At 45.7% G+C, this 71,818-nt stretch overlaps 1 protein-coding gene across 1 annotated transcript; it reads right to left on the reverse strand.

Moving 5' to 3' along the window:
- Positions 1–4,234: 4,234 nt before the first annotated feature.
- TNFAIP3 (TNF alpha induced protein 3) lies at positions 4,235–19,995 on the reverse strand. The gene is made up of 9 exons (XM_030490664.1): positions 19,732–19,995; positions 16,628–16,940; positions 12,332–12,522; positions 11,959–12,106; positions 11,585–11,755; positions 10,671–10,851; positions 8,277–9,187; positions 6,643–6,875; positions 4,235–5,947 (listed from the first exon to the last, which is right to left on the reverse strand). The coding sequence occupies exons 2-9, from the start codon at positions 16,938–16,940 to the stop codon at positions 5,666–5,668; spliced, it is 2,430 nt and encodes an 809-aa protein (XP_030346524.1). The 5' UTR covers positions 19,732–19,995; the 3' UTR covers positions 4,235–5,665.
- Positions 19,996–71,818: the final 51,823 nt, after the last annotated feature.

A 71,818-nucleotide genomic window follows, 5' to 3' on the forward strand; every position in this document is an offset into this window, starting at 1 on the left:
GAATTATTACAGGTTTATACCAGTATAAATGTTACTGGAGTTTGCAGTAAGATGTTTACCGGGCATCACTGCAGCGTGCACTCTTCTGTCACCAGCGTCAGACAACAGGAAACAAAATGCATCCTGCTAGAAGTAATATTGGTAAGTGGGAATTCTGACTGGGTGATCTCATGCCACGCCATACTTCCTGCCGTGAACAAATTCTGCCCTGCAGTACTGAAAGCAGTCAGTAAGAAAAGCGTTGGTTTCAAAGCACAAACCACCGCATGGAGTTGCATTCCTCATAGCTGATCCCCATCTTACTGGCTTTGTTTTACATTGTAAATGAGAAGGGGATTTTGACCCCTTCGTGTGAGATGCCACTGAACAGCGGATTTTATACAAACCAGTACCAGCTGGGAACTGGACTAACTCACAATGTGCATTCGTATGAGCTCACATGAATCCTTTGACATAGAGCCATATAACCAGAGAATAAAACACAAGTTCCCCCCCCGCCAGTAATTCACCAGGGGAAATCTGACTTCCTGCCCAACACCACAGACATGTACTAGAACTTAACCAAAAAAAAGGGGGGGGGGGAGAGAGAAAAAAAGCCAAATCAATAACAAAAAGAATCATTGCTGTCAGAGATTGAGGGTGGTGGAAGGGGGGAGAGGTTACATATATATATTATTCACTTCGGTGAGGCTGGAGGAGGGGGCGGTCTGGATAGCATGCCGTAGGCTGTCTTTCAGTATTAGACACGGGGTTTTTAGAAAATTAACATTAGTACAAACAGAAGTCATCATAAAACTCCCAGGCAAAATTACCTGTTTGTATTTTGGGTTTCTGTTTGACAGACATTAAATATGTTGGGTGTTTTTTAGTACATGTATCTGTGTATATACATACAGGCTTTTTTTCAATAGCCATTTGTCTTGACGAATGGAGGTGCAATCACACCAGGCTGACCAGGTTTCCTACAGCAGCTGTTTGGCATGAAAGGGCTGCAAGAGCCCTTTGCAGGGGTGCTGGGCTGCCCTGGGGCAGCAGGAGGATGGCCAGAGCTCCAGCCAGAGGGCAGCAGCAGTCAGCAGCTGGATCACGGGGAGACTGACCAAGTTGGATTGGCCACAGGTTGAGGGGTGATAATGCTCATGCAGGGCTGGGCTGTGAGGTACTTCTAAATGTGTCCTACTAAATCGAACCTGTGTTGACTGCTAGTGGCAGTCTTCAAAATAACTATGGATGGTCAAGGAAAGGGCAGTTAAGGAAGCAGCAGCTCAAATGAACCGCTTCCAAACATTTTGTCTTTCTTTCTATGAAGCTAGGACAACCCTTCTGAACCAGGCAAGGGTTGATGCTATCAGTATTTATCACCGATGTGGGAGAAAGCATCAGAACAGAAATGACAGAGCAAGTTTATGTTAGCTGATTGAATCTGCTCCCATCAGTGACAGATTTGCTGTACTGCGTGTTAAACATAGGCACCTGAGAAACAGAGGCACTCTGATGTAAAAGCACCTGTACTTCTAGCTCTGGATTTTAGGGGGTCTTGGCAATTTAATATAAACTGAGATTGTATCTGTTCACTGTTGTGGTTTTCTATTTTGGTGCTGTACCTATTATAGTGTCCTACTTAAGTATGCAGGATAAAATGATGCAGTCGCTGCTCCCCTGTGGCTCTCACCTGAACAAAACATGCATCATTTCACCATGCTGAACCACTGATTTTACACAGATTGAATGCACAAGTTAATGCCAAGCACTGTGGCCTTATGGCCCCAAGTGCACAAAGTTAGGCTCAGCATGAATTTTTTGAAATTTATATCTAAAACACATATATTCAACATCTGGACCCGGCTGAAATCTTCACAGGCCCCCTCGAATACTGCCTGAAGCCCTTCAGCCTCTGTGTCAGCAAAATCCCCAGGTACTGATGGTCTCTCTGGTGAGTCTGTGCCTCCGTTCCCATGCTGCAGAGGCGCTCAGGGGCCCTCTTGGTGCCAAAGCCTCAGCAGGACTCTCAAAGCATTGTCCTGGGCATCTGAACTACCAGGTCTGGCCCTACCAGATATCCCTGCCCACCCGTCAGCTCCTAAACACAGCTAGGGATGAGCAGGTTAGGATTATTTTCTTTTCCAGTAGATGGACCACCTCCTTGACATAGCAGCTTAGAAGTCCTTGCTATGCCTGCTCAGATGAGTTTAGAGTCAAGTATCCATTTCCCAAACAAAATTAATATGTAAGCACAGCCCTTCCTGCACTGTAAGGAATTCCAGTGCAATGCAAACAGTCATTAAGCCAATTGTTCATGTCAGTTTTGCCTTTCTGCTAAGAAAAGAATCTCTGGCTATGAAAGGTTTGTGTCTTAGCAAGGAGACTTCCAGAAGAAGTCACAAAATGGGAGAGTCCAAATAAAAGTTCTCTCTTTCAGAACAGGAAGGAAAAAGTAAGTGAACTTGAAGAAATGTCTGGGCAAAGAGCAGAAAGCATCAGAGGGTCAAAATCCCCTTGGGACACTAGGGAAATACCAGAGTAGTTAACAAAAAAAGGCCCTGCTAGCTTTAACATTCCCACACAAGTAAATCAGAAGAGAGGCTGGGCACTCATTTACATGGGAGCTTCAGAATGAGACAAGCCTCATGTGACTTCAGGGTTATGAGTAATGGGCCCAGAAAGCAGCAGAGAAAAATCAGTGGAATCTGGGGCATTTCAGCTGAAATCCTTCCTCTCTGCAGAAGTTGCAGGTAACAGCAACTGGAGTTAATAACTTCCTGACACTGAAGGTGTTATGATGGAGGCTCTGCCTTTTCAGCAAGCCCAGGCTGATGGCTGACGAGGCTGGATGCCATGAGCTGCTTCCATCTCCTCCTGGTGCCTGGCTGCGCACAGCCCTCCAGTCTTTGCCCACTCTTTCAACACCTAGGTGTCTGCCTGGTGCAGAAGTTCAATGAATTGAGCGGGCATGTGAGTTGCATGAGTTGTAAAGAAAGGGGAAGGAGGGCACGGATAAATGGAGAGTCAGATTTTGAGAAAGAAGAATATGCTGTAGGGATGGGGTTAGTAGATCCAGCAGGCTCTGCTCTGCGGGGAGCAGGCTGACTTGTAGGTTGTATGCTCCAAAACGAGTGGTACTTGAGTCCAGAAGAAGTTGGGCTAAATTGTAAGAAGAGGAGTGTGCATCAGGAAGGTGGACAGGCATCCAGGAAGGGCTAGAGAGCTGAGTGAATTACAAGGACCAGCTAACCTATGGCTAATGCACTCAGGAACTTAACATCTACATGGTTTTGCTTAGGACAGCACTCAAGCATGTGATGAGGTGTGCTCCTGAGCAGTCAGAAGGGATTAAAGAGTTAACCAGGATAGAGAACAGGTAACCTCAAGAGGTCAGCCTCTTAGGAAAGGGTCCTTTTTCCTGCCTGCACAGGGACCGTCTGCAGCCCTGACTCATTTTTATCCTTCAGGTCATGGGGAACACGTAAAAATCATGGTAGTGTACAGTATTGCCTATCTAGGTACAGATATGTATGCTGGTACAGGCATACTCATGCCATACTGGGGGAGCGTTAGAGTGCAGCAATCCTCTGGATGGAGGGCTAGGTTAGGCTGAGTTTGGGATGAGAAGAAAACACCACTGTCAAGTACTTTTTCAAGTAGCAGTTTGCAACTTGCTTTTCAGGAGCTACCAAGCAACCCAGACGCCAAGACCAAAAGGTGAAGGACCTCCGGGTGAGGGGAGGTGGTAGGGCTGGCTGCTGCCTTTGGGGTCGCACACAAGGCTGGGCAGAGTTGGGGACCACCTGCTGGCTTTGCCACCTCCCAAGATGGCACTCAAGCACCATCAGTTGTGAATCCCTGGCATTACTGATGGAAGAATGAAGAAAGCAAAGCCAAGTCAGTCGCGCTTAGCTTCCCTTGAAGCTGGTCCTGCAAAATCCTTACTCTCCCACACCCATACTTCTGAAGACTGAAGATACTCTGCACCCATAGGAGCAACTCCTCATGCACACTGACAGCACTTGTCCTTCAACAGTACCAAGAGCTCTTCCTGAGAGACTGCTGACTGTAAGGTAAGAGTATGCAGAGATTCACAGCAAGTTATCACCTCTTCAAAGTGCTTGGCTACATCATCTGAATGAGGGAGCACTTGGTAACATGCTGAATGGTGGTCCTGAACAGAAATGCTTTCTTCAGGGGGTGTCCCATGCTCAACTGTGCTCTCTCTCATCAATATAAAATCGCCAAGTCAATCCTTCAATAATTTATTTCTTTGTATCAGAGAATGTTTTTCAATTATACATTTAAGTTTGTAACTTTCAACACAAGAGTAAATACACATACAAAAAAAAAAAATCCTAGCTGTGCAAATTTCAAGTTGCATTGTTTCAAATAATATAAATATTCTAATAGAACATGTTCACATTAAGTTTCACAAATATATAAACTTTAACAGAAATAAGTCATGAGTTTTTTTTTTTTGTCTTTTGAAAAACTGTTTTTTAATAACTAGAAAAAGTTTCTAAACTTGAGATGCAACTTAGAAGAGGTGTCACCTCCAAAATCATAGCAGCAAAATAGATGCTGAAAACTTTAAAGGTGTGAAAGGAGAAGAGAGAAGCAGGTATTGGGCACAACAATAACAGCAAGATCACTAAAGAAAGTATTCCAGATTGGGAAATAGATGAACTCCAGGCATAAAATCTCAAACCAAAAGCATTCTCTTATGGAGCTCCAAGCTGTTTGCACAATAACAGAATCACATCAAGGATGACAGAAGCGAGACAGAAATGGGTAGGAACAGCAGCACACATATTCCCAACACAGTGCAAGAGAAGAGAGTTGCTCTGGTTTCAGAACTGAAGCTGAAGATAAAGGGCTTTGGGGTTTTTTTTGTCTGTTGGAGGCAATTCCTTCCATAAGAGCAGGGAACAGCAGGATTCAGTTTTCCCATCACATGCATATGCTCATGAAAGTTGCTTCTGTAATCACCTGTCTTTTCAGTTTTCTTGGGATATGGGAAAGGATCCGAATGCTGATTAGGTTAAGCATGTTAAAAGGAGCAGACCAATGCTGGTTTTGTATCTGGCTGTGGTTTGCTGAGGGCCCTGCAAACACAGAACTGCTTGCCATTAACACCTTGAATGCCTGCGGGAGCTCCCACCCTGAAGAGCTCTCTAAGAACACCAGCATGCAACCCAAAGCAAGTTTCTTCAGACATGAAATGCAAGTTGCATCAGCCTGTCCTGCAGGATCCCGCTCAGGAAAGACTTGCCTCTGACTGATGTATGCAAACACAAACACCTCCTGCACCTCTGACAGCAGCCTCGGCGCCTCACCCGGGGAGCCATTGAGAAAGAGGCAGAATTGGGAAGTTCTCTGGATTCAAATGCTTCACACTTCCTCCTGGGAAGTCCGAGAATTAAATATGGCATTGTAGGAGCTTAGTCATGAAGGCTCTGTGCAGAAGGCAACCTGCTCTTCTCAGCAGTCCTTGTATGCAGTGTTTAGAGGAAGTAGACATTTATTCCCATCTTGGGAATAAACATGAACATGAGCAGACAGCTTATATTCCCCCTCTCCCTCCCACTCCCAGGACTGTTGAGTGTTCTGGACATAGCACCATTTTAGTGAAGGAAGTAGCTGGTATTGCTTTCCTGTTCTTTACAAGTCTTCCCCTCCACTAGCCATAGATCTGCTTGAACTGGTAGCATTCATTGCAGTAGCCGTTGCACTTGGCATTGCCATAGTGATCACAGGCAGGGGCGCGGCAGCGCTGCTTCGGGGGCTCTTCTGCAGACGGGTTCCTGGCACTCCCTGATGGCAGAAGCGGACCAAGGCGCTGGCACTCCTGACACAAGTCATTGCTCCTGCAGTCCAGGTTGTTTCTACACGAAGCCACAGCACACTGTCTCTTCTGCTTACTCAATGCTGTTCGCTGCAGATCTCTGCACTGTCCTGTTCTCTTGAAAAACGTTAAAACACATTGTCAGTTGCTGTGCCCGCAGCACAAGTTGCTTTTCATTCATTTGCAACTCTGCTCATGGTTTGTATAGGCAATCGCTGGGGTTACACGCAAACACATGCTGCTTCTGAAAAGTGCAATACCAAAAGGCAAGCTGGGCTTCACCAAAAAGCCAGACTGAGCTTTACCAAAGAAAATCAGATTCTGTCATTTCTTAGAAAAAAAAAAAAACAGTAATTGTTTTTATCTTTGGTAACTCTCAATTCTAAAAGGGCCAAACCATATTTATAAAAGAAAAAAAATGTGGAAAAAAAAGTCTGTAATGGGCTCAATGAAAAAGGTAACATGAAGCAGACGAAACCCCTTGATGCAGTTGCATAGATCTAGGGTAACAATTGAAATCTCTCCCCAGCCAGCAAACAAATCAACTGTTGGTCCAATTGCTTCCACCAAAATTGCTGGCAAAATCCCAGCTGAGGTAAAACTGAGCACAGCCATGATAACCCTAAACTGAGAGCAGCTTTTAGGAGTGCTGCTCAGTTGCAGCACACAAAAATCATGCTCTATGCTTGTCTCTCCATGATACCTAGCATGCAGTCATTAGAGGATTTTCTAGCATGCATCCCGAGTTGTTTGCATGAGAGAAAAGTGTGCAGTGCTAAACAAGAGGAAGATCGTGAGAAGTTCACACTTACTTCTGGCTGTCTCACCAGCTGTTCTTCTGTCCTCCTGGCTTCCTGAAATCGCTGGTTCTGGGCTTTAATGAAGCAGTTCTGGCAGTACCCCTCAAGCATCGTACTGCTCAGGGTGCCGCAGTCACGCCGCTGGCAGGACACGGTGTTATGGAAGGCAGCAGCGGAGGTCCCCGGCTGACCCACTGGTGAGGACTTCCTCTGAGGTCTCCTCTGGTGGCATAACAAAGCGCTGTCTGTAACACAGAGTAAGGACAGGAGTTTGAATGTGCCCCATAGATCTGATGAGCCAAAGCAACTATGAAAAGTTAATTATTTAAAAATAAAAACCCCCAAACCCTTGAGTTTTGACAATCCTGAGTCCCCTCCGTTGATGCACTTTCCTACATGTTATATAAATAAGGGAGCCAGATTTTCACATCAGAAGTTGAAATGGCTGATTTGGGAAAAACTTGCCCTCTGTGGGAAAAACAGATCCCACTGAAGTCAAGAGGAATTTCACCTTTGGCTTCAGCATGTCATCTGTGACCTAGCCTGACATTCTCCTTTCTGCCTCCCCCATTTCAGGCGTAATGGAAGTACAGTGGTACAGACCTTAATGGGAAAAAGTGCCTTATGCTTTTTGGTCTCATGAAGCAATCTTCTATATTCCACAATCAGAAGGAAAAAATTCTCATTGTGAACAACACTGGAAAATAAGCTATTGCAAACTGGCATAGAAGTTCCCTAATTTGAAAGTGCAGCATTGTGAAAGATGGTCCTGCACATGGCAGAGGAGTTGGACTACATAGTCTTTAAAGGTCTCTTCCAACACAAACCATTTTATGTTTCTGTGTTTCTGTTGGCACACTTGTCAGCAATGAAACAGTCTTAACAGATAAGCAATTATTCTTACGTATGCCTTTTACCTTCTACACCTATAGGCTCTTTGCCTGTGTAACAGGGCAGTAGCATGAAAGATTAAGATTTCATGCTGTGATTTATTCGCAGGCTATTGCCTTTTTGAAGACCTACCTTTAAACACGCACGTGTATGCATACATATGATATCACCAAGGAAGATCTCAAGGTAGACTATAACAACGCACTTCTAAGTTACTCCAAAATACAAGAATGTTATTTACAGTCTACTTCTACTTGCTCTGCTTATCAAGGCGACTTCAGTAGTGACGCCAGAGTGTTGTATCTGTTACATCTAAACCAGATACAGATCTTCAAGTTCATCCCAAGCTTTTTAAAAGCCTTGCTAACATAGCTGGTTTTCAGTACCATCGATACAACAGCATTTCCCTCACTGACCCTTACAAGTTGTCTAGCTGTGAAGAAAATTCATACCAAACCATGACTTCAGTGGATGGTGGGGAGGGATCAAACTCCACCCCCCTCCTTGAGCTAGTTTTGCTGCCATGAAAGCTGATGGGAAGTTCTACAAGATGTTTCACAGATTTCTCACACTGTTACTGTGTGCCCTCTTATGAGATAATATCAACCAAAAAAGCACCTTCTCACACTGCTGCTTCTGCTCCACACCATTTCTGTCACCCTTTTATACCAGGGCATACCCAGTGCATCCTCCAGTAGCTCAAGGAGGCCAATCTGCAGCCAAAGTGTGCCAGAGCTCACCCCATCTCCACTTACCATGGTTTTCCCTGTACTCAAAGAAACAGAGCGTGCAAAAGCCCTCATTCTGCGATGTCCCAAAGAACTTGCAGCCGGGTTTCCTGCAGAGGTTACCTCCCCTCTTTTCCTCGGGAGGCAGTGCCGGCAGCAGGGGCTCCTCGCCAGGGCTGTTGGCAACCTGATGGCAGGGGTGCTGGAGGAGGCTCTGCGAGATCTGAGATGGGTCAGACGTGGATCTCTGATGGCACGTGGGCAGGAAAGTGGGGCTGCCGTTCGAGGAGCGCTCTGTGGACCTTTTGAAGCAAGTGCTGCATGTGCCATTGAAAGTCCTGTTGACCTTCTGACGGCACACCTTGCATGTGACATAGTCTAAATGTGTCCGGTCATCCAAATTGGTGGAAGGACCAAGCTGCCTGGAGTTGTAGCAGCGTTCACAAAGCCCGTTGTGTTGCACGTTCAGTGTAAAGGGGCAGTCTGGTGTCCTGCATTTCATGGCCGTGGTCTCACTGTATAGGAAAAGGCTTGGAGCCGTTGGAGGTGCAGAGCGAGGCCCTGTTATGGGCCCTTCAGACGTCCATCCTCCAGGTTCAATAACGTCCCCATGGGAGGAGCCTGACCCAGCTGCCATCAGTTTCTCAGGTGCTGTTGCGGAGGTCTGCTTTCTTCCTTTGTTTCCTTGCGACCTCCGCTCAAAGCACTCATGGCAGTAGGGCTGGGTGTTCACAGACATGTAGAAAGGGCAATTTGGTGTTTCACATTTCACCTGTAAGAGGGAGAGCTGGGAAAGAGACAGTTCCTGTCTGTTCCTGGAGCAGGTCTCTCTTCTAGCAGGTTCAGCATTCTCCTGCCACTTCTTGTACTCATGCTGCACCAGTTGAAAGTAATCTTCCACAAGGTTTATTTCTTTGGGTAGGTTGCCTTCATCTAACCTGACAGCCAAAAAAGGAAGATTGCATCAGTGGTTGAAAAGGGCAGATGGTGGGGGTGGAGGCAAATACAAGCAATGTGAGGAGGAAATGTAGATTTAATGCACATCCATATTACTCAGCTAGAAGATCTAGGATGTTAAAACTGTTGCTGTAAATGGAAATAATTTTAAAAGCAGGTGTTCAGCGATTTCAAATGGAGACTTTCAAATCTAATGAAATGGTCTGACATGATGCTAAACAGAAGTATTCTTAAAAGGATTTTCTAGGTGAGGGTTTTCTGCTTGAGAGCTGTTTGCACAAAGAATATGGATAATCTCTCAGAAGTGTAAAGTTCCCCAAAATCCTGAATTCCTCTGAAGACCAGTGCTCAGCTGAGTGGGGGTTAGAATGGAAGACCCCTCTCTTCAGCAGCCCATGCTAGGAACGAGCCTTTCCTACAGTGGACTCCACATTTTGTGATACAGCTTATCATGAAATCTGCTCCTGGTTTTGCCCTGTTTAGTCTGTATCTACCAGTGCAAAATTCTTCAAACAAACTACGGGGCTTCAGTGCGGTGTGTGTAACCACTAGCATCCATCACATCATCCCTACTCTGCCCCCAACAGCAGGGAAAACCCCACACCATAGCCTCACCATGCCACAGCTGGTAGGATGAGGTGCTACCATTACCGGTAATATTCCAGAACACATCTGTGCAGTGGGTCTAGGGAAGCTCAATTGCTACTCTTTACGTATGCGTATAACCTTTGGGTAGAAGGACCTCAAATTTCAAGGCTTCTAAACCAGAACCACCCAACAGCATAACCATACCTTCCTGTGTTGTAATGGAAGCAAAGACAGAGGACACAGGGAGTCACTTTCCTGCCACTCTGGGGAAGGGGCTGGGCAGACACTGCTGACAGTGTCCCATAAATGCTAGAAGATGACGGGTGCCACCAGCTGCCCCTTGCACGTTTCTGATGCTCAACCGTCAGGGGAATGAGCACAGATGCCGGTTCCTCCACCAGCCACAACTTCCTGCCTACAACACTGCAACAGCCCAGGGTGTTGAGGCATCTGTGCTAAGAACATACCACTAAGTACTTTCCCTGGGGCAGCCAAAATTACACCAACTGCCTTTTATGCAATGCGCCCTTACAGAAAGCGCAAGAGTTGAGCCTAACTAGTTCCTGGGTTTAACTACTTTTCAGCCACCCTCCTATGTAATTTAAAGTCAGTGAGAGTAATGCATTGGGTTTACTCTTCTAAAATACTAGTTTCAGTCTGCTAAGTCTGAAGACATTCTTGCCTTTAAACCTGAGACTGGCCCGAGCTCATACAACTTCAAAGCATATCAACAGTAATGTAAATATTTAATATTTCAGAGGGTAAACACATGCACTACTGTGGAAGGAAGGAAAGGCTGAAGGAACACACTGGGCTGCCCAGCTTCTCCCACGTCTGTAAACCAGATGGCTTTGAGAAAACAGGAATGACACTCACTTTGCAGCATTAATTAGATGAGTTGTTCCATGATCCCAGCCTTGCACTGGAATTTCTATCACCATCAAGTAGTCTTTCAGCAGCTGCTCTTTCTTCCTCTCTTCTGTGTCTGTCAGAAAGTGCACGCTCAAATCCTCAAATCTGCCTTGTTCACTGGTGACCAGAGGGACAGCCCGGATTTCTGTGGGGAACAAGATGCATTAGCATATATATATTTTACCAGGCAGGAGTAACCACAAGTTGCAACACATGGAGATGTCACCACTGCTGCTGAATTTTGGAGAGAGAGGAGAATGGCTGGCCAGACCAACCAGTTTCTAAACAGTGCCACTGGGGGAGGACGCAGACACATCTGCACCACAAACTTAGCCCCATCCCATGGGAGTTTTTATGTGTCTCCCCCTAGCAATTTTCTTCTCAGTGTGGGCAGCATTGTAGATCTTAGTTTGTTATGCCTTTCCACGGGATGGTGCCCTAACCTGGAGAACTGCTATGCATTCGGAAGAACTGCATTAAAAACGGCAAAGCATACATTTCATGATCCCTGCCAGACAACAGTACACTGCTGTGAGACCGTGTCCTTCAAAGCTTTTTCTCTTATGATAAGGTGTGGAAAGGAGACCAGAACACAAGGAAGCAGAGGTCACTCTTTGACTGATTCCAGCCTGCAAGCAGGTGAGTTGCAGTCTACTTTCAGCCAGCATTTTGGAGGCAACCTTTAGTTCCCATTTAGTTTCAGATTTACAGACAAAGCTGGTTTTGCTCACGCTTTAAGACCATATTCCAAAGGAATCTTTTACATTTCTTTTCACTTTAAGAATGCAAATCTAAACCAAATTATACTTTAAATGCTTTATCACCATGTTGATATTGAAGAAGCTACATAAATACCAAAGAAGGTACTGGAAAAATACCTGGCCCGCTGTCCTTCAGAGTCACTAGTGGTGTAAAATGCATGTTGTCATAGCCGAGCACGATTGGGTACCTGTAGCATTCTCCGGCTGGCCAAAGGAGAGGCAAGTAAATACCACCAACGTTCAGAGGAGCAAAACTGGAGCCTGACTCTAGACTTCTTACCACTTTATCTGCATAAGGGAGAAAAAGAAAACACAAATAAACACAAATAAGTATGTACTACAGGCAAGAAGAAACATATTCTGGGTGGTTTAGAACAATTGCTGAAAACATCCTGTTCTGAAATGCATCTGCCTGAAAGCAGCCATTACCAAAGTAAGATTACCAACACAGCGCAGAGTAACATGGTGAGATGGCTGGCTGGGCAACTCACCTGCAAGGACAATGACTGGCCTTCTGAGGATGTTAGCAAGGATGAAGATGTGGATTTCTTCCAGTGCATTATATGGAAGCCTGTTTCGAGCCCCGGATATTTCTGGGGAGGTCATTTCAATGAGGTATTCCCACTCCTCCTCCCAATTCTGTTGAAAGAAACATCTGTCACCACCAGTTCAAAGACACGGAGGTCAGGAACCAGCTGCAGCTCAGCAGCGCTCAAAATAATCACATTTTCCCATTTCCTCCACAGGAAGACTATTTCTACTCTCCACTAACAGTGGAATCCATGAAGCCAAAAAGCATACTAAATGAATAAGGCAATGCTGACAAGCATCAGAAAACGGCACCATTCCCTCAGGCCACCTTACCCGGGTGTCGTAGTGGAGTCCTGTTTCTATAAACTCCTGGGATTTAATAGCCTCCCGCTGCCAGCGGAGCTTGAAGTTCCGTGTGTCAATCTCCTTCAGTGCACTAAACAATGTTTTTCTTAAGACAAGGTCAATGTCTTCAATACCCCACATGTACTGTGATGCAGCATGCATGAGGCAATTGCCATCACCTGCAAAAAAAAGAAAGAGCACATTATTTTTAAATGGCTACTTAAAGAAAACCCCACAAGCACATGGGATATGGAATTATGCTGTGCATAAGCATATTCCCTGTGTACTTCTCCCTCAGCCTCAGACAGAAGGGTTTTAATGAGGAGACCACCGCTATGAGCTGTCTGCTCAGAGACAGAGAGGGAGAAAGTCCCCTCTCTGCTGGTTTTATCCCTTCACTGGCCAGTGCTAAGCTGTCATTCAGCAATGCCCCTTATTAACTTTGACTGATATCATGAACTAAATTTTGGGGTCGACTGCAAATGTCAAACACAGTTGAAATAGTTTTCAAATGCAACAAAGTCATCTTAAAACTACAAAAGAACATGTAACTCTCCCTCATCAGTGTTTACACAAATATACACCTGATGGCACATGGTAGAGATAATAGAAACCACTAAGAAAATACTGTAGTCCCTTGGCAAGCACTGCACTGAAAGGCTTGGCACTTGGCCATGCTTGATAGAGAAATTGTAATAAAAAAACAAGACAGAAAGGGAAGAGTAGGCAATTTATGTAAAGCAACCATAGGAACACCTCTTGCTTTCCCCTCAGAACTGATAGTATGCTGGGCTGTTAAATATTTTATTTAGAGGGTTCTTCCTTAAAACACAAAATTAAAACTAAATAAAAACACTTATTTGATTTTCATTTAGACACCCTCCTTGCACTGAAAAAGTCCTCTTTACAGGTAGGAAGGAAAGTGATGTTCTGCAATTTCAGAGGGGAGAAGCTGAGACTCCGAGGAGTTAACTAACTTACTTAAAAGGTGTGACAAAATATGCCCATGGCTGGGCTTCAAATTCTATCTCTAGTTATCTTCTTCAAAAGGGGATGTCTGCCCTCAAAGGGAGACATCAAGAATCATTATTGTCATATCCTTAGATTCAAAACTAGGTCCGATGTTTACTACGGTGGTAAACAGGTTCACCCAATGCTAAAAAGCCACAGCAATTTCCTTGGAATAGGGGACATGACCATGATAAAGCTACTAGATTTTTCTCATGTGGAAAAAGCCCAGCACTTCATAAATTGTTACAGACTCAGTGCACGTCCAGTTCCTGCAACTGCCTTCTGGTTTCTGAATACTGTCCTGCTATGTTTATTTCAAGTCTGCAGGCTGCTTACTGGAGCTCAAAAATCAGGGAACAACATGTAAGACAGAAAACTGACTGGGTTTCCTTCTGACCAAGAAAGATGACATATTAATCCCATTAAAATTTTCCCTTTGCAAAATCTAGAGCAACGATAAGATTAAGTCTTTGCTCTCTCTCCGAGAGCTCACTTTCAGTTCTTTATTGAGAAGCGCTGCCCAAAATTCCTTACACAGCACTTGGAATTCCCCTGCACTGTTTGACTAGCAATTGAGTAACAGTTGAACTTTTTGTTCTGCGGCGTGCCGGGATGAGCAGCGGAGCCTCCCTCGGACTTTCCCAGGAGATGTGGCGGGGCGAGCTGGAATGAATGCCAATTCATTACACAAGTGAAATCTCTGCAGCCAAGAGATGCTGGAATTTTTAAATTAAAAAGAAAAAGCAGCCAAGCAGCCAACAAGGAACAGTTTCAATTTTTATACTCCTACTGCTTTCCTTCTATCCTCCATTCACAGGTCTGCAAAGAAACGTGTGGGGATTCAAAAGGGCTTTTTTAAATTAAAAAAACCCCAACCACTCCACAAACTCATATACATATCAGGTAAAATATACACTGAAAGATCCTATAGGAGACACTCTCTGTTTCCAACAATTACAACCTTCATCAGAAAAAAACCCCAACATTTTCTGAAGAAAGCCCACCATTGACTGAAAGGACTGATATATTCCTCCCACATCTATAGGTTAAGCAGCTAAATCATAGAACCATAGAGTAGTTAGGGTTGGAAAGGACTTTAAGATTATCTAGTTCCAGCCCATGCCATGGGCAGGGACACCACAAGCTAAACCATATCACCCAAGATTAAGCCATGTCACCCAAGATAAATGCTTTAAAAAAATATTCTTCATGCCAAATAAAACCCCAACATGAGATTTTCTGGGATAATACAGGGCTTCTGCAGGCTTCTGTCCCTTCTTTCAGTCCAATCTACCTCCTCTCTTGTGCTAAGGTCTCTCACTACAACTACTTTGCATAAACCGCAGGTTCCCAAAGCCACTCCTGCTACACATGCCCTTAATGACCCTAAAGCACTGAGCTGAAGCTGATTGAGCTGACTGAACAGCCAAGTTCACCGGCTGCACAGGGCACAGGGGCGGCCACAAACCAAGCCCTTGCTTTGCCTTCCCTCAACTTGCCTTAATATTTCAGCATCTTGTATATTGGTACGCCTGCTCATGGATGAGCTCCAAGCCCACACTGTTCCCATTTGTAACACTGGCTGACAGTCATGAGACAAGGCAAGAAGTCACAGTTATTGAGTATAAGGTTGTCAGCAACAAGGGTCTGTCCAGGCAGTATTAAACCCTGCAGGACTTGTACTGACAGGAGATGGGGGATTCCAAAACCACTGCTCTTCACTCACATGGTTGTCCGTTTTCCTAGTAAATCTGTTAGAGTGTACCTCTTGGGGTGAAGTTTTGAAGATGCAGCGATGTTACCTAGAACCTGTAAAGCACTGCCTGCCCCAGCCGCCACTCCAGCCCTTCTGGAAGCTCAAGATTACATGATTTCCATGCACAGCCTAATTACAGTCATGAGAATTTTATGCCAGTGCAGAGGCAGCCCACAGAAGCCCACCATAAGGTCAATGCCTCTATCGCAGAGACGCACATTAGGATCAGGCTCTTCTACGTCAGGGCAGTGACATTTGCACAGTGGCTCTATTCTTACGGCTCTTGCACAACACAGCTGTGTACAATCAGACTAAGAAATATGGTAGAACTTGGGATGGGAAGAATGTGGACTAGGAAGATAAGGGCAATGAGTATATAAGCAGATAAGCAAAGAAGCATCCACAGAACATAAGGACTTCAACCAGGCTGCAGGTCCACCACACCCAGTGTTTCTATAGCCACTGTGATCTGCTCTTTGAGCAAAGAATACGTATTTTCCATGTTCTTGGAGTCCTCATTGTCCCAGTCTACCTCCCCAGTTTGGGACAATCTGTGCTGCAGGGAATCCTTAGTCCGAGTTTTCAGCTGTGTGACCATAAGTCATAGCTATTACTGAATCTTTCCTCCACTGAATGTGAAATGCCCAGCAAATCTTAAAGTCATGTGCAAAAGTTTCCTGCTCAAGACTATGGACTCATGTAACCCATTCAGGCAATCTCTGAGCTGCTGCTGTACCTTTTAATTTATAGCACTTGATGCAATACACACAATTTAACCCAAAAGCCAAGTCCTAAAAACAGCACTAACCCTTGAAAGAAAAGGGCACTGCAAACTTTGTGTTGCACAAAAATGGCTATCAATCAAGCACACAGTAGTTACTGGTGAGTGCTGAGGGAAGGCAAGAGCTGGTAAACCGTGCCAGGTAGCTGAGGATGAGGGAGCCGGCTGGGTGCAGGGTGCTGAGCCCAGGGCCAGCAAGGACATATTCCCAGAGGCTCCATGTCCAGGACACTCCTGCCTGCACCACCATTAAAGTTGGACCAGCAAGTGAACCTTGCCTGACAGCTACAACAGCAGGGCTTGTGGCAGGACATTAATTCTGATATATATACATAGGAATGCATCCCCATCACTCAAAGCAGCTGAAGGCTCCTCTTGCCTGGCATTAAAGGCTGTTCAGCACTTCTGATGAAGCAGCTGACACACCGCAGAGTCGGATTCAAGTTTCCTGCCTGGTATTTTACTCCGACATGCCACAGGTTACTGATATTATGAAAACATCTGTGAGATTTTCAGGCTATTCATAATCCTGTGGTATGGGCAGGGGTCTGCTACAGCCTCAGGACACTACGTCATGTGGAAAGAATTTTAGTTTACAGAACTAAGATTAAAAGGCACCACTTCTTTAAAGCTGTGCGCTTCTGTTTCAGTAACATGAACTCAGATGCTATTAATAAAAGTGCTACATTCGTATCAGCCATTTCAATGCGAGTGCAAAGACGTGCTCACAACTTACCATTAGTCTTCAACGGGATAAGTCTCCGAACTTCCATGCACCAGTTGAGCTTCCTCTGGCGCTCCAGCGAAGTCTGGGTGGCCTGGTCAGTCAGGGCCTTCTGAAGCGTTTCCCGAAACTGAGGACAAAACTGGCACATTCTGAACATTTCTATGGTGTATCTGTGCATAGTCCTGAAGTGATGAATTATTCCATTGGGGGGTTTGACCAGATCTTCAGGTGTCCTCTCTCTAATCTTCATGGCTTTTAGCATATTGCTCTGATACAAAGCTTGAGGAAGGATGTGTTGGCCAGCCATGTTTCTAGATGACATCTGAAATGAAAAAGAATCCTTTTATTGGCATGTTAGTGTCCTTGCATGACAGTGCTATCACTTCTGCAGAGACTGAGAAGGCAGTTTCAGGGGCAGGATTCTGACTGCAGTTTTGTCTAAAATGAGCAAAGAGTGGATGCAGTCCACTGAGCCTTATATAGGTGATGTTTTTTAAAGCTCATACCCATTAGCCTCTCCGCATTACTTAGGTATGGACACTGACTTCCTATCATTTTCTGCTATCATTTACTGAAATATTAAAGAGAATTTATTCATAACTAAGGAAACTGCATCATTGTTAAAAAAAAATAATCAAAGTAAGGATAAAAGAAGGCAAGATCAAGGGAAGGGCAAATTATCCTGGAAACTTGACTAATTGATAATTGCACAGTGTAATCCCATACGCACTTGCTGAACTTTGAGCATGTTTCAAGCTCTCATTTTGATGACATGCCAAAAAAATCAGCAGATAATGACCATTTCAGATTTCCACAGCCCATACACTGAGAAGGGATGCTTGGTTCAGTCCAAAAAGAGCCCCAAGAATTACATGCCATGCTAGTATCTGCCCCATACTTACGGTGGCCGAAGATGGCAAATTTGTCGCAGAGCAAGTACTCAAGGACAGACTTGGGTTACTCTTCTTGAGGCTCCTTATATTTTGTGAGCAGTAGAGCTACTGCCCAGAGGTGCTCGTGCTGCGTGTGGGGGTGCAGGCTGTAGTGCTGCTATTACTCAGCGGTAAGTCAACATAGCTGAAAAAGCATTTCCACTTGGCTCAAAAACCCCAATATCTTTCCACAGTGGGACACGTAACGTCTGCTGCCCTGCATCCCTTTCTTCAGTACCTCTGGCCTCACGGGCTACAGCAGGAAGAACAAAAAACCCCATAACCTCAAACTGTCTACACTCTCTGAAATACTTATGCATAGCACACTAACTTTGTGGCTAGCTAGAGTCAAACGTAGGGACCACATCCCTCAAAACTCCTGTGCACTACAGTAACACCACGACCAAGCTATTTTTACATGGAGAGGCTCCCAATGCTGTCTTTCTGTTTAAAAAGGAAAGCAAAATTTCTATTAAGATAAATAAAGGTAGCCATGCCTAACATGTTTAGAACACAGCTGGCTACACTAGGAGAACACACCATTGTGGTTATGAATCTAGGGACAAATATCAAGCCATAAATATCTATCAAGGTCTGGATATATACCTTGTCAAGTACAGGGAGACAAGAAGCAACTGAAAACCAGTTTATGCAACTATTAGGAAGCTTTCTCATGGCGATGTGAGTCTGGAGGGCCAGGAAGAGGAGGAAGGACTACAGTCTGATGGACTGACCGAGAAGAGACTCCCAGGTCTGCAGAGGCAGAAGACCCCTCTTGCACAAAAGGGCTTCAGCACACCCTTCCCACAGGGAACCCAGCTGCTCTCTCCTCTTCACCCGGGCACTTCCATTAGCAACATCCACCTCCAACCATCCAGCTGGAGCACTGGAAAGGACCCTGCCAGGGTAAGACTTGCTGCCAAAAGCTGTGCTCTATAACTGGGAACCAGCTGATGGAGAGGTTCAGTGGATGTCCCGTCAAGCCTTAAAAAGAAGCAGGTGAAACACAAGATGCTGCAAAGTCCTCTCCGCTCAGTCAGGACAATGTCATTCATGCAGTGTTTCCTCTGCTTTTGTAAGAGCGCTAGGGACAGGGCTCAGAGCTGGCACTTCTTGCAACACGTGGAAAAACCTTCCTTTAGCTAACAAAGATGGCATATTCTTACCATTCCCCACCAACATACAGCCATAAAATAGAAACAACACATTTTCTCATCCACTTGCCCCACCAATACAGTTTTACACGTGCTATTTGGCAATCCCATATTCAAATGTATGGATGGTTTAAAAAGTTAAACATAAACAAGCCTTTGTTAATCTTTGTTTCATAACCATAGCTATACGTTGCTCCGAGATGACCAAATTTCTTACTGATGTAAGGAGAGCCATTGAGTCAAGGGGATTTTCTTACATGAATAAAGACTAATCACATGATTAAGCACTACCAGCACGGACCCTTGAAATGGTTATTTCCAGCTTTATGTAACAAAAAGTACTGAGTTTAGAGAAGCGTTTGCTTAAACTGTGTTATTCAATATTCTATTCTGCAGGCATATTTTCCCTTCCACACATGGAAATTGCTGTCTGCTATTTACAGACATTAAATGTCAATCAAAGGAACAGGGGAGCAACTCTGATTTTTCAAAAACAATGTGATGAAACAAGCAGAACTTACCAGCCACCTAAGGTAGAGATTTAAAGGTCAGAAAACACAGCTACAATTAGATTAGCTTATACTGCACTGCGCTTTACTATACGCTATACTATTTTAACCTTTTGCCATGTAATGACTACGAGTTCCCAGAACAGAACAGCTGTAAACAATGATTCAACAGAGATCTGCGGCCGCATCCTTTCTGAACATGTAGTACCGGGGATACTCGGGAAAGCTGGACGCTGTCCGGAGATGCGCCGGTGGTTTCATAGGGTTACACTAATTCCTGCCCTCCGAAAAGCGCCAGTAACAAACCCACAAGTTCCAGGGCTCCCGAAACACACCCGCGGCGCCCGCCCCAGCCAGCAGGGGGCGCGGCACGCCCGCAGGCAGCCAGCGGGACCCCTGCGGACCCGCCTGGTCCGCTCGCAGCCCGCAGCCGCCCGCTCTGCGAGCGGCGCACGGGGGGCAGCCCCGCCGCCTTCCCTCCTTCCCTGCCTCCTTCCCTGTGCCCAAGCGGCGCTCACCCCTCCGCCGGCGGGCTCCTCCTCCGGTCGGTTACTCCTGCTTCAGCAGCGGGGCTGGGGCGGTGAGGAGCAGCTGTGCTCGGCAGCCATCAAGCCCCGAACCGAGCCGGGGCTCTCCTTCCCTCCGCCGCACTCTCTCCCCGCCGGAGCTGTTGCTGTTGTTGCAGTTGCCGCCGCGGAATGAAGTGCTGAGCCGAGCCTCTTGTTTTTTTTTCCCCTTTCTGTTTCAGCGCCCTGGCGAGGAAAAAAGGAGAAAACACACAACAACAAAAAGCCCCACCGGGGATTTCCACCGGCAGCGCCGGGGACTTTCCGACATGTGACAACCGCCGCCGGCACCCCCGCCCGCCGCCGCTAGGGAGCGCCGCCGCGCTCCCGGCCCGCCCGGCAGCCCCGGCGCCTTCGCGGCCGCGCTGACTTAGGGTGGGCTTTTCGGAGGCGCGGTGTCGTTTGTGCCTTCCTTATTGCGCACCCACTGTACTGCGGGGGTGCCCGTCCCGTCCCGTGGGCCTCGCTCCGGTGCTCGATGGGGATGGGAGGCAGCCGCAGCCCGAGTGGCTGGGGCCGGAGCGGCTCCGGTGTGGGGTTGTCCTGTGTTCACCGCGGCGGTGGAGCAGGTCCCTTGGGCACCGGGGAGTTGTGCTGGGGAAGCGGCAGCTGCAGCCTGTCGTGCCGTGCCCAGAGCTCGGGGCAGCTCCCTTGCATCCGCTGTACCCGCATCCCCTCTGCACCAGCAGCAGCAGCGAAAGAGGCGCTGGCTTCCCCAGGAGCTGTTACCTCGTCTTTGCCCACACGGGCAAGCGCGGCACAGGGCCCGCTGGCCTCCGTGCCCATGCAGAGGCTGGTGTCCGGGTGTAGGTGCCCACACCCCCGCAGGTGTCATCCCAGCGGGATGGAAAGGGAGCCCATCCCGCTGGAAGCTATTGCTTTTCCAGACTGTTTTCGAACCCAAGCAAGTTGTTGGTTTTTTTCCCCCATTTATTTTGTATCTCCTTCACAGGTTTGATTTGTATTGTAAATAACCACAAGTGGCTTCATTTCTCTAATTAGAGGTTAGACTGATATGTAATCCTGTGACTCCACGTGCTAGCATTTTAGGCAGGAGACGTGCTCTAAGCCAGCTCTGTTCAAAGTAAGGTCGTTGCAGGCAAGGGGCAGAACTTATGACTGAAGTTACCAAATCAGGAAGATCTTAGTGCACGAGTGTGTTTGTAAACTCTTGGCTATGCCTAACGGTTTGTAGGAATCATGAAATTTAATTATTGTAATCAATCAATTCACACCTTTAAACAATATCATAAAAATCCGTGCAGTGGAAAAACACGCTGAATTAAAAACAATACTTAAGGCCTCAAAATATGACTTATGGAGGGGATTTCTACTGGAAAAAGGGCAGTTCCTTGCTCACCAGCCTTGCAACATGAAGGCACCCAGAAATGAAATACAATGCAACAGATTTCTTGCAGCTTTCAAAGACTTTATCCTTAGAGGCGCTGAGCTCCTGCCCATTCTCGAGCATCCACTGCTCTGACTTGATAAGAAGCCAGGGTTGCCCCACACAATGAAATCAGGTCTTAAGTCTTGTGTCCTTCAGAGCGCAGGTGGATTTTGGAAGAGTTCGGTCTTGGCCCCCTCTTGGGCTCTCACCTCCAGCAGCAACAGCTGGCTCAGCTCCTGTGCCTGTGCCACATGCTGTGGTTATGTGGCAGCATGCTCTTTCCTGGGGTTTATAGGCCCCTGGCTCTGTGCAGCCTGTGTCCTTCCTTCCCTGCCTTTGTTCAAAAAGAAGAATAATCCCTTCCACTTTCTCCCCCGCACCCTTGCAGAGATTTCTTCTAAAGATTTTTGGGGGGATTTTTAAGCTTTTTAGTACAGCTCTTCCCCCCCCCCCCCCCCTTTTTTTTTTCACCTAGCCTCTCTGCTGCCTTGGTAAGTAGTGTTTGGGTAGGAAGGCTCCACACTTAAAGATTGATGGGCTGAGGGATGGCTGGGATCCAGGGGGCTGGATGCCTGAGGAACTGGGCTGGGTGATTACTTGCATAGCTAGGGCAGCAAATCTGTGGTGTGATTTACCCAGAGTATGTTTCCTTCAGTATCTTCCTGTTCCCTGCTCCTGGACAATTTCCCTGTCCCCTCATGTGGGCTGAGATCCTGGATTACTGATTCGGAAAAAGCTATATATGTGTGTTTGGTTTTATCCAAAGCATTTCTCTCATGTCATGTGAAGCCTGGCCTCTCAGAGAGTTTTACAGAGAGCATTTGAAATGATGGAGAGTTTCACTTTGGAGTGGGAATGAGGAGCTAAGGTAGGAAGTAGGAAAAACAAGCTGTCTTGTACCCTGCTTTATACATGAAACTGCAGCAAACAAGTTAGCAAGTGGTCCTAGCCCCTTCTGTTTCCAATTACTAGAAAGAGGAAAGGAAAATAAGTGTGAGTAAGGAGACCAATAGTCCTGCAGGTATTAGCTATGAGCCTATGAGGGAGATGCTGAGTCCCAGGAAAATCTGAAAAGGCAACAGCTTATTTTTATGTTTCTAAATAGTAAGCACATCTGAATATTCATAATTACTATTTACGCCTTGATAAACTGAAAGTTGATTGCACGTGGCATGGCTAAGGCTGGTGTTTATCATACGGGTCTGAGCAGGATGGCAGGAATTCAATTGATCTGAGTTTGCACAGCACAAAATGAAGTTTTGTCTTGTCAGCTGGATCTCCTAGGCAATGTGGGAATACATTAAAAACATCAACAACATCAATAATTATAGAACACATGAATACACATTCCTCTTTTCTGATTTACTCCTATTTCTTGTAATTATACCCCACGGATAATCCCACCGTTTATGTTATAATATTTATATTTGACAGAATATAAACATATATATCTGTATGTAAGGGCAAGGAAAATTTTCTTCTTTGAAGTGTGTTTGTAGACACACATACATATACACATACCTATATATATACATACACACACATTTTTATGTACATATACATATCTACATCTCTTGAGGGGAGAGGGAAGTTCTCTTGCCATTGAGGACAGGATAAGAAATGCTTTCAATTGCAGGTACTCAGATGCTGGTTAGGCATAAGGGTAAAAACCCTCACCCTTATAAGTGGTGAAGTTTGTATGACCCTGGAGCAGGCTGTATAACCTGTTGAGGGAAGCTGCAGAGTATCCATCTTTGGACGGGATTTAAGTAATCAATCAGTTTCATGCACATCAGTCACTAACAGTTCTTTATTGTACTTGGGAAGAAGAATAGATCTCTCAAGGCCCCATTCAGCTCTGTATCTCTAAATTATTTTAATTATTTCACTCCTTTTTTCTGTTCAGGAAAGAGGAGCTTATGCTCATTAAATTAAACTAGGACCTCAGAGCGTTCAGAACACCACCACCAAGTGTTTTCAGAGGTTGCATTAGGAAAGACTCATTGTCTCATTGTCAAGACAGTACTCCTGTAATATTCTATCATAGGAGGATGACTGTTACAATGTTTATGGATAGTAACGTTCAGCATTTAATAGCTCAATCATTTGCCAGGTCTTTCAGTATCAGATAATTCTGTAAGAGGTGTGATTCATCTAGAAGGGAGGAAAAGGATCATAAAAGGGAAATCCCTGCTATTGCAATAGCAGTGGTTGAGGTCACACTTGAGTTCAGGACTTCTGCCTTCCAGGAGCCCTTTTGTTGCTTCTTTTCCTGGTGGAGAAGCAATGAGAAGAGCTTGTCAGTGCAGAGAAGCAAGAAGGAGGAAAATCCCTTAAGTCTCTATCATACAGCAAACCGGTGCTTACGGCTCAATCTAGTAGTGATCGTAATAATAATAAAAATAAATAAATAAATGAAATACCCAAACTCGTCTCTGCCACTTAGATAGCAAGAGCTGAACTGGTTTGGTGAATTTTCCATGACACTCATCTGAATACAGTAAGATAAACTCGAGACTCCCAGGGAGACTTTTACCAGGGTGTTGTGGCAAGAGACTGTACTGGGACTAGGTGTTCTTATTAATGCCACTGGGACAAGGCTCCCTCTGCTTTTTCTCCTTTTTCTTTTTTTTTTTTTTTTCTTTTCTCATTTTCTTCTGTTTTTTAATATCTGTGGTAGAAATGTCAGAGTTAAAGGGCTGGAATTGCAGTGGCTTCCAAAGAAGTTCAGATCTTGCCTTTGCCCCTTCTGCTGAGCTGGAGGGTAAACATTAAGGTGATACTCCCCCACAAAGGCTGGTAAAACATTGACGTAAATGACCTATGGAGGCAAACACTGGACATTTTCAAGAACAGGTTCTATTAGCTAGGAGAGGGTTAGGTATGGCCTTAACCATAATTAAGGTTGGCCTTGACCATACTTACCTCCTGATGTGGAGGTAACAAGCAAGCTGAAATCTCTGAATGCTTTTTCCAGCTCTGTTTTATGAGAGTCTGTGAAATGTGTGAAAAGGTTGCAGTGGTAGTGATAATATCTTTCTAACTTGATTTTTATCTGTCATACATTTCTCTTATATCTGTAAATACTGGATCGAGCCTCGGACCCCTAAGAACTGCAGAGACGTAGAGGTACATATAGCTATGTTTGAGACAGCACCACAGCCCAGCATTACTCACCTCTGCAATGTACAGTACAGAGAATTCCAGTCAGCCCCAGCAAGAAATAAGCACAAGACCTACATTATTTTTGCCTAGGAGAGTGAAGCACTTTTGGTGGATTTTGAAGCAGGCTCAGACAGAGCTTGTGGCTAAACTGAAGAAAACAAGAGCAGCAGTAGTAAGCCAAACCAAAGGCCCGTGGAGCTCAGTGCCTTGTTTCTCACGGTGGTTGAGAAGATGCCTAGGAGAGAGCGCAGAGATGGGGTGGGTTGTTCCTGATACTTTTCCAGCCCACACTTTGCCACAGTTTTCCCGTGGGATTTGGGGTTGTGGCTTAGCATTCTGGTCCCTCAGTTTCTCAGTTATATGGTGATTGTAAGGATGTTTCTTATCTCACATTTTTCCATATCTCACTTGTTTAATTCTGACTACAAACTCTTTAGGACGGAGTCTTTTCTTTTTTTGTGTTTGCTGTACCTTAATACCTAAACAAATGGTTATTTACTGTGCATATTTACAGTGTGGTCCTTGCTTCAAGAAAGTTACCATCCAAGTGTAGCGGACTTCACTACACTGTAAACTACAACTTTCATAATGGTCTTTGATTTGGTTTGAGGGTCGCAAGCATAAAGGTCTGCATAGATAACACTGCAGAGGGATGGATTCTGCAGTGTTATCTATGGATGTAGAAAACTTCCTGCCTTAATGCACAGAGCAAATTTAGGGCTGGGTTTAGGCAGTGCAAGCTCACTCATTTTAGCCTTTGCCTTGATCTTTAGGCTGGGACACCTGCTGTGCTAACTAAATGTAGAGAGCACACCACAGCAGGGGACACTAAAGCAGAGTCTGGATTTCGGAGCTGTTTGTTTCAGCCAGCACATCAACATCCAGGAGTCAGCAACTGCTTAACAAATAAATAGCTAAAGACAGTGCCTCATCTGAAGTCCGGCAGGAGCTACTGTTGTTTTCCTCTGTATTCTGGTCTGATGAGATTACATGAGCAGCTATCCTAACTTTAGGTGTCAAGTAAGCGTTTAGCACAGAGCTATACCCTCTGGGAGTAGTTGGAAAGGGTCAGGGAATGCAGCTGGTGAATGTCTGCCTGCTCATGTAATTAAAGCCCTTACTCCTCTATGCCTCGAACAGTTTTAACATACCATGCAGTCAGTCAAGCTTTCTTACATAGGACAGCTTACAGTTCAGCAGACTTGACAGTCTTACAGGTCATTATCATCTTGTGATCCTTTCCCAGTGAATTCCAGTCTCACTGTAAGGTTTTATTTTCTCCCCCAAAATATGCAGTTTGTATAATCTGAATGGTAAGAAAAAAAATCACTGCAACCTGTTCTCATTTCTTTTAGATATTTCCAATAACCTATTTTCTTACGTATGTTTCCATTTATTAAGCCAAGCTTATAACCTTTAAAATCAGTAAAGCTATTTTAAATTGTGGTTAATTTCCATGTGCTTGGTGATTGCGTGAATGAGTGACTCTGTATCATTCCTTGCTAACATGGAAGAACTGCTGACACCGTTTTCTCTCAATATGGAAATATTTCTTCTTAGCAGCTCCTAGCAATGGAATTATGTGGGGAGTGCTAAGGGAATAAATAGTGACCATCTGAAGGTAATCTTCAGCCATGAATCATAGAGCATGAAGCTTGTCAATCTTTTCCCTCTGTAATTTTTGTAGTTTTCCCCAATTCATCAAAATATGAAAGAACTAGCCAATAAATATCAATTTCTACAATATATAGTGAATGCTTCTGATCAGACTTTTATATTCATAATTGTCTAGTCTGACCTCCTCAGTAGCACAAGCCATTGAGCTTCATCGGTAGTTTCTGTGTCAGCCCCATAACTGCTGCTAGGTGCACAGCGTCACTTTTAGGAGGAGACTGTTTTGATTTTGTCAAACAGTATAGAATTGTATAAGGGGTCTGGTAGCCCCAGTGCTTACTGTAAATCCTGGTTTAGAATAACTAGTGTAGGTGTGGAATTAATCTCATCTGGCACACCCTCAACCAACCAGTTTCACTGGGGTTTGCCTGAAAAGTGTTAAGTATTGAATAGGTCTCAGTATCGTGTATGTTATCAGGTTTAGTACATTCTGGGTCTGTTCGAAACTCACAACTGTTTTCAGTGGCAATGAGGAAGTGAATTCATTCCTGGACTTTGAAAAGCAGAGGAAAGGCATTTCCTCTATGTAAGGCAAATTCTTTCACGGGGAATAACACAAGAGGCTTATATGAGTGGCCAGAAATTCAAGCTAGCTTTCCAAGTGGAGAGAAAATCTATTTGCCCGGTATTAGCAGTGCCAGAATTTCCCCAAGAAATTCTCATCCAGACTAATTCTCCAAAGAAGAATGTTTGCTTACGCATGGGAATTTACCAGCATTTGCTGAATTAAATAGCAGAGTCCATAGATTGCTTCCTAAAAACTAACAATCATCTCCACCACTGAAATCATGATTTTGCTTTGTAAACATGGATTTAGTCAATGCCTGTGGGGTGACTCTGATCATGTGTTTTAGCTCAAAAAATACATTTCAGGGAGAGGGGAATCCCCATTTTTGCGATGACAGCACTTATTGGTAACACTGACATCATCATTTATTCCTATCTCCACAGAGAGAATTTTCTAAGATTCCTGCTGTATACATGTGGGGAACGTGTTTTCATGTTGCATGCCAGCACTTCTGTAATTTTTGCAGCTGCAGAACACAGCCCACAAGCTGCTTACTATAAATTACCATTCGCTCATTCAGGTGGAGAAAATCAAAAGTAGTCCAAGATGGATTTGGGAGTAGTAGAGAAAGAAGTAGCATATCATGTCTAGGAGATGCTATAGAAATCTATTCAACTCTGGTCTGTGTGGAGCACCCTAACTAACTGTGTTTCCATCCTTATGGTCCTAGAGCATTAAAATTGAAGGACTGTCCCATGTGGATCGCCCACACCAAGTGAATGCAGCTCTCTCTGTGTTGACCTTTTTCGTATGGAGTGGGAGTCCTTTTTCATGGCACGGTAGCACAGACTGTGTTAGGGACAGGCAACTTCTGAGGGGCCATAAATTTATGATTTTTGCTATGTTCCTGTTATAGCTCATTTTGCATGCTTTCTACTCGGACTGATGAATTTGCCATACTCTTTCGAGGAGGCATTTCTGTATTTGGTAGACCAGTTTTACGAAAAGCTGCTTTTAAACCTTTGTTTTTATTTTTTTCAAATGGCAGAGCTGCTGAAGTTCTAGTCAGCTCCTCATTATTTACATCAAAATATGTCTACTTTTGAAGTCCTGTCCATACAGAAGAATAGATGTTGAAAAAGAAAACTAAAAAGAAAACTAAGCAGAAAACTAAGCAGATGCATGTGCATGATAGCTGAAGGAAATATCCCACTGTAGAAAAGGTAAAGACTGAAAGTTCAACATCAAAAATGTAAGTACAGTATGTACAGCTTTATCCTAGGTGGGTCATGGCTGGCTTGTGGAGCAGTAGTCAAAAAACTGAAGAAGTCCAGTACACAGCTGATTCTGATCTCCTCGGCCTCCTCCTTCTGCTATTTTGCTATTTTTTTCCCTTTCATGATTATGCGCATTGCCCAGACTCATTCGTTTTAAACAGAGGTGAAAGGGATTCACTAACTTTGTGGCTAATTCTCAGATAACTTGTCTTGAAAATTAATGAGGACTTGAGGCAGAAACACAAGGAGCTCATAGTCAATAACTATTCCATAACTATTCTATGGGATTTGGTACTGCAGTAAAGGCTTGCGCTGGTTTCACATGTTTTGATGAGGCCAAATATTTCTGCCTACATAGGTTTCCCCTTGCGATTTCGGCATGTTAATGGCATCCTGTCATTTTCTGGCCTAAATAAAGTCATTTAGCTGTGCACTGAGGAGTAACTATGGTATTCTGAAGAAACGGCTGCATTTCAGGGGTGGTTTCAGTTTGCAACAAAAATAGAAAGAAAATGAGTATCAAAGAGAGTGCCTTGTGTCACATCATCTGCTGAGAAACACAGAAAAGCATATGCTGGATATGTATGTGAATAATAATTCTTCTATCATGAAAGGAATACATGGGCTCCAGTAAAGATATTCATCTGTGTACACATGTGTGCACAGATTGTAGAGACATGGAACAGAGAAGGGCTATATCCTGTATCTTAAGATGATAGAGGCAGCAGAATGCAAACAACAGGAATAAAGACTGTGGCATGATATCTACAGAACGGGTGGTTTTCACAGATTCGCTATGAATTCCTTCTCTTCGACGCTCTCAGCAATAACTTTTCATCTCTTCTTGATGAGTCGTCCCAATCTTTGTGCCTTTCTGTTCTTACAGGCACAATGCCAGGCTACTGTGTAGCTGGTCTGCAGGCTGTACCTGTGAGGGCACCCTTCCCACTGCTGAGACCTGCCTGCATTGCACTCCCCTCTGCTCTGGACTCTGGGGGTAGCCAGGGCAGCAAAAGCTTGTCTGTCTGCCCCGACAGCACCCTTACTGGTTGTCCTGTTACCTGAACAGGAAAGTATCTCTTCTGGCATATCTAGTGGATCTAACAGCATTGTGATCGGTTATAACCAATTCATGATTCAAAATTCACTTCCTGAGAGGGGCTTAATCTGATTCACTTCAGCATGATGCAAAATGAAGCGATAAGCTTCAGGCTTTTCTTGTGATCATCAGTTCTAGGGATAGTATCTTGGTTTCTGTGTGGTTCACTAGGTACTCTCTGACACAGTCACTCTCATCTAGCTGCTGCAAGTACGCTCATCATGGACATGTCTGTCTTTTAAAAGTTCTCCATTCAAAACAGCAGTCATTAGTTATTCCTGGCCACAGACCAGGACCTTGTTCAAGAACACATCATTCCAAGAATTTCTGCACTCCTGCGACTATTTACTCTTCTGGCTACAGGTATGTTACATTGGCTGTAGGAGCAGGTATTTATGATGAGATCTATCTCTGTTCTCTTTCTTCAGTACATTGAATCCCTCAAGTTGCAGGGAGGAAGTAATCTCTGCACTCGCTGCCTTTGTGGTAGATTATTGTGGAGACTGCAGAAGGAAGATCTGTTCTGCCTCCTTGTCTGCTTGAGATGTATGCCATATGTTGGCATTAATGAAACCAGGATTATCTCTGACCTCATTTTCTGCAGAAAGATTAATTCCTTTGCATATAGGACAGATGGCACCAGAATGGGAGGAGTTTACAACACACCAAAGAAGAGCAGCACTGTTACTTCAAAGTTCAAAGTGGGAGTCTGCAAACTCAGGGGATACTTCCTGGTACCGGAGCTATCCTCGGCGGAGAGGGCAACTCCTGCCAACAAAATCCTGCACGATTCTGATGAAGCTCTGCAGTAGTTCACCTACTTCCACTGAACTGTGCGTAAAAACCCCACAATGCTGTTGTAGTCCGTAACTAATTTAACATCTGAATTGCTCATCAAAGGTAAATCCCCAATCTAAACATTCGCCATTGCATGAGTGGTTTTACAGATTAGAGGCACCTACGCACACTCACCCATTTCTTGCCTCAGTTCAATACTTAGTGTATCTATTCCATGTTAAGCCATCATTCTTATTATTAAGAGAAAGTTGATACAATGTCTCTGAAGAATGAAATTAGAGCATGCGTTTCAGTCTTATGTCTTAATTATAAGCAGAACCAGGCAAAACTTTAGTTTACTAAAGTGCTCGGTATCACTCGTGTTAAAACCCGGTTTCCTGGTTTTTCCACGTTTGTCCAACCATGTATTTTTTTGGATGAAGTGCCTGATAATAGTCTCCACAGCGAATTAGTGACAGGGGTGAGAAAGAGGGAAAGCCTGACTTAAAATAGCTCATTCTTTGCTAGGGACAAGGCTAAGGAAAAAATGCATAGTTTTGCCTATGTAAAAAGTTTCATCAACTTTTTCTTTAAATTGCTCTGATTCTTAGGATCAGAAACCTGACTTTTAGCAACAGAAAGACTTATGCGTTAGGGATGTGCTACTTGCAACCTAAAGAATTTCTGCCTGTGCCACAGAAAGCTAGGTGAAGACAAAGGCAAACCTAGATTTCCTTTACCCTCCTTGTTGAAGTAAGGAAATCTCCAAGCTATGCTGAAGCACAGGGTATGCAGGGAGAATCTTTCAGTCCTCTTGCTCAAACTGTGACACTTTATTATTTACTTTCTGGGTAGGAGAGAAAGCACCAATGAGTTTGGTTTCATCATAGACTAACAATGAGGGAACTTACTGAGGTTATTCCAATTAAGCATTAAATGCTTCTAAACAGAGTAGAAGAGTCTCAATATGGGAGCACTTTACCCTGGGCTGTACCATCTGATGGTATTAGCTGTGGAAGAAGAGCCTGGATCTCCTGACATACCAAAAAGTTAACCAACGGCTCTTTAGTTAGTTAAAAGGCAGGAACCTATAGCACTGCCTCCTTGTTCTTCACTTTGTGCCCTTTGTTTTTTATGTTTCCAATGCTGTAAATGCATATAAAAGGTTTTCTAATGACTAAAAAGGCAGGTGAATATAATTTTTCAGGTTAATAAAAGGAACAGAAAAATCTGCATTTTCCTCCAGATTAAACCACTTCTTTTATTGTTTTTTTGTTTTTCCATTAAACCAAACTAGCTTTATCCAGAGCCAGAGTAAGTTGCCATCCTGTAACTATGTGCTCCCCACAGTGTGATGGAGCATATGCCACCCCCTCACAGATCCAATGCTGCCCACAGGGTGCAACCATGCTGGGTGATCCAGAGATGTTTTGCTGCAGCCCAGACCTGTAGGGCAAGGCTGGACCTCCTACAGTTTCTGCCTCTATAATCCAAATCAAGGTGAGAGGCAATGAAAATGAAACAAGGGAACAAAGGAGGTTCTCCCTGTCTCATGCCATTAGTGGCCTTTGTCTTGCCGGCAAACGTTGCAGAAGAGGGGAATATCTGTGACTTGGGAAGAGCCTGGTGTTACTTGAGTGGCAGCTGAGACTTGGTGGTGACTGCTGGTAACTAAAGTGGAAGAAGACTGAATTTCAGATCTGGGGAGACTGGGAATACAGAACAGTTTCTGTGGGAGATGGGAAACTGCGAGCTGAGAAGCTGTGTAAGGGTAGTGATTCAGTTGATCAAATCATTCATCAACAGTACTAGAATAGAAACCAACCGGAATTGGGGAAATCAGTGATGGAAAAAGCACCAACTCTTACTAGGAGCTGAAATACAGGATGGGAAAAGGAAATAACTGGAGAAAAATAGATCAAGTAAAGGAAGGAACTGAGTGGGACAGGGATAGGAGGAGCCCAAGGAAAAGGCTATGTCAAGGATTTGGAAAACAGAGAACAAAGAAGGTGAAGACTATCAGCAATATGTCTAATATTATGAATTTTGAAGAGATGAAGATTTAGCCAGAAGGGCTAGAAAAGAAGACTGAAACTTGGTAAACCAACAAGGAGATGGGAGCTTGGTGGCGAACCTTGAGGAATGGAGACAAAGTTGAAGACAACAAAATTAGAGGGATAAGAAAGAAACAGGTGGAACCCGAACGGGGAATGAAAAGGAGAGAATTTGAGGCAGTGGGCAGAGACATGTGTGCCCCATGGCACAGTCTGCGCTTAAGCATGGACTGGTGTTCAAATTCCGTGAGTTTTGCCATTTCTACACCAGGAGTTTTCCATTACCTTTGTCCCCTGAGATGAAAAACTGCTAAAGTCACAGAGTGTGATACATGAGAGAAAGCTCATCTCCTTCGCAGTATGTAAGACATTTGCCCTGGGGGAGCGAGGGATGCAAGGCAGAATGAGGAGGACATCTCCGCTGTGTCCAGCATCTCCGCCTTGCTCACCATGTCATTCTGAAGCTCCAGGCTGAGGAAGGGATTACACTGAGAGCGAGCACAGCTGCATGGTCAAGGCAGTCACATTCTGGCGTGGGAAACTCTGCTTTATCCTCCTCTTTGCCACAAAATTTCTGTGCGGTGCCGGGCAAGTTTTGAAACCTACCTTGTCAGAGGTGATGGCTGACTGGGTGCTCCTCATATGACGCATGTGTGGGGGGAGATTTCGGGTCTGACATGAAGGAGTGCTGAGTTCTCACAGCTGTAGCTGAGGTAATGCACTCTGTGCTTTGGAGACAGAAAGTAGAGTATTAAATAAACTGAGAAATCAGGTCCTAGGGAGTACACAGAAGTAATGGAAACTTTTGACCTTAATCACTTTGTGCTTCAGTTCCTTATGTGTAAAATGTGGATTGTACCACCCCCTCATGTTGCAGGGCTTACGAACAAAGATTAGCTAAAATTCAGAGGCACTCGGATGCTTTAGTAATGAGGCAGGAGTGTCTGAGTAATGTTATTTTCGGAGCCATTTTTGAGTAGTAAGTAAAGCGTGAGGCTGGGCGCTGAGCCTAGGGAGGACATGAAAGCTGAAAGAGCTGCTCACCAAATGACTAGCTGTGCATGCAAAGAGATCGCAGTGGGGTGGAAAAAGTTATTGTGAGATCTTGAAAGGACTCTCCTAAGGCACAGAGCAACTAAAATAGAGCTGCAAAGGTAACTTAAATTCTGGGATTTCCTACCCTGAGTGTTTGGTTTGTAAATGTCTGATGAACATTTTTGTGCACAACATAAACATATTAGCAAGCTGTTTGCTGAAATGGTCATATCTCTCTGTCTATAATGCAAGATGAGTGAGGCTTTCCTTGTCATAGTGTAGTCTGCTGTGTTGGTGAATAATAGTGTCACTAATGCAGTAATCTTTATTAATATGTTGGCATTCATAGCAGCAGGATTTTAGAAAAGTGGGAAGCTACTGCAATAATTTTACAGATCTGTCCTATGTAGATTTGAAAGGAGCATTGAAGAGTTGGGAACAAACCCCAAATCCCAGCATCTTGCACTTTCCCCCTAAAGATCAAACAAGGCATACATTTTTGTTCCAGTCACGTTGGGTTAGAAACACTGCATAGATAAATACAGGTCTGCAGTTTACCTTGGAGTCCGGTGGTTGTCTCACCATTTAACATAACTAGGGGCAGGTCTGAGATGAATAATTATTTGGAAACACTGAGCGTGTTAGAGGAGAAATCCAGGTCTGACACTGAAGGAAATCTTGAAGAATCTTGGTTCTACAAAAATCTCTACGGTCTGTATGGGTCTTACGTGATGGACTCAAAAGAGCTTCTGGTACCAACAAACAGCTCAAAGCTGTTGACACGGATGAGGGGTCTGGCTTTGGAATTAAAGGTAGTTTCCTAGAACTGATGTTCACCTCTACCCTAGTGAGCAGAGGGGTACTCCTTTCCATTGCACTGAGAGTATGTGGAATCCCCTCTAATAACTGATAATGAAACTGTAAGTGGTACTTCAAAATTCACACATTTGGTGGTTTGTTTTTAAAAATTTCTGTGAGTCACGAGAATCTGTGGGGCCAGTTGGGAGCAGGGGGAGAAAATGCAACCCTTTACAATGTAGGTCGCTAACTAGCAAAAAGTCAGCGGAGGAAAAATAAAAGCCCCAAACCACGTATAGGTCCTTACTCTAGTCACTATTTTGGGTACAGAAACATTTAATTTCTGTGTAATAAAGAACCCACAACTTTTTTTTCTTCTCCACCATGAAAATAAGATTGGAGTGAAATTTATTCCAAATGTCATTACAGTCTGCAGATTCAGAGCAATGAGTCTGACGCTATGTGGGATGTTTATCAGTAACATTTTAAAACTCAGAATATACAATTTTCCTGGTGGTTGTCTTCACTAATGTCTTCTCTTGGTCTCAGATGTGAAAGTATATTTTACATACTCTGCATTCATAGCAGGAAGGGCAAAGTCTTGTGTCCCTTTAAAAAACAAACACTTTGTGTAATATTTAACAATGTAGTTTTAAATTAGGAATGGGACTTTCTTTAATTACACTGTGGAAGTAAGAAGTAGAAGGATAATATAAAAGTATCGTCAGCCTTTCCAAGGAACCCCCAAGAAAATAGTCATAAAATAAAGGGATTGTGTGGATTTTTACCTTCTCTTCTGCTGCAGCTCTAATTACAGCTGAAACTGTGGGCCTGACATCAACTACTGGAAAACATTTAATATTAGCTGTGAGCAGAAAATGCTGCAGGCCTTGACCTGCCGTTCGTCTTCACCACAATCACAACATGTATCTCATTTAGACAACTGATTCTCTGCTGTATTTGCTGTTGTTGTATAGTAAGATTTGCTCGCAAAAAGCATTGTCAGTCAGGATTGGGACCCGTGGTATGGAGGAGGCAATGGGTGTGAGCAGTCCTGAGAAGTACATTGCAATCTGAAGAGAACACAGAAATAGTAATAACATTCAAGGAGGTCTTATCTGGTTAAACTTCTGGAAGATGATCTTTCTGATATGCATCTTCTCCTGCAAAAAGATTTTTTTGGGGAACAACTCAGCAGCAGGACTGCTAATTTAAATTCCTTAGGGCATTGTCCCTAATCCAGTACATTTGAACATCTGGATGCTGACTCTAGTAAGTGGGAGGGCTATTGGAGTGTGGCTATTTCAAACACATCCTGAAACTGGATTTGCTGAATTGGAATAGACCTGTGTGTGCGGACACTGGATAGACTATCTCTTTAACAACATTTACAGTATCTTAAACATATGTGGAGTGAAACATCACACTGTTAACCTGTGCGAAAAAGGAAGAGACGTAGCTCTTCTGTGTAGCAACTGTATCCACAAACCAGTCATGGCTCATAAAGCTATGCTTACTTTCAAGGAAAGCAAGAATAGACAAATCAGGTAATAAACACCTTTGTACAACTATGGTTTAGTTGAAGAGGCATACACAAAAATAGCAATACCCTCCTTAGGAATGTATGTAGAAGCATCCTTTTTAGTATAATGTAACTAGTAATTATTTTTAAATGGCTACCTTTGCCACTCAGATTTTCAAAGATTACTGTTTACTTTGGGGTGCCTCAACTCAAGGGTGGGCACTCATGCAGCACTGGAGAAGCATCTAGACTGTTTAAGTACCTTTCAAAAAGACACCACCAAAGGAAGGCAAGTGAGGTAACCAGTCACTTTTGAATGGTTTGCCCCACCAAGACAGGAGTTTGCTTCTGGGTGCATCTCGGCAAACATTACTCCTGGGCTGTTGAAGCACTGAGCCTATGGTTTTCAATCACTGGTGTTTAAAGCTGCAACAAGCTTTCGTCATTTCCCTGCCTAGCCGTCATGACAGGGTAGTTTCACCTCATGAGGGTTGCCTCTGGCCAATAGTACTAGGCTGCCACGGCTGCAGGGAGAACATGCATGATCTCCCATATTTTGCCATTATTTTATCAGTGGGGGAGAGTCTGCTGCCGTTACATGCTGCTGAAGTGGTTTGAAAAGTTTCACAGTAACTTAGGTTGGTGATGCTACATCATGGTAATATGTGCTAGGCTGCAAATTTGCTGTCGTTGTGGCTTTAAGCAACAGTGCTTTTCTCCTAGCAAGTGCATATTTACAGAATTAAGAGAGTTAAGTATGAGATGCTGATCTAAGAAAGAAGGTTAAACCACTTTCATCCTCTCCTATTATCTCCTTTTTTTTCCCACAGCATATTGGCATGAAAAAGTGCTTATGACTTTCTCTGCAAAGAACAAGTCTGCTGCTGCAGACCTTAAATCTCTCTTAACCTTGTTGATTCTTTTCATACCTGTCAGCGGCCACAACAGATCACTTGTTGCTTAGGGACAGCTGTTGACATTCAACCCATTTTCTTCACCTTAGTTACATGATCAGTATCGCCCCAGAAGGGATTTAACTGGTTCACTTGCTGGTGTAGTTGCTTCAAGAGAAGGCAGATTGAAGGCACTGGTATGTTGTGTTTCTGTCTTCTGCTACGTGTTCAGTGGAAAGGCCCGTCCTTGCTGCGCTGGTCTGGAGTAAAACTGTGTGCTAAATTTGTATGCATGTGGGAATGAAAAGCCCCTGTGGGAATGAAAACCCACTACATTCTTAGAAATAGATGGCCTCTGGAAGTGGTGAGTGTAGCGGTCAGTCATCTCAGCCCACTTGTGTACCAGATGTGGGAGGATGAGCCTACGCTCTTCAACAATTATATAGGTATAAGCTAATTTAGCATCACTTGACAGCTTTCTTTTAAGCGATATCTTATTTTCTTTTTTTTTCGGAGGGGAATGCCAGACTTGACTAACAAAGACAAGAGCAGACTAAATGTTTCCTTAACAGGAAGCCACTAGCTCTCCACTTAGCAAGTGGGGAGGGAAAGCCTTTAAAACTGTTCAAACTTTCTCATGCAAATTTCAGTTACACACAAATTAAACTTGTGGGAGAATGTCCCAGGGAAAACCTATACAATTGGAAATGGAGCCCCCCAGTCCCTTCCAAAAGGTGATTGTAAATCAGTGATTGTAAATGCACAATACCCAAAACTGCACTGCAGCACCACACAGAAATCTAAAGGTGAGGGGGTTTTCAGGTATCCCAGGGTGTTTTTCCACTGTTTCGATCTGATCTGGTTTTGGCTACATCTTTTCTAAGAAAAACATTCTAAGAGCTCTGAAGCAAAAATAGGCCATTGAAGGGCAAATGCATTGCCCCTAGGGGAACATGACAGTTTCTCAAATGAAGGCATTTATCATAGTTGTAGCCAGAAAATTAGTGTTTGAGTGGCTATTTGAAACATCTGCATGTACAATTGCCATTATTAGAAGACATCCTGGAATCCTGTCAGAGATCAAGGAATGTTTCTAACTGCTCTTCTCATATATCAAAGAGATCATTTTTGTCTCCAGACTGTTCTGGCTTGGACCTGGGACCTGTATGCATACTTTGTGAGCTCACTTGTGCTAATCACATCATGTGCACATGTGCAGGGACTTAGGCCTTAGTGGCAAGATACCATCAGAGGGTAAAGCAGAAAGAGTGATAAGTGAGAGATGGGCTATTCTTTACAGGTTGTCTTCTCCAGCCCTCATGCTAAAAATGAGCCTTATGGATTGTGAAGCAATTCAGGTGAATTAAGAGCCACTGCAGCTGCTGTAGTAGTCTGTCTTCCTAGAAAAACAAGTGTCAGTACTAAGCTCTCTTCCTTGGACCTTTGCCTTCCTTTTGCTGAGAGCACACAAAATGGTTTTGTTGGTTTCCATTGGACTTTCTGGGACAGTGTACAGAGGGCCAAGTGTGTTGGTATGTGTGTGCGAGGTTGCCTTAAACCTGCACTGTCTGGCACAATCATCCTAGAGCTGAAGATCATCATGCGCCTGGCATGAGGGCTATCAGACCAGCCTGTGGCTCTGCTTTTATATAGGCCAGCATCTAATGGTCCTAAGGAGGGAACACTACAGCTGAGTATCAAGACAGCAGAGGCATGTTCCTTCCCTGCACCTCCTACTGTCAGGAAAGCAGGCAGCAACTTATACTACCAGAGGATACCTTTTGCATTTGAGTGAGCTACCCGTGGCTGGGCTATCTGCCTGCTCAAAGCAGGCGCAATGCCCCAGGAGGGTGTTGGTGTGTGAGCTGATGTTTCAGGGCAAGAAGTGCAGTCTGTCCCTTAAGCTCTGGGGCCAGTTTCCTCAGGTCAACCCCTCCACCGACCAAAGAGACAATGTTTTATCATGGTGACATGGCCATGCATCTTCATGACGACTGTCTGCCTACTAGCCAGCTACAAGACCTTGGTTGCATTCTTGCTATACTTACATACTGATATGATACCTCTCTGACTCAGTTTCCTCATTCACTGAATGTGAATGAGGATGCTGCTTTCCTTTGTGGGGTCTGTTGAGCAATGTGGATGCAAGCAGTGCACAAGGGAGAGGAACTGTGAGAGAGCAGAACACAATGCTGTCCTGCTGCAATCTGCAGTGTTCTACTGTGCTATGGGTACATAGTGGCAGCTATAATCCATGTCAGATAAGCAGAGAGGTGGTCTGAATTGCCTAGGTACACTCACTTTGCTTGTCTTCTTGAGGAAGAATCCACTTTTATCCATGTGGCTGATGTCTGAGAGAAGTGATCATTCTCTAGAGAACTGAGAGTGCTTTTTGGGACTCCAGAGAATTTTATTCCCTAACGCTTGAGCACAGCACTTGTTACTGAGAAACAACCCTGTCCAAATTGACTGTCACTAGCTGTCCACAGCCTTAGGTCATCATATGGCCACACACCAGCAGATAAAGTTCTCTGGGCCCTGCTGGAGAGTGGATGATGGTGAAGGAAATTCCTAGGTGCTGCAGATGGTAACATGGCAGCAATTGAAGCAATGATTCAGGAGGCAGCATTATTTTCTGAGTCACTGCAGATCCTTTGCTTCCAGCTGATGCTAGAGAAACTGTGTTGCTTCATGGTTATTATCTTTCTCATAGTATTTAAAACTGAGGTTTTGGCACTTTTCAGCATCAGCAGAGGCTACAGCACCTTTCACAGTAGCAGGTTGAGATGAGTTTTTATTGGGTCATGAGAGACAAGAAGCACAGCACTCAGAAGTGATCTGTCCCACCCTGCCCTAAGGTAAGACCCTGCACGCCTCAGCTGATTCTGGCAGATGCCCCTACTACCCGTTGTTAAACAGCTGCAATGATAAGGGTTTCACAATCTGGTCTAATGTCTCCTTAGATTTACTGGCTGGAGGTGTCTCCTCACGTTTCCCTTAGAGCTGCCTAACTTGTGCGCTCTGCAGCTGGAGCCAAGCAGTAAGAGTATATACATCATTTGTCACCAAACAGTTCCGCTTTGTAGGAAGGAAGTGAAGAATTCTTTTTCCCATTAAAGAAATGTGGGGAAAATAGGTATTTATAGTGCAGATGCCTATTTTGTGACTTTACGTTCTGTCTTTATAGTGAAAAGGCAACCTAGAGAACACACCACTGCAGGCTGGGTATCTCAGGTGCCCCTGACAGTGCTGGGACTGGCAGCAGTGGCAGCATGCACAAGTGATGTGGGGTTTAAAGCTTGGTGCTGCCACTGGTCCTAACTGCACAGGACCAGTTCAGTCAACAGGGCTGCAAGCCCTCGCATTGCTTCTCTGTGGCATTTCATGTGTCTGCAGTGAAGCTGGAGGCCATCATGATGGAGGTGAGTGAGAACATGTGCAAGTCACTGAGACACTCTGTGGGTGGCAGGAGGGCAACAGTCCCATTTGGTGACCTTGTCCTCACCCACCCATCCCCGAGCATCTTCTCTCCACGCTCTGGGTGATGAGCACCGCAGAAATCTGGCGTATTTCTTATTTGGATCGTGTGCCAAACGAGTAATTCCTAATGGATGTCAGTGGTTTCCACTGGGCTGGGCAGTGGTGTTCAGTGCACCCCATGGCATGTCAGCTGGGTCATGACACCAGGTGAGGTTTGGGGCATGTCCAAGGCAGCACAGCAAGATGGGGAATGGCATGAGGCAACCCAGGAAGTCACATTCCTGCCATGGGGATGCCAGAAAAACTTTTTAAGGCTTGTCTTTCCACAGAAACAAACAAAAATTAGGTTAATGTCTCTTCTGAAAGCCTTCAGAGAACTTCAGACCAGGTCCTATACCCCTTCCTGTCCTATAGACTTACCTTCTATTTCACTTTTATGAACCAGACAGTTAAGCCAAGAGCTGGTAATGTCTCTTCTTAAAGCCTTCAGAGAACTTCAGACCAGGTCCTATACCCCTTCCTGTCCTATAGACTTACCTTCTATTTCACTTTTATGAACCAGACAGTTAAGCCAAGAGCTGGAGTTTTTGGTGCTGTGGACTGTAACCAGCAGCCACTGACTGCATAGCAATTCCCTTATTAAATTTCTTCTTCAAAGGTGGCATCCTTACCTTCTCTCCTTACTCAGCAAAACTGTCTTCAAGTATCAACTTCAAATATATGCATATATCATATATCCACTTGCATATGAATTAATTCCTGTGCCTCTGCTTAATTTATGAAGAATCTTGCATTAGCCAAACCCTTGTAATTACATAATGGAGGAAAAACCAAAGGAAAACCACTTGAATCATTCATACAGCACATTACCAATACTCCTTAATGCATGTGTATCAGAAGTGTGGCAATTTCACAAGAACTGACTGCCACTTTACTGGAAGTGATTTTTAGCTGTATGACCTGGGAAAGCCAATCTTATTTTTCATTTCTCAACAACAACCAATTTAGTTTGAAACTGATATTTTGTAATAACTGAAGATATTTTCTACCAGACTATCCCCTGTGACTTTTGACCATAAGACCATAACTCTGGGCAGGTGGAAGTGGATCATTTCCACTAAGAAAGGTCATCAGCCCTGTTGTAAAAGTGGCTGCTTTTTCCAGCTGGACACATAATGAGTAATTTTTAATGGATAGTTCTTGCAAGTCTGTTGGTTTGCTTATTTTTGCTGTACACTGACTTTCTGCTTTTTCTACTGCTTTGAGGAAACCCCCACAATTCCTGAAGTGCAGCTGTTTTCTGCACAGCTCTGCTTCAAGCAGTCATCTACAGTGTTTTTCCTTTAAGGGCATGTAGTCCTCCTGATAGAGATGTCAGCTCTAAAGAGAAAAACAATCTTTCTCTTTTTTTGGTGATCCCATTTTTGACCTGGCAAACATAGGTGTGATTTAGGTGATTGCCATCTATGCCAGAAGGCTTGTTCAGCTTGCTGTGGCCGAGGCCAGAGCCTGATCTCATGCACATTGATTTTACAGGCGTGAGACTCTGCAGACACCCATCCTTTGGCTTCCTGTTCAGTGAGGCTGTGCTTGGCATCCTCGGCTTTAGGCACGAGCTGCACCCTCCTAGACTTCACCCTCTGTCTCTCGCTTTGTTTCATCAGCCCTTCCCTGCCTGTGAATAATGTTTGCTCGTGATTGCAGTGCGGGGCGGCGGTGGCGAGGGAAGGTCCTCTCTACTGCAGCCCTTTTGGTGGCAGCAGTGTGGGTGAGGGAGGTGTGTGTGGGAAGGAGAGGGAGCAGATTGCAGGCAGTTGCTGGCAGTGTGTGAGGCACACGGTGGGTGGTGTTTCTCCTCGCCCCACACCATGAAACCTGCAGGTTTCAAGTGGGTCGAATCCTGTCAGGTCATAGGCACGTTAAAAAAACAAACACAGACCTCTGAGGTGGATAGGTTACTGGTGAGGGGGCAGTGGCATGGCTAAATCAGGTAATTTCTCTTTCTGGTAAACACCAAGAGTAAAATCAACTGTTCCTATTGCCAGGCTGCAAGGCTTTGCCTCCCCTTTGTGTTGCTGGTTTTGGTGCTGTGTTGCATGTCTTGGATGGCCACATCAAAGAAAGGTCCTGCCCATGCTGAAGTTTCTGAGTGCATTTGAATGTCCCAAGTGCTGAACAACAATGGGCTGGCAAGGAACTTCCCTGAAAATTACTGCGACCAGAATCTAGGATCATGCCTGTCCACCCTTTCGTTTTTGAGGTATTAGTTAGGGAGGGCATTTCAGCTGTTATTCAGAGGAAACCAGGGCAGACAATGATTCTCCCTGTGCTCCCTGTCTGTCCTTTTCTGAATCCCATTTCAGTTATAAAATCATGTAGCATTCCCCAAAATGGACATTTCATAATACAAGCTGAGGATTATGATGGCTGAAGTGTTCTGCTGTCTGTAATTTAGAAGTAGTGCTGTGTTTTGTCAGTGGAAGCAAGAGAATCAAAAATATCTTCCATCCCTCTGCAAGAATTCTTGTTTCATATTGCCAACTTAAGGCAGTCTATTGTTACAAGTACTTCAGATTTGCTAAGCTTTAACTGTCATATGCTGTGACTGCTTGCAGGTCTGGTTTAAGGAGAACATTTGCTTTTTTTTTCCCAGTGGTTTCTACACTTGAAGAAGAACTGAAGAAGAAAGTAAGAAACCTCCAGCTCAGTGCAAATGTGAGGATGTTAAGACAGGGCTGCCAGGCCCTGGACAGGCTGACAAGAACCTCGCGAAATTTAGCAAAAGCAAATGTGAAGTTGTGCACCTAGGAAGGAAAAGAGCCTCGCAGTGATGTGGCAAGGAGACTGACTGGCTGGAGAGCAGCCCTGCCAAAGAGGACCGGGGGCAGGCAGCAAAATGAGTGTGAGCCAGCAATGTGTCCTCACAGCAAAGGAGGCCAACAGCACCCTGGGCTGTGTTAACAGAAGGAGAGGCAGTAGATGGGGGGAGGGATTATAGCCCTTCACTCAGTGCTCATCAGTCCGCATTTAGAATACCACATCCACTCTTGTATACTCCCCCTCTCCTGCCAAGTACAGGAAAGTTGGAGCATGTTCAGCAGAGGGCCACCAAGATGGTCAAAACTGGACCACCTTGTCCTTTGAGGAGAGGCTGAGGGATCAGTTCTGGTTCATCTTGAGATGTCTTTGTAAGACACAGAGGCATCTTTGTAAGGACCTAACAGCAGCCCCCCAGCACATACGGAGAAGTCAGCAAGAAGACAGTGCCAGGATATTCACAGAATTATACATTGGGAGAACAAGAGATGAGGGGCTGGAGCTGAAACAAGAGGTTCAGGCTGGATATAGAGAGATACGTGACCATGAGGACAGTGAAGCACTGGACCAGGCCACCCCAGTAGGGTTGTGCATCCTTGGAGGTGTTCAAACCTGGCCAGAGTGAGCCCTGACCAACCTGGTCTGAGCTTACAGCTGTGCCTGCTTTGAGCAAGAGATTGCAGTAGAGACCTCTCAACATCCATTCCAGCCCCATACCCTGCGATCCCATATCTAGGTATTATCCCACACTCTGAGTGTCATGAAAAGTTTCAGAGCTGGGTGAATGGTTGAAAATGTAAAAGGAATATATTTTGACCCCTCTCTCCACCTTTGACCAACTGATTTAGCTCCCGTCCAGCAGCAGTGGTGTTTCCTCTGATTTCTCTAACTGTGGTTAGAGCGGGCTTGTGTAAGTGGGCTTGTGTAAGTGTTTGCTTGGCAAACACTGGTATTTTAAGATGAGCTCAGAGGAGGTGCGTGCTGGGCCAAGGGGATGGTGACCCATGGCCTGAGGGGATTCTGATTCTAATGAAGGGCTCGATCGTGCAGGAGTGCCTGAGCCTTGTGGGACACTTTGTAGGCTCAGAGACAGGAACAGAAACCCATCTTTGCCCAGCAAGGTCTACCCGGCAGGATACACACTCCTGGTAAGTAAGCTGCAGATACACTCAGAGACAAAGCATATAACACTGGCCAATTTTGGCAGTTTTAATCTCCCTAGAGCACACAATCAATATGATACCACAGCATTAAAATAATTGCAGTTATTTGGGATATTTAACTTCCCAACCCAAAATCAGTGGTGTGCAAATTCAGCTCCAAGACGAGGGCACCCTTGTTGCCTGTGGGGCAGTTGCTGTGATCAGCAGTGCCACTGTATCATACTTCTTCCTTCCTTCCTTGTGGCTCAGAAGCTCAGTGTGAGTCTGCCTCTTCCCCACAGATCCCAGTGCTGAGCAGCCACCAAGAGAAGTCACTGTGTTTGTGTTGGTTGGTTTGATGGGTTTTTTTCTGAATGCAGGAATTACCACAACTGAATGAACAATTCATTCATGAAAATGATGCATGAGAAAGAAAAGTGCTCCTCTGTTATTCTTGGAAATTGTTAACCCCGTGGCTTTTTATTGCCTTTGCTGCGGCAGGGACCGGCAGCGGCCCTTGCTGAGAGCCAGCGAGTTCGCTCTCAGTGAAAGTTTATGGGGGGGGAGGAGGAAAGGCGCCCGTCTTCTGGGGATGAGCTCTGACCATTATTCACATCATTCAGAGCTGATGGCTTCTGTGGGTGTTCTCAGTAAGTCCTGCTGGGTGGCCAGGGTGACTCACCGGCAGCTGACTGAAGGCAGGCAGGATGCCAACAGCCCCAGCACAACTGGAAAGTACAGAGCAAGCCCAGCATGCGCCAGAAAAAGGAGAAGATGACATGCAGCGGTGTGTCTGTCTGCCTGGATTGTGTGTCACAAGGCTAGAAAAAACGGTGACTCTCCACATTCCTTGTAAGATATATGGGAGCTTGATGATGTGAAGCCACCTTTGTTCTTGAGGGCATGTTACATGGTGACACAGCGAAAGGGAGGAGCTATCACAGGCTTTCTGAGGACTGCTTTTCAAGCCAAGCATCCTAAGACATATGTGATATTAAATCCTTTCACAGGTACAGCGTACTTTAGGATTTCTGAGGACCAGGGTCAGCTTCTCTTGCTGCTGTCCAGCAGGCAGCTGATGGAGACCCAAAGTGATAACGTATATGGTCATGGAGGGGTAGAGGTGTAAATACAGCCCAAGCCTGTTTCATGGCATCTCCTTCACTGGGTGCTCTGAAGAGCAAGTTAGGGTAGCCAGTTCTGTGTGTTATCCCTGAAGCTCATGAAGCCTTGTTTCCTATAGAGCTATGCCTTCAGGTCTTGTGACAGGCAAGCTCTGACGGGAGATCTTCCTGTTGTGGTACTTGTTCACAAGGTGCCCTTTCTCTGCAGACTTGCTGGTGTCCGAGGAAGGTTACCCTCCTGCCACAGCATCCCTCTTCCCCCTTGGCTGCTGGGGGTGACCCAAGGAGGCAGCTTGTTGCTGCCCTCAGGACCCTGCCTCGATAGAGCTGGAGTTGGCAGACCACCAACAGCACACGCCTGCGGCTTACCCTAATGGGCCTTACCACAGCTCTGCCTGGACATCCCAGGGCCATGTCTAACACCATGTCACCTCACCAGACCTGATTCTGACCCTCACCCACATGCTGACATCCCACCCCCATCCCTGGGGAGTTTCCCAGTGATGAATCCTGGCCAGTTCCTTCCTAGCCCTGGATGCCCAAGGCACATCAACCAGGAATGAAGTCACTGAGTGCCTGAGGCTGAGGAGCTGTGAGCCACCTTAGCTGCAGCTGAGCTGTGGTATTTCAGACAGTACAGACCCTCCCAGCCCCTGCTCCCACTGACATGGAAGTTATTCATCAAAGGCAGGAAAGAAGCCTTCCTGGTTTCAGGCCTCTGAGGAAGTGTTGAGGCATGGGCTTAGAATGATATGATACAGAGCAAACAGTGATTCAGTTTTTCTTCAAAGTCCGTGGTGAAGGGCATGGCCAGCTTGGCTTTTTCTTTTTTTTTCCTTGAAAGGGCAATTCTCTGCTGGTATTATACCCTGGGGAGGGGGGATGTGAACAAATTTCCCCTTCCTGCAGGTCAAAAGCAGGAGTGTTTTGTGAGGGTAGTCTATCAAAAATCCCGCAAAATCCACTTCACTTATCTCCAGCAGACAAATACCATTCAGCTTCCATCCCATGACTCAGATTATATGGGAAATGCTGCAGGCTGCTCTCTGGAGGCCAGGATGCAGGTATTCCTGCTGCTGGTGGGCCGGGTAAAGAGGTTCTCCAGGGCACTGCAGCTGCTCTTGCTGGTATGCATCTTGAGAGCCCCACAAGGGCTGCTCCAGTGTCAAGCCTAGGAGAAGAGGTTTACATAGCGGCAGTTGAGGCTGTGTTGGTTGAATCACCACTTAAAAGGCTGTCCTAATATGGGCAGGACATAAAATTCTGGAGTTTAAAGAGGGAACTGACACCAGTGTTCAGGGATGAAAATAATGAAGCGTTCCTTTTTCAGCAGGAGTGAGTGACCTCCAATTGCAAAGAGGGAGTTTTTCAGAATGCATGCACATACTTTCTGTGGTTTGCACTGCCTGACAGCCATTCGATCTACAGAAACCGTCAAGTAAGTCTTTTCTGTGATGAATGCAAAAGGACACTGAAAAGCAACCCTCTAAAATGTACAGTTCTTTGCAAAACCAAGGACTGAGAATGCCAGCGTGCCAGCGTGGGAGCGACACACCTTGCAGTAGGCACCGTGCAGCCTCCTCTGCTGAGCTCCTGGTTTCCAAATGCAAGGGTGGAGAGGAGGTGAGGTGTGTGGTAAGAGCAGAACCCCATAAGGATCAATCAGGGATCATTGAGTTTGCATTTGCTTGGAATATCTGAAACTTCTTTCTTTTTCTGGAGGTGTTTTGTTTATTTTTTTAGTTTCCTTTATCCGAGGTGTGACATTCACCTTTTAGCCTAATTCCCTTAGCCTAATCCAAAGCTGAGGGGACTTGGTAGCAGACAGGTCTGTGACAGTGAACTCAGCAAAGTTCGGAAAAAGACCCTAGTGACAAGCCATGGGGAAATACAGAGCCCGAGCCTGCCAGAGCTACTGGCACAAACCTTTTAGGGCACCACTACCCCCAGTGCAGGGATAGCAGTGCGTAAAGCCGCCACGGATGTGTGGGTGCCATGGTGCCATGTCACATGGCATCTCCAGGACAACTCAGCATCCTTTCGTTAGCCTGGCACTGTGCCAAGGATAATAAGCTCTACGTCTTGGCATGGAGGACTGGTTTGGGCACAGAGCCATCCCAGAAAGACTGGTAATATCATACAAGCACCCAGAGCAAAGCTGCTGAGGGTCACAGAATAGAATAGCTAAGGCTGGAAAACGCTTTTCAGATCATCAAGTCCAACCATTAACCCAGTACTGCCAAGTCCACCAATAAACCATGTCCCTAAGCACCACATCTACACATCTTTTATATACCTTCAGGGATGGTGACTCAACCACTTCTCTGTGCAGCCTGTTCCAATGCTTGACAACCCTTTTGGTGTAGAAATTTTTCCTAATATCCAGTCTAAACCTTCCGTGGTGCAACATGAGGCCGTTTCCTCTTGTCCTATCTCTCATTACATAAAGAAGAAGTTCTTTACTGTGAGGGTGGTGAGGCACCGGAACAGGTTGCCCAAAGCAGTGGTAAATGCTCCATCCCTGGCAGTGTCCAAGGCGAGGTTGGACAGAGCCTTGGGTGACATGGTCTAGGGTGAGGTGTCCCGGCCCATGGCAGGGGTGGTTGGAACTAGATAATCTTCAGGTCCTTTCCAACTCAAACCATTCTATGATTCTATGATTACTTGGGAGAGGAGACCAACACCCACCTCACTACAACCTCCTTTCAGGTAGTTGCAGAGAGCGATAAGGTCCCTCCTGAGCCTCCTTTCTCCAGGCTAAACAACCCCAGTTCCCTCAGCCGCTCCTCATAAGACTTGTTCTCAAGACCCTTCACCAGCTTCATTGTCCTTCATGGACACGCTCCAGCACTTCAGTGTCTTTCTTGTAGCAAACAGCCCAAAACTGAACACAGCTTTCCAGCCATTCTTCCCCCAGCCTGCAGCATTACATGAGGCTGTTGTGATCCAAGTGCAGGACACGGAACTTTGCCTTGTTGAACCTTATACAACTGGCCTCAGCCCACTGACCCGGCCTGTTCAGATCCCCCTGTAGAACCTTTCTACCCTTCAGCAGATCAACGCTCCCACCCAAGTTGATGTTGTCTGCAGGCTTACTGAGGGTGCACTTGATCCCCTTGCCCAGATCCTCGATACAGATATTAAACTCTCATTTTGTGATTGCTATGCCACAGATGACCTCCAACCATCACATCACACACAGGTCCTGCTCATGAGCAACAGGTCCAGGGGGGTGCCTTCCACTCTGCAGCACTGATGCTTTCTACGTTGTGCTGCCTGCAGTTTCTTTGCCAGCCTTAGTGGTGGGTGAAGCCAGCCCAAACTTCACTGTGCTATACATTTGAAACACTGACACGTCTTGTCCCAGCAGAAGTTTTGAATGCAGTGTATCAAGGTTTGTGCTGCAAAGTGGCTATATCATCCCCTATTTTCTGTCAGAGGTCTGGGGACAAAGATCGCAAAATGCAGCTTTTGGTTTCCCTGTAATGTGGTTTCCTATGACAGAATGAATGAAAGTAATATAGATTCCTGAAGAATAAGAAAGGAAAAAGTTCTGGAGATCTCTGTAATTCAAAAGCCAGAAAGAACTTAGATTTGTCAGGCTACTCAATAGGTAAGATCAGGTTTAAAAAAACCCCAAATTCAGATTCCTCCTTAATAATTATGCAGCTGATTAAAGGGGAACTGCTAAAACACTTGCAATACAGGATGTGGACTGGAGTTCCTCGTCTTAATTTGAGTCCTATGGATTGCAAGGGCATGCCGGTCTATTAGTCAAAGGAAACCCCTAAGCAGTGAGTGAGGAGAAGCCAAAGGTACAGAGGAAACTCCCTCGCAGTGATTCCACAGTTCCCCTTCAAGTGGTGCCTGAACTGCAGGAGACAGCTTAAATAATCTTCTGTATTACTGCACTTCCATCTGCTGCTCCATTTCCCCCCATGTCAGGTGTCTGGCAAAGCAAGTGTAAACCATCGGCCTAAAATATTCTTTCTTGCTCTGTTGCAAAGACAGTCAGCAATTCCAGCTGCTCTTAAGGAAATGTACAGTACAAGCACATAAGCTACTGTGACCTAAATATGGTTTCTTCTTAAGCAGAAAAGAGATACGAAAAATATTGTGGGCATATTAGCTGTGGAGAAGTCTTAGAAGAAGGTCAATGTTATGCTTAAGCCAGTACATCCTGCTTAAAGTCAATATAGTCAGCGTTTGTGAAAGACACAGACATAAAGTTGTGAAAGGTGGAGAAATATTCTCCTAGTGGGCTGTGAGTGTGCTCTGCTGGAGCAGAGAGGCCAGCTGGAGGGAGGAGGACAGTAAAGTCCTCTTGTCAGGTCTGTTTTTATTACATGAGACAGCCAGCGGGACTGTTTCTGAGATTGTTATTGAGACTGTTAAAGATCCTGACAAAACCAACTACATGGTATTTGACATTGCTATCACTAGTCGAGTGCATGGGCTTCATGTGCAGTGAAATGATTGCAAGCCAAACTGGTACAAGCCATGTTTAAACCTAGTAGAAGGAAAACAAGAAGGGAGTTTGACATCTGAGCCTTGGTGATGCTTGGTGTAGCAATTTAAGATGCCAGCACTGGCAGATCTCTGCACTGCTTCTCCAGCAGACCTTGCTCTCACTCAGCAGAGCTGGTGGATCTGCATCCTGCTTGTGCCTGGTTCACAGTTGGGTATTCTCGAGTATCCAGAGTCACCATTTGTTACATTAAGGGACCTGAAGTGTAAAGTGTGACTTTGTGCTAAGATTTTGGTGCGTGGGCAAATGTCACATTCTGCTCACTCCCTTATAGGAATGGAAACGTCTGGCTTTGGTTCTTGGTGGACCAGAAGGGTCAGTAGCATCTTCATCTCTCCAAGATGAATTTTCCACAGCTTATCAGGCTTAATAAGAATTATAAAATGGATTTCAGTTAAATCAGCATAACTTTCCTGCATAGATTTGGCCAGATTTTCTTACAGTACTGACCTATAAAGGAGCAGAAAAGTCTCTATGAAGTTCCCCCAGTCCCACAGACCCTGGCCTCTATATTCTCTTTTTCCCAAAGAGCTATAAAATATGTCTGTTTTCTTCTAAAAAGGATAAACTACATGCGGACTTCAAACAGCGTTTTCCCATCTCCGAGTTTACACAGCCACACTTTCTAGGAGTTCAACCCCTTCTTTCACAAGGCAGAAAGGATGGGTGAAAAATCCAGATTTTATTGCAGCATTCTCACCATCAGACCGCACCAGATCCTGATGATGAACCTGGTTTATACTGAGATTTTCAAGATGTTCCCAAGACGCCAAAACCAGGACATGATAAAGCAATGAAGAGACCACTATTCCGAGTGTTTGAGCAATTACTTGACTCATAGCAGAGTGCTACTTCTCCTTTCTGACCCTGGGGGAAGGCATGCTGACCACCGTTACTGTGCATTCCCAGGCAAACTCCCAAACACATGTATGGTAGGTGCTGGAAAGGTAACTCAGGCCAGCAGTTGTGGGAGCATGAACGGAGCATCCCTGCTGACTGGTGCTGTGGGGTGGTGGGGGACGTGGAAAGTGGGGTGATGATGGTTGGGTGAGAGGAGAGAGAGAGTGATGGAAGGCACATGGTGCATGGCCAGAGCAGCAGCAGAGAGCTCTGAGACCTCAGAAAGGATCTGGGAGGAGAAGAGTACGGGAAAGGAGAAAAAGAAATGCAGAGACAGAGTGCTCAGGGAGATTTGCAGTGTTACGTGGAACAGGAGCTGCACAGAGGCTTAGGAGGAGAGCATGTGGCAAAAGTGCAGCTGCAGAAGAGGAAGATGAGCATTTGTTTTGGCTGCTTATGCAACAAAGCTGTACCTGCAGGTGCTGGCAATAGTCACTACACCCATCAGTCTAGGTAACAGATGTTGGACAAGTGCTGACAATAAACATAAAACAACAAAACATAAGACGTAAACCAAAACATCTATTCCAAACCAACCAAACTGGTTAACCTTATGGTTCAGAGGAAGTTGTGATGAGGTAATCCAGCTTTTGTTGGGACTATGGTTACAACACTGGCTCTGATCATCTTGCCTTCTGCACATCTCTCAAGAAGTATTCAGGGAAGTTTTGTCACCCTCAATTAACTGTATTCCCTAAAACAGAAAGATTCCAAGATCATAATGAAAAAGGACAAAATATTTCCACTTACATATTTCCTTACTGAGAAATGATGTGTAGCAAAATCAGTCCTTGCATTTGGGAATTTGCCATTTCCAGGAAAAGTCCATTTTTACATGAACATCAAAGTAAACTTGAGCTATCACGTGAATTTCATTTTCATTTGCTTTCTGCTTATGAAAAGATTTCTTCAAAGCTAGGATGAGTCAGGGAACAATGTGTACTCAGGGTTTAGAAATGGAAGTACAGATGTTCATATTCTAGATCAGGGTAGTTTAAGTACTGGTGAGGGGAAAATACATTGCAACAGTGACCCAAGCAAAACTTTCACATAGATTGATTTGTGCACATTGGTCTTCAGACTTGCGCAGACCTTGCTGACTGCATTCTGTAAGGGTACTGTTAGGTCATGTTTCATTTTCATTTTTCTATTGCAGTTTTCAAATCCTCCTCAGCTTCAGCGAATCTACAGAACAGGTAAAATAATAGTAGTAATAATAACAACAATAATAATAATAATAATGCATTTTAACATTGGCCCTAGGGAAAAGTGAAAAGCTAAATTTAGCAGGCTTGAATAGCTCACCTCCACACATTTTCCCCAGATGGAGACAGTATGGAAAATCATAAAATAGAAAAAAAACCCCAAGCCATGTTGTTAAAGAAATCCTGCATGTGAATCCTTTTCACATGCTCACTGGCAGAAAAAGGGGGGGAAAATGGGTGCTACTATTACCAACTGAAAATAGAGTTTTAAATGCTTGAAGAATATGCATATAGGCTCACACACTTTCACATATGCAAAAGCACAGTCCTCTGCTCTCTGCTAGACCAAGTACCCACCTGCGCTCTCGGGTAGGTTTCAAATTCATAACTGATTTTAAGGCAGCTTTCTTGCTGGGGTGTAACAGCAGCACATCTTTCTATGGGCAAAATTGTTATTAATTTTTCTGTTCAGAGAATTTTTTAGAGACTTTATAGAAAGTAGATATGGGTCCATATCATCGTGAGAAACACTCAAGCTTTATGAGTATTTGAATATCTGACTGAGGATTACGGGTGAGTGAATTTATATTAAAATGTCTTTGTTAGGGTAACATGAAACCCTCAGGGGACTGGTTGTCTAAAATAGTGGAGTCAGAGCTAGGGATTCTTAAATGTTTTCAAGGACAACATTTTCGATGGAGAAAACAGCCTCATCATGAAAAGCAGCAAAAATGCATTTTCATTCTCTGGTTTCTCAGTGTTTCTTGGCAGACTCACAGCAAAAACAATTTTTGCTTTGAGTCTTTTGTCTTGCCTTTAACTTCCTCCCTTTCTGTTTCCTTCCTTTTCGTTTCCTGGCCTTTGCCAGAAAATTTAGGTGACTGGCTGTAACCTGAATTCTCTCTGGGAAGGGACCTACTTCTTCAGAATGAGTATTGGGTATATTTAAAGATTAATTCCCTTTTCTGACTAAGAAAGTCTCCATTCTATACTCCCGTAACTAGAGACTGTGTGACTGGAATTGATTCTCAGAAAACAAAGAGTTGTGAAACGGGAATCACTTACAGTGGCAATCTTTATTTTTAGACCTTCCAGGTAAAGTCAAACCCCAAGGGGTTGATGTTATTTAGGATTTTACCCATCTTTTTTTCATTCCTGTACCGTAACTAAAATTTGGAGTTGTTATAGGAAATGTTATTTTCAGGACAGTGTCACTCTAACCTATGTGACAACTTCCCCTGTCCTTCCTTGTTTGCCTAAAAGTTCCTGGCTTGCAAGATTATGGTGCAAACGTAGAAAAGAGACAGAAGTTAGTATGAAATTAGTGAATCAGTTGCTTAACGTGCCGTGTGTCACATAGCAGGAATGCCAGTGCGTGTCTTTGCCACCCAATCCCTTTGCTCCCCAGTGAGAGCACGGCTTTTTACCGTTTCATCTTGACCTTTTAAGACATGAACTGGTGCCTGCCGCAGTGCCAGCGTTGCCAGAGCTCTTGCTTGGGTAAGTGTCTGCTTTTGATGACCTTGGCTTGCCAGCTCTCTGGTAAGAGGCTGCCAGCAAGACTGGCCATAGAAAGGCTAGCGTTCCCTGGGCAATGCATGCAACCTGCGACACCTTCTGTTTGCTTCAAATCCTCTTGGCAATAAGCCTCTGCACTTCTGCAGCACCACGCACTGCCAGTACCAAAAATTCAGGTTGGGAGTGCATGACTGGCTTCCTTTTTGATCATGTTTGATTCCTGTCCTTCAGGTGGCGGTCTCAGGGGAGCTCAGTTGGAGGGGAACACACTGGGGACAGAGGCTGCCCACTCCCATGCAGACACCTTAGCGAATCAGAAACAAAAGAGGGCTTCAAAAACTTCACTGTGTTGGTTTAACCCCACACCCAGGAGTGGGAAATATGATGTCTTAGTCAGAGATATTTCTTTCCCTGCTCATGACAAAGGAAGTGTTGCAGTCACCACCCGTATTTCCTGATAACAGCAATACAGGGATGTGTGGTCAGATACCTCTCACTGGGAAAAGAGGTGCTGTCATGTTTGACCTGCTCCCCCAAAGGAGAGGCTGGAGCAGGAGCAGGACACCCATCTTGTGCTTCTACCCAGGTCAGTGTGCCCAGCGGAGCTCTAGGTTGCATACTGGGGCACCCCTCTGCTCTGGCACCAACAAACCTCTGAGCCTCTGTCACCCAAAAATGCTTCTGTAAGAGCACCCACCATCACATGGACCTCCAACTTGCAGAAGAGATCCAGGTATCGTAAGAAGGAATCTACATCATGTTCTCTCCAAGAGGAGAATACAGTATGTTGATGCCATGTTACACATGTGCACAAGGTGCCTGTGGGATGTGGGGACCTGTTGTGGAAGTCTGATGAGATGGGCCTGGCCAGAATCCCTTTGCCTCTACCACTGGCACTGATTCAGAGCCTCTGGGCAAAGCTCTGGAGGAAGCCTGCAGAAAGGAGCAAGCATCAGAAGCCAGAGCAGGGGGTGCAGAATGCACCTAGCAGTTTTGACTGGGCTTTTTTGGGATGAACAGCCCAAAGCATGAGCCCCTTACCTTCCTTCTCACCCTTTTCTTTGGGTTCACTAAGCACACTTCTGTCCTTTCTCTCCTTCCAAATCCTTTCTATCCTTTCCTGGTTCCTTCTTGTGATTGACTTTCCATCTCACTGATCTTTCTGTTGTGGAGATGACACCCTTCCCTCTGCCTGGCATCCATCTGGTCTAGCGAGGCTCTGCCACATTCGCAGAAGGGCGGCAAGCCTCCTGCTTCTGCATGACTGCTCTGAATTTGGTGTTGCATTTAGGCGATGAGTCTCCCAATCACCTGAGGGCTGCAAAGCAACTGCTGTGAACAAATGCATTTTTTGGTTTTGCTTCAGCTTCTGAGACAGGTATTAAGAAAAAGGTGTGTTTACACAGGCTTTCTCCCCAGACTGTTCCCCATTTTTACTAATCACAGCAGTGACCAAGCAGTGGGATGTGCAAAATATGAAGACCATGAAGTAGGCATATCTCCTCTGAAAATGGAGAAACAGACTCTGCTCTTCTGGCTAATCTTCTGGATAAACAGAGGCTTTGGAAAAAAAAAAGAGAGAAAATATAGAAGTTTTATTTTTAAGGGCCCATGAAAGTTCTAAACAAGCACAGTTTTTGTGCTGTGCCAGGAGCTCATGCTCCAGCTTCTCAGTTTAACTCTAGGGAGACAGTGGGTTAGTTTGGAGACTGAAGGCTTTAACATCAAGGAGAAAAATCTTACTGATAAAACTTATAAAAGACTTCTGCTAACTGAAATACAGCGCTGCCCAAACCAGGCAGAGGAATTTGGCTGTGTGACAGAACAAGGAGTTTGCAGTGTCAAATTACTACAGACCAGAACTTGCGGAGGTGATGCTGGGCTGATCTTTCTGCCTGTTAAAAGTAACATTTCTGTGAGTCATCCTAGATAATTCCCCAGATGCTTTTCTGGCTCTACAGCAGGAAACCTCTGCTTTCTTATGGGAATTTTCCCTTTGCTATAGCAAAGCTTGCTGTGGTTTTATAGAAGGGAAATCCATATGTCCCTCCCAGATATGCAACTGTCAGGGCTGTGGTTTAGTTTGGTAGTTCTGATATTTTGACTGTATGATCCATAGCTTTTCTTCTTCCAGTCACTGAGCTCTCTGCAGTGGCCTTCGGGGCCCTGGGCTTTACCTCCCTCTGGGTTGGTTGTCCTACGCATTTACATATCCTCACACACACAAATACACACTGGAGATAAGAGCTGTAGCACCTTCATCTCAGAAAAACGGGGTGCATGTATAGAAAGGGGCCCATAGAAGCAGTGGCCTAGGACTCCCTGATGTAAGGCAGCTGCCAGTTTGTCCTCTGGGTGCGTTGCTGCCAGGATCTGGCCAATGCCTCAACTCAGGGTGAAGGCTTTGTGTTGGACAAGCTGGGCTGCAGCACAGATGCCTCCTGAGCCCGTTGGTGCTCCTGCAAACAAAAAGCTATACTAAATCATGTCCCTGTCGCTGTGAGTAACCTGCATCACATCAGTTCTGCTGCACTGCAGCAGTCAAACAAATCCCAGCTGCGAACGGCATTTCACTCAGCCAGCAACAAGAGCTCTTGTCTATAATCACTGGTATGGCATTGGTCATTTTTCCTGCTCCATTTATGTAACATGGCACTTTACAGAAACATTCCTAGTCATGAAGAGGATATGGAAAAAGAGATGGATATAGGAAGAAGCAAAGACATAAGGCTGGCATATATTATCCTCTTTTTTTTCTTTTTTTCATAATACCTTCTCTTGAATCGCATGTGTATATGCAAATACCTCTTGTTCTTCATGAAGAAGTTCTGCCCACACAAAGAGGAGCTCTGTGCTGTACCTTAAAATAACCACCATTAAATATTGTTTGCAAGGCAGAACATCTGTTTAAAAAGAAAGCATATGAGACCATATTTCCGTTGCTAGCTCTGCCCTTTTCCATGTGGTAAGCACTGAAAAAAGGGAAGGTGTGCCCTCTGACAATGTTCCTTGGCACAAATGGTGCTTTACCTTCCAGGCAGTCATCTTGAAAGAGAAAGTTCTCCCTAATAATGAAGGTAGCACTGCAGTTACTTAATTACAGCAAGCAAATGTCTGTGAAAGTAAACAAAGTAAAAAGGACTTTTCATCAGCAGCTAAGGTACGCCAGTAACTGCAAGTTAATATTCCCACAGGTAATTAATAAACATATAACAAGCAATTATATTTGGAAGGCAGCAGTGCTTTAGCTGGTGATGTCATAAAATATTGACAACTCTCTGAGTCCTAAAGAAAAGTGAAACGCAATGGGGACATCATGGGCTGTGATGCTCTGCTAAACATATTTTCCCCAATGCATGCATGATCACTGCCCCAGCCAGGCAGTGCCAGTGGCTATGCTCATACTACTCAGTGCTAGAGAACAGTGACCACATCCAGGTCACAGCAGGATTGTCCCACTCTTCCTCTGGGCTCCACACAGTGCAGCTGGGGTTTAGGACATGATCAGTGCTTCTCCTGTGTTTCCCCAGTTCAAAGCGTCTGAAAAAATGAGAGGGTTGCATCACAACCTACTGCAGAGGTACTTTTACGGAAGCATAGAATGGTTTGGGATGGAAAGGACCTTAATATCATCTAGTTCCAACCCTCCTGTCATGGGCAGGGATGCCTCACGCTAGACCAGGTTGCTCAAAGCCCCATCCAACCTGGCCTTGAACACTGCCAGGGATGGGGCAGCCACAACTTCCTTGGGCAACACATTCCAGTGCCTCACCACTCAAACAGTAAAGAACTTCTTCTTTATATCAAACCTAAATCTCCCCTGTTTAAGTTTGAACCTGTTGCCTCTTGTCCTATTGCTACAGTCCCTGATGAAAAGTCCCTCTCCAGGGCTCCTCTTCTGGTGTGAAGCTGAGGATACCTCCAAGCTGCTGCAAGCCACACCATGTGAGGTGAGGTCACGGTGAAGCTGGTGCCTGGGGATGCCTGTGTGGGACAGTACCGGAGGAAAATGTGGAATGAAGGAAGGCAAACATGGTGCAGGTTGCCCATACCACATCCTCTCTGATTTTTTACAGTATTAAAAAAGTTGGACTTATTCCTCTGACCCACTAGCAACAGCAGAGCCTTATTCTTTCCCTTAGAGAAGGTCAGACCTAACTCCTAGAATGTTGATGGTTCTGGTGCAACCCATGTTTCTCTTTACTTCCCCTCACTATAAAATTTTCATGCTTTTCTGCCCGTGGCAGGGGGTTGGAACTGGATGAGCTTTAAGGTCCCTTCTGACCCAAACCAGTCTGTGATTCTGATATGTTTGGTGATAAAAATAATGAAAGCTAGGAGAAGAGGCACAGTTAAAAAAGACTGTCTGTAGAGGGTTTATGAAGAAGAAGAGAAACCTATTGATACATTGGTGTAAAATGATGAACAATACGGAACAGGCTAGGCAAGTGTTCCCATTTCTTCTTTATTGCAAATAAAGGGGATAGCTTTTGGAATTCAAAATTCTCATTTCATTCGGATTTGGAAAGCGCAATTGAAGCATAGCTGTTCAAAGCTCACAGGAAGAAATACCTCCAGCTTTGTGGCCAGTTGATCACAGCCAGTACCTTGGTCAGTGAGAGGAGGAGAGGGAGAGGGAGAAAGGGGCAGCCATGAGGGAGGATAATGAGAGGAGAGGAAGTGCAGCTGTGCGGGGAGATCATGAGGGCAGAAGAAGGGTGGCCATGAGGGACGACCGTAAAGGGAGAGAAGGTGCGGCTGTGAGGGGTGAGGGGAGATCATGAGGGGAGAAGAGGGAAAGCCATGAGGGGTGAGGGCAGATTGTGAAGGGAGAAGAGGAGTGGCCATGGGGGGGAGATTGTGAGGGGAAAGGAGGGGTGGCCATGAGCAGAGATCGTGAGGGAAGATCATGAAGGGAAAGGAGGGGTGGCCATGATGAGTAAGGGGAGATCATGAGGGGAGAAAAGGAGCAGCCATGAGGGGAGATCATGAGGGGAGAGCAGGGGTGGCCATGAGCAGAGATCGTGAGGGAAGATCATGAAGGGAAAGGAGGGGTGGCCATGATGAGTAAGGGGAGATCATGAGGCGAGAAAAGGAGCAGCCATGAGGGAAAACTATGAGTGGAGAGCAGGGGTGGCCATGAAGGAAGGTCATGAGGGGAGAGGAGGGAAGATCATGAGGGAAGATCAGTTTGCCCTTGGTGACACGGTTTAGTGGTGGGCTTGGCAGTTCTGGGGTAACGGTTGCGCTCGATGATCTTAAAGGTCTTTTCCAACCTAGTTGATTCTATTCTATATGTACCAGTGATCTTATCTTACCGTCAAAGGGCAAGATCTAGAAGACTTCCTGGAAATGGCACTGTGACCCCAATTCTCCTTGGCTTGGGGATGCAAGAGAGGCTGTCATTTTGCTGAGATTGCCAGATAAAGTTGCCAGAAGCAATTTTACATTACTCTAAGTGCAGCGTAACCGCATGGGATGCTCCCACTGAAAAGGGGGGGAAAAGGGAGAAAGGGGAGCTCCCACTCTTCCATGTCCCTGGCTGACTTTCCTGCTGCTTACTCAGGGTCACCTAGTGACCAACTGGAGCCACCTGCAGATCTGCCAGGAAGAGAATACAGTAACTAGAGACTGCCAGGTCGGCCAGAGCCAAGCTACCCCTTTGAAGAGCAACCGCCAGTCCTCAGTCATAGGAGGAAATGAGCCAGCAGGGTTGTCCTGGGACACAGCTGCGTGCCCAGTCTTGCTCTCTCCCACATTACTTCTGGAATTTCCCCTCCTCTTAGCTCATGGTGGTGCAGTATGTGGTAGGTGCCTGGTAGCCGTTAGGCACAGGGAAGCATCAGGATGCAGCGGGGAGGACTGGAGAGTTTGGCCATTGCTGGCCCACCTCCCAGGGATAAGCGGGAAAACTGGGATGGCTCAACTAAAACTGCGCACTCAGTCCTCAGAAATGAAAGCAACTTCGCTGCACCCCGCCCCTTCAGAAGGCACCAAGCGTGCTTTTACTTGCAGAAGTGGAGTTCACACCTTTAGCAGAGTCTTCTTCAGTAATTTCAGCTGCTTTCTCGCTCCACTATGCATGAAACACCTCAGCTTTGCTTCTGTATGTTTTATACAAAAGGTGAGAGACAGATGATACTGTTAGTGGTCATTGAAATGTATTTGCAGGCAAACAGACATCCCTGCCTTGGGGATTGTCTTGGGGATTTCAGTCCTCCCTTATCTATGCAGAGGATAACATACTTTCTTGAGAGTCAGGCTAGCCCTGGTTAGACAAACCTTCAGTGATTTCCAGATGGAAGGCAAGAAGCCTGGTTAGTGTCAGTGTAAATTAGGACAACAGGCATCTCATCTACGTGCGCTACAATCTCCAGCTAACAAGCCATGCCTTGGGCTACTGGCTGAGAGGGGAATTTTGGTAATGTGCCCTTTGACAAAGAAATCTGAACAGAGACTGCCAATTTCAAGTGAGAAAACACCAAATGGCAGTCACCTGTCTGCACAGGCGCTTTCAGATGCTAGTAGATACTCAGAAAGAAGTATAAAAAACTCATCTCGAGGGTCCCAGTCTTGGCAAGGACTGACAGACACACTGTGTTTCATTTTTCCTGGGGTGAGTCAGAAATAACAGTGTCCATCAGGATTCACCATGTAATAAGCTCATCACTAAGAACAATGTCCTACCTGGGGTGTAACAGAAAAGAGGCAAAAAAATGTAGCTTAAAGAACTAGAGTTGCAAATTGGACCTAGCGCCATGGACCAACATTTCTGCTCCAGCTGTGTCTGAGTATTGACTGCAGATGCTCTTTCAGGCTTTAATCTAATGTCACAGAGAAACTTTTCTAAACCGAACCCACTACACTATAAACTGTGGGAAAACATATTTACAGGAAGATTTCTACTTTGTACATGCTTTTACATTTTATTCCTGATGGAAAAACGATACCTTTCTACCAGCTGACAGGAAACACCCCAGGAAAACACCAACTGCAGCTTCCTCTCTGGCTGTCAGCACATTGCTAGGGTAGAGCTGGCATGATAGATACCTGTCCCAACAGTTGCAGCCACAATCTTGTCACCCACTTTCCTCATACAGCAGTCATTGCTCTGGTCACAGCTTTCACCTGCCCTGGACAAGACACTTCCCTATCTTTAATACTTTTTGCAACTTACCAACAGTTTTGGAAACCTCTTTGTTGCTGCCCAACTTCCCAAAAAGGCAGATAAATGGGCTTCACTACCTAAACCTCCTCTCTCTGCCCAGATCAGGAAGGATGTCCTCAGTGTCCTCAGCCTGCAGAAAGAAACAGCTAAGGGAGTCTAGCTACAGGGCAGCCACAGCACTCGGGTGCTGAAGTTGGGGTTATGAGCCAGGAGCAGCAGAGAGCTGAGGTTCCATGCAAAGGATCTAGGGAGCACATATAAGTGAGTATAGAAACAGGGGTGGGGAACTGGCCTGCACCCTTGTTGTCATTGCAAAAACTGAGCACAAAACTCTGAGGGCCACAATGAAGAGATGGAAGGCAGAGATGCTGAGATGAAATAAACACACAAAGCTTGTGGAGATGCAGGATGTCTTTGAAACACGGCAGGGCTGGCCCTAAGGCAAATGTGAGCAAGGAGGGAGCCAGTTGCAATGCAATCATTTTTAAATGTGCGGGCTTTTCTCTTGGGGCTCTTGCAAAGACATGGCTCACTGGAAGTGGTCCTTAGCCCCAGAGGATCACTCTCAGAGGGGCAGAAGTGAAGAGCAAACCAGGGGCTGGAGTGAGCCGGGAAAGACTTCACTATGGGAGAAGGTGTGTGGGGAATCCCAGGTGGGTGAGGGTAAACTGGTAACTTCAAGAATCAGGGAGGGGGAGCTGGGAGCATGTAAGAGCATTTAAGTTAACATCAGTGCTGATGGATGGAAAGTTAGCCAAAGGCCACCTAGCAGGTAACATGGATCAGTTAGGAGTGCTGGGTGAAGGTAAGAAAGGACTCAGCAGTGGTGGAGGCAGCACTATGCTTCAATAAAACTGAGTGCTCTAAATGTCAGATGTGGCATGTGGGAGGGCTGCGCTGAAGATAGTGTGGCAGCATGAACACAAAGAAATAAACAGCTAAGCGATTACAGGGGCCAGCAGCAAAACACTGACCTTATGAGAAGGGCAGGGAAAGGACAGCAGTCAGTCAGAGGGAAGGAGTAGAGGAGATGACAGAAGGAAAAGGGGGTGATGTGGAATAGAAGATAAAATGGGAAGGAGAGGCAGATTTACGTGGCAGTTATGTAAAGAGGTGGCAGCACCATAGCTAATACTGACTTAGCCTTCAGCATATGAGTAATGACACACATTGCACGTAGTCCCAGTCTGATCCTCTCTCCCTGGCTACCAGGCTTTTGTCACTACCTGTTCCACCTATATCCCTGCCTACTTTTGGTTCTTGGTCCACCTGCATTCAGGTAGCCATCTGCCTTGTCCTTATTGCCTGGGCCTAGGAGAAGGAGCCGGGGCTCCCCAAAAGTGTTAGCACCACTACTCTCAGCTCTGGTGCTTAAAGCCTTGAGAAAGGATCTTTCTGAAGTCCTGGTACTAAACATGTTCAGTGCGAATTGTCCTTGGGGAAGATACAGGGAGCATTTTCTTGAGGTCGTGCAAACTGAAATTTCTCCAAAAGCTTCTATATCTTGACCAAATTTGGGCAGATTATTCCAAGAATAGCAGAACTCCCTTCTCTGACTGAAAGCCATCTCCCTGCTAAATGCGAAGCCCTGCTCCAGCATGTTGGGGCAATGCAGCTTTGCCAAAATCAGATATCTGCCAAAAATCAGGGATAAACAGCATTTGTTCCCCAATCTCACTATACTTCTAAGAAAACCTCTTCCCAAAGCAGCCACTTAGGCATGAAAAAATTAGGCCTGAAACTTTCCCAAGGAAGCTGTGAATGCTCCATCCCTGGCAGTGTTCAAGGCCAGGTTGGACAGAGCCTTGGGTGACATGGTTTAGTCCGAGGTGTCCCTGCCCATGGCAAGGGGGTTGGAACTAGATGATCTTCAGGCCCTTTCCAACCCAAACCATTCTATGATGCTATGAAAGCTGAAAGTCGTATTATGAGCAGCGTCGGGTAGCATCGATCTTCTGTGGACCTCTTCCCACATTACCTCATGGCTTCACTCTGCTTGTGCATGCAGGAAGTCTCTCCTCCCTCCTTGCAGGGCTCTCACATACTGAGTCTCTTTCCTTCCAAACTCTGCACCCCAGAGCCCTTGCATTTGTCTGATTTCTACACCCAGGAGCAGACCCTGCTCTCCTCAAGGCAGCAGCAGCACTGTACTATTCAGCAGGCGTGCTGGTGGAAGTCTGCAAGCCCCCTTCTGAGGACATGCAGTGCCCATGCACATTCTTGGCATCAGCTCTCTCGGGTTAGGTCTTGAAGCCAGTGCAGCAGTAATGGTTTTTGCTCCCATCTCTCATCCTGTAGCCACACAAGGTCAGAGAACATCTCACCCAAGGCTGGTCATGACAGCATAAAGGCATCTGGCCCGACTTGTATGCCTCTAATGGGGTATGAGCAGATGGTGTACAACAAAGGTAAAGACAGCCCACAGACCTGTGGTGTGAAATAGGGAAATACAGATGAAAAGTGAAGGAAATCAAGGGAGATGTTTTCTTCTCCTCTTCCCCACTAGTGGTAGTCACCACACGTGAGCATCCCAGCAGTGCATGGTTCAGGGAGCAGTACTGATGTTATCCAGCCTGAGGTGGCGGCCTGAACTGGGAGACTCGTTGCCTGCTTAGTGGGAGAAAATGGGACTTGTGGCTTAGCATATCTTCTCCTCTGACTTGGCGGGGGGAGTTTGGCTCCTACCTTAGGGTTTTGCATCACTTAGGTGCCTAAAAGTTGATGATACTGGGAATCCTCTATCTTGTTTGCAGCATAGGTGAGAGCAGGGGAGCAGCACAGAACATGTGTGGTTGAGGATGGAAATAAACACCGAATAAACACTTTTATTTACAGGCTGCACAGTCCAAGACGCCCCAGGCCTGGGATTCAGCTGCACTAGGCATGGCTCAGGCAATAAACAAAAATGCAGCCACTGCAGCATAGTGCTGCCCTTCCTACTGCCCTCCTCTTGCTTCATCGTTTGATCTTCATTTTGTATTGTGCAGCTTTCTCCTCTTCAGCTTTATTCTGTGATCCCACAAGTGCCTCTTTTACTAAAGATGGTGGTTGGGACTGCCACAGGAAAAAGCCCCGTGAAATTTGTCTCCTTGGCATGCTCCTTCGTGCCCACTGGGAGAGGGAGGTGTGGGGGTAGGAGATGGGAAGGGCTGTGGGGCAGAGAGGAGGTTTGTACTCTCTGCTGAACCTTCATTTCACTTCTAAAAAAGTCCTTAGAAACACTTCAGGTTGATACCGATCTGATGCTAAACCGAGCTGGCGGAGCTGAGCAACCTGCACCAAAGCCATGCTGTGAAAAGCTTTTGCTGTCTTCACTACAGAATAGTTAGTTCCTGTGGCTTTACCTAGGAGAGAAACCGAGTGGCTCTTTCCCAGGCTGCTCGGGACTCCGGAGACCCTATGCGGCGATGTGGGGCATCGCAGGCCGTGGGTTACCTGCAGTGCAGAGGCCCAGGCAAAACTAGAGTCTTCCCCCAGTCTGAGGTCTGAGCTGGATCCTGCCGCTCTGCCTGGAGCCAGGAGCCAGGCGCCAGTGCTGCCTTCTGCGGTGCAAGTGTGAAGCTTTGAGATGCCTGTGGGGCAGTGTCTTCTGTGCTGAATGGGTCCTTTTGCTTGTAGAAGGGACTTCAATTTGCAGCAAGGAGAGGGTCTGAAGGACACATGAAAGCCCAAGCATTTGTTTGTCAGGGCCTCAAATTTCCCTCCCTTGCTCAGAAGTGCAAAGGCCATTCATGGCTCTTCCCCAGCACAGCAATATCCAAAGCACAGCCCTGCTTGTCTTCAGCAGGACCCCCTGGGTGGAGAGGGCAGAGAGCAGAGAGAGGGGTACACATGGGGATATGATGGGGGCATGGCGGGGCTGGTAGGGACCAGGGGAACAGGACACCCAGGAGACAGAGAAGAGGATGTGAAGGGTCAGGGAGAGGAGTCATTATGGGGTCTTGGAAAAGGCAAGGGGGAAAGGAGAGCAGACATGAGATAGTGAGGGGAAGGGAGTTCCAGGAGCCTCTAAAGGATACAGTGTACCTGGGAAGCAGGATGTGGGGAGGAGGGAGAGAGCCCCTGCTCCTTCCCTGCGTGGGCAGTGGACTTGCTGGCAGAAGTGGCCAAGATGTGGCCACATCCAGTACATTCCCTGTCTCATCCTGGGGTGCTGGAAGGCAGAGTGGTTCTGGGTTTCTGGGTTCATGCTGATTTACCTAGACAGCTTGCTTTCAGTCCGGGAGATGGGTGTTCCAGGGCCACCAGTGGCCATCACGCCTCAGTGGCCGCTGCTGCAGGTCTCGCCGTGTTTTGGGAAAACCCTCAACCACACAGGGAAAACCGAACTCCCAGCTGCTAGGGCAGCTTGGAAACACCAAAGGATTTTGCTGTTGGACACAGCAGAGGCAGAGTTCACCTCACTTTGCTTTTCAAAACATCTGACACATCAAAACGAGCTGCGAAGCCCGTGTGGGTCCTTTTTGCCCCCTTGCCTGCAACCTCAGAGCCTGTGGGGGTGCCACAGCAGGACATGGACAAGGAGGAGGTTAAAACAAAGAGGTGATTTCCCCCAGTGCTGTTTGCCATTCCAGCTGTGCTGACTTCCCTTTCTGGTGGTGGGAGGGAACCGTGACTTATTTCATGTGTCAGTGTCATGGTTTAAGCCCAGCTGGTAACTCACCTTCCCGCCTCCCTCTCCCACCCCCAGCCAGGATGGGGAGGAGGATTTGAGGAATATAAACCCTGTGGATTGAGATAAGAACAGTCCAATAATTAAGTATAATACAAAACTACTACTACTAATAATAATAATAATGATAAGGGAAGTAACAAGTGGAGAGAATATGAAACTAAAAAGGGAAGGAAAAAGAAAAACAGTAAACACAAGTGATGCACAATACAATTGCTCACCAACTGCTGACCAATACCCAGCCTGACCTGAGCAGCAATCTGCCACTCCAGGTGACTCTCCCCAGTCCACACACTGGGCACAATGTGCTGTGGTATGGAATACCCCTTTAGCTAGTTTGGGTCAGGTGTCCTGTCCCTGCTTCCTCCTTGCTTCTTGTGCTCCTCCTCACTGGCAGAGCAGGAACGACTGCAAAGTCCTTGATTGGGGTAAGCGCTGCTGAGCAACAACTAAAACATCGGTGTGTTATCAGCATTGTTCTGAGACTAAAGGCAAAACACAGCACTGCACCATCACTAGGAAGAAGAAAAATAACTGACACAGCTGAACCCAGGGCAGTCAAGAACATGCTGTTCCTCTTCCTGCTTCACTTGCCATTTGGTTGCTACAGGGTAGCTCTTTAAATATTTGTGGAACAAAAGGGATACTTTAAAGCAAATGTTAAGAAACGCTTTCTTTCTGGATAACAAGTGATAGCTACCTGGGTAGAGTAATTTCTTTGCACCTCCCAGCTGTGTGAATCACAGTTATTAATCACAGAAGGAGGCTTTGATCTCTCTCCATGTACGTATCAGTTAAATAACTGATTTCTCTCTTGGATGGACCTCATGCTGATATAATTCTCCTTCCTTTAGCTCCTGCACTTGTGATTCTAAATGTCTAGAAGTTTCACTCTCCTGTTGACTAGAAGCCTTTGCTTCAGTTGTCTATGTTTTAGGAAAGGAAATGCTTTCTGTAGCACAAGTAGAAGGAGGTTTGCTTAGGGACAGGCTCTGATCTTGGCACTGATGCTGTATTCCCCAGTGACAGGATATATCTGGGGTCTGGTAATGAAGTATCATTGTTAGGTGCCAAAGGACCAGCCTGCTCTGCTGCCCATAAAATCAGGATGTTTTTAAGGAGAGCAAGGAGATATTTCATAACATTTTTTTTCAGGACTGTATTAAGCCACTTTAAAAATAGAACATTGTGTCAAAGTCTGTTGTGGCTTGCCACGTGCTTCCTGCTCTGTCCCTTCGTGCCCACTTTTCTACAGTTAGTGTTTTTCTTTGGCAACAAATAACTCTTGTTTACATTAAAAAAAAAAGGGGGGGAAAAGAAAAGAGAACACATCCCTGGCAGCATTTTCAGAGCCTCACCATCATGGAGCTGCCCCATCCAGATGGACACCAGCACCAGCAGCCAAGGAGCACGCCAGCCATTCTGCACCAATGAGGCAAACCAGTGGGACCGGCATTTCTCTGGACCTCTTCAAACCTTGCCTGCCCCACCAGCTCAACCCATGCCTCAGCAGCAGTGCTGGCAAGACTCCCCCCATAGCAGCAGTCCCGAGGGAGCAGCAATATGCCTTTGGAACAGGCTGGGTGATTTCCCACTGTCTGCCCTGCCTAGCCTAGGACAGGTGCTCAGGCCAGGCAGCCTTCCTGGATCCTCTTTTGGAAATCTCCTGTTGCCGACGGGGCTGCACTCCCTCCTGCCCCCAGACCAGGGCCTCAGCTACCACCCCACTGTCCTGGACATCCCCATAACAGGGTGGGATGCAGGGCAGGAGGAGTAGGGGGGCTGTTACTGCCAGGTGGTCCCAGGTGGGTCATGGCACTTCAGTGGGACTCAGATCATCCCCAGTTCTCCACCAGTGATGCCCTACTAATGAACAGCCATGTTTAGCCCATCTGTGGGACCATCATCAGCTCACCCATCGTCCCACTCTGCCTGGGTGTATCCCACTGAGGGATAGCCCAGCAACAGGAACCCCCAACCAGCTGGTCGGAGTGGCCATGGAGTGCTGTGAACGTGACATCTGGCTCGGAAGGGCTGCTGACGGAGAGAGGAGCAAACTGGAAGAGACTGGAAAAAGGAGAAGTTGGTGCAGAGGGGAGAGGTAGGGCAGAAGCAGCCACAGGCCCACAGGAAACACTTGGAGAGGGAATGAAAATGAAAAAAGGAAGAGACAAGAACAACACAGATATGATTTAAAGACACAGAGACCTGCTGTGGTTTGGAATAAAGAAATTAAAACAATTTCCTAAGGAATATTCCAGCCAATGTACCTTTCAGGCAGCGTGTCATGGGGATACAGCTACCCAAGTTGTCCCGGACTCCCTCCATAAGCCCTGTCCCTGCTGCCTGTCGCCCTCAGTGAGCATCTTGCGGGAACGGTGCCAGTATTCACATTTTCAGGGCTGTGCCTAGTAAAGATTATCATGCACAGCTCTTTCCACAGCCTGCTCCATGAAGGAGGCCTGTGGCAGACACATTGGGTTTGTGTGTGGGGAAACTGCAGCATGAGAGATGAAGCAGCTTGCTCTAGGTTATCCAGGCAGGCAGGGCCAGAACGAAGACCGGAGTCCAGAGTCTGAGAGTCCTGTTGTCTGTCCATGAGGTCAAAAAAGAGCCAAAGTTGCTGTGTGTAACTTCTTTAATATCTCCAAAATGCAAACAAATGTAGTTTGAGGTGCTCATTATCTGCAGTGCCAGCATCTTCATTTAAAACATCTGTTTCAACATTTCCACTTCAAGCCAGCAGAAACATTCCTCTGATTTGTCAGTGCACCACCAGCCAGAATTCTGAGCAGATACCTTACCAATATCCAGAAAATCCTATTGTAAGTTGACCTGTTCTGAATAACATTCTTTAGTGACAGCCGCCGCTTCTTCCCAAACTAACATCCTTCCTCGAGGCAAAAAAACCCCAACACCTTAATCATCATCATTATCAACATCATTATTATTATTTTTATTTAGTTTGAGTATGTCATGAGGACTTCCCCTTCAGCAACCCCAAAGAGCCTGCTGGCACCTGGTGGGGGATCTGAAGACTATTTACATTCCAGAGGAATCTGCTGGGAAAGTCCAGGACTCTCAGGGCTTTGAACATCACACATCTGAGGAGAGGCGCCTGATTGCCGTAAGCTGAGATGGGGCTCTTTGCTGAGTGTCTGAAGCCCTTGTCCAGTTGCAAACCAGCTCTCTGTAAGTTTGATTGACTCGGTCTACACCAGCAGCAACAACAAAGCAAGCGTGCAGGTGCTGGCCAAGCATGTCTGTCTGAGTTTGCAAGCCCACGTAGCCTGTGGCAAGAAACCTCAGGCTTGCCGTTTGTTTGCAACATGCTCAACATTACTATTATTGTTTTACTGCCTATAGCTGAGATGTTCCACAGTCACAAATATCAAAGGGAAAGAAAATGTTTTATGGTTCTCCCCCACGATCCTGTTAACAGGATGTGTTACCAAAGCAAAACTATTTTCTTACAGATATGGCCCCCGTGTTGTAGCAGGACAGACTCAAATGCGAGCACCTTTGACCACAGGTCATTTTAGACCTGGGGGATACAAGGGCAGCTTCATCAACTCTTTTGCCTGCACTAGCACCACAGCTGACCTTTTGTCTGTGCCTGACCTAGAGAAAATATCATTTTTTGTAAAAAAAAAATGAAGACAGTAAATGCCTGTCATCTGGGTGAAATGGTCAGACCACTCAGTTGCCTTCAAAGCTGGCTCAGAAATTCTCAGAACTGGGGGAAAATCATGGTTTGTTGCCATGCACATGCCAGCAGCAGCCAGCCTGGGTTCCTACAGCCCTTTCATGGATCCAGGGCCACTGTCACACCTAGCCTTCTCTTCTGGGTGGGTTTGTGTCACCCTCAATCACCCCAGCCTGGGCGAGGAAAAGAACTGTAAGGATTTTTAACAGTTTCACTCAACAGGCTTCCAAATGAGCCTGAAAGTGTCTTTATTGAACAAAGGCATGGGGAACAACAGCTGAAGAATGAGCACAGGTGAACTAAGTGAATTTTCCAGAGGTTCAGGGAGAGGGGAGAAATCATTTACTTCCCACCGTTTGGTAGCCTGTTGAAATGAAGGTGTGAGACTGTTGCTTGCTCTGATGCTGCATGAGGAGCGGCTGCCCCATCCCCACGCTAGGACCAAAGCCATGTGGGTGGTGGGGCCGGTTTTTAAGAGCTCTCACATTACCCCTGCCCTGCTCATCCCCATGGCAGGAAGCTTCAGCTTTTACCTCTACATCCATGGCCTTGCACGTGCTGTACAGCACAGAGATGTGCTCAAATATGGTCCTTGGATCCTGGCCACAGGGTCGCGCAGGCACCCAGGGAAGCAGCACGAGCTGAGCAAGCAGTGCTGGCTGTCTGTGCAGTTGCAACGTGGCTTTCCTGAGCACCTGGCCAGCACTCACTGCTCTCATCCCTGCCTCTGAATGACCACTTGCTGCTCTGATTTCCCTCAGCCTGCTTCTGCCAGCTGCCAGCAACTCCTGGAAAAGTTTGGGGAACCTCTAACTGAACACACAATCAACTCATTGGCCAGATTTCAGCTGTGAGAAATACTCTCTGATTGCCTATTAGAAACTGCACTTTGATCTTTTTCTTCTCTGTCTGGATGACATATGGAAAGAAACAGAAATATGGAAAACACTGTTAGGAAATACAAGCCTCCACACAAGAATTTTGAGTGTCTAAGCAACAGCCCAAAACAGCATCAAAGTGCACGTGCTAGCTGAGGAAGCTGGGTTGTGACATGGTAGTATAAATTTGGCTTGGATGCAGAAACAGAAAAGTCACTTTTTAGTTTGCCAATAGGTTGTTTTCAGATAGTAGTTCCTTGCTAGGAAACATCATTGTTTTAGCCTGGATGATAGTTTGGCCAGGATGAGGTAAGCATTGTTCCCATCCACCCTGAGTAACTGTAATTCCTCTGAACAAGTTCAACATGAGCAGCAGGGAGACACCAGATGATACGATGAGCCATTGCCTGCATCCTCTACAGGGAGGGCTCCCAGGATCAGCACTTAAGACTTCCAGGCTCCACACTGCTTTCCCAGTCTGTTTCTGAAGTGACTTTAAAGCCAAATCCTTATGTCAGATGCTGAATTCAGACTCAGTAGTTAAGATGGCTGTACTCCTATTGAACTTTAAGGAACCCAGTTATAGGGCAAGATCCCAAACGAGAGCAGGAAAGCCCAGAGCCCCTTTAGGAGCTTTCTGAAGCCTTTTGTGCCAGTTGAGCCTTGCCAGCATCATGGCAGATTTGGAAAACTGAAAGTCTTCCAGCTTGTCTTCCACCATCAAAAAAATACAACTAGAAACTCCTCAGAAGCCTACAAGTAACCCCTCCCAAGCTTCTTGCAGGACTTAATCAACCCAGCCCTTCTCCGTGCTGAACTCTAACTTCCCAGTGTGGGAGGAGAGCCAGAGTGCCTCCCAGTGTGCTGGGGCTTTTGCTATTGCCAGTTGCTTTTTCCTAGAAAGCTCAGAACTAATACATATGGCATGGGTACAGCATGAAACCCAGGAAATGTGTGATAACACAGCTATGTTAGCAAATGCCTAAGCAAAGTCTTTTTTGCATAAGCATCAGAGCAACCACTGACCACAGCATAAGAGTACATAAGAGTGCCCACCCTGGAGAAGAGATGGCTTTCTGTGGTAGCACACTGGGGCACGATGTAATCCCAAAGGCTGTGGGGAAAAAGGGAGGAGGGGATTTGGGAGTTTCATATCCCTAGTCTAATACCAGCAGGTTATTTTGAAGCAGTTAACTTCTCTGTTTGCAGATCCGTGAGAAGACTAATGCCTGCTTTCTGTCCCCAGTGCTGCCCTTCAGCCTTTCGATTATGCAGATCAGAAGAGAAGGCATTATATCCAGAGTTTATTTTCCATCATGAAAGGTGGGTGGCTGTCAAGGGCCACAGGTCTCTGGCTCACACTGCCAACTGTGGTGGTTTATGACATTAACACCATCCTCCCTTTTTGTCTCCCCATGCACAGATGTTTGTACCTCTGCTCTCCTCTCTTACGCTAGCAGTGCCAGGCAATAAAAGCTAATAAACCAGCTGTGAGCTGGGCAACAGGGCAGTAAATACACACTTACTCCTGCACACCTAGCAGGGACTCATAATGCAGCATTTGCTTGTCAGAGTCCAAAGGATTTTCTGTGCCTTCACTTTGGCTACCCAAACTCACACTGTTCTTTCCCAGATGTATAACAATTTTCTTCCTTTTCCTTTTTAACCATCATGGTGAACGGTTACAGCCTTAGGAATGTTTCTTATCTCCCACTGCTGTGGTTGCCCATGGTCACAGATAATATCATTTCACAGAGTGTTTAGAGTTTCATGCTGCCTTGCTGCAATCCCCGGAAGTTTTGTCACCCGTTTCAGCCTGGCATGGGTGTAGACTCATGAGTAACTCTGCTCTCATGCACCTGTGTGCCAAGAAGAGTGAAGATCACCAGTCTCAATGTGAGATGGCAGGACTGAACCTGCTTAGAGCTGTAGAGATTTCAGGATATGGCAATAGCTATTTGTTTATATTATGTAGCTCCAAGTCAGTTACATAAAAAGGCCTTGGCAGAATGTTTTAATTTAAAACACTCTGCTGTACAGCAGAGCAAAGATTATGATTTTTTTTTTTCTTGGTAGAATCAAATCTGGAAAAGGTGTAGGAAGGACCTGTGTTTCTTAAAGGCTGAGCTTTCAGAAAGCAGGAACCTGGAGAGTTCAAAGGTGAGTCTTCTGGCACTGCAGAGTACCACTACAAAATCCGCACCAGTTTTTATGACTTTGCTGTGAGCAGGCTGGCGAGAGATGTGCTTTCAGCCTTGGGTAAATCACTGACTGTCTCTCTAAAGACCATTTGTTCATGCAGGCTATGAAGTAATGACTTTGAAGGGAGGGGAAAAAAGCATCTTGGACTTCCCCTTCAATATTTCTATTTCTAGTTTGCCAATAAGCAGTGGAAGTTTGATACTTCCTTTTATATCTACAATAGAGCACAAAAGTACATGGTAAACTCCTCTTTCCACTGCAAACAATTCTCACAAAAATAGCAGCATAAATTTAAGGGTGATTTCTCCTGAAGATACTAAAGGACAAAAAGGCGTAACTCGCACCCACTTCACCTCCCATGAGACTCACTGTTAGCCACCAGGGACATTCTCTGTGTGGGTCTGTCACACAGACAGAAAGAGTCAGGGGATGAAATAACCATGTGTGAAGTTGTAGAGGCATTCTGCTCTAACATACAGCCCTCTGAACATCCCTCAAACTAAGAAG

This window comes from Strigops habroptila, chromosome 6, assembly GCF_004027225.2.
Source record: "Strigops habroptila isolate Jane chromosome 6, bStrHab1.2.pri, whole genome shotgun sequence".
In the NCBI taxonomy this organism is placed as follows: domain Eukaryota; kingdom Metazoa; phylum Chordata; class Aves; order Psittaciformes; family Psittacidae; genus Strigops; species Strigops habroptila.

Bases quoted from the DNA above. Each gene is read 5' to 3' on its own strand.
- TNFAIP3 (XM_030490664.1), bottom strand. From the start codon at position 16,940: ATGTCATCTAGAAACATGGCTGGCCAACACATCCTTCCTCAAGCTTTG. The intron at 12,523-16,627 runs GTAAGTTGTGAG...TTTTTTTTGCAG, and splicing joins TATCCCGTTGAAGACTAATG to GTGATGGCAATTGCCTCATG. The intron at 6,876-8,276 runs GTAAGTGGAGAT...TCTGTGTTACAG, and splicing joins TGAGTACAGGGAAAACCATG to ACAGCGCTTTGTTATGCCAC.